Source organism: Pipistrellus hanaki, assembly GCF_964339955.1.
Source record: "Pipistrellus hanaki genome assembly, chromosome: 1".
Lineage (NCBI taxonomy): Eukaryota > Metazoa > Chordata > Mammalia > Chiroptera > Vespertilionidae > Pipistrellus > Pipistrellus hanaki.
In genome coordinates, this window is record NC_140503.1 from 108,836,493 (window position 1) to 108,908,581 (window position 72,089).

The following is a 72,089-nucleotide window of genomic DNA, read 5'->3' on the forward strand; positions in this document are numbered from 1 at the left end:
GGGTTCTCTATATACAGTATCATGCAAATAATGACAATTTTACTTCTTCCTTTCTTATTTGGAAACCTTTTATTTTTTTTATCCTGTCTGATTGCTGTGGCATGAAATTCTAATACTATGTTGAATAAAAATGGTGAAGTGGACATCCCTGTCTTGCTACTGATCTTAAGGGGAAAGCTTGTAGTTTTTGCTCATTGAGTATGATGTTAGCTGTGAGTTTGTCATATACAGACTTTATTACATTGATGTATTTTCCCTCTATCCCCACTTTGCTGAGTGTTTTTATCATAAATTGGTGCTAGATTTTATCAAATGCCTTTTCTGCATCTATTTGTATGATTATGTATTTTGTTATTCATTTTGTTTATGTGATGTATCATGTTTATTGTACCAACTTTGCATCCTAGAATAAATCACTCTTAATCATGGTGTATGATTTTTTAAATATATTACTGGATTTGTTTTGCTGATATTTTGTTGAGGATTTTAGCATTTATGTTCATCAGGGATACTGGCCTATAACTTTCTTTTCATGTATTTATCTCACATTAGGATAATACTGGCCTTGTAAAATGAAGTTGGAAATCTTCTTTCCTCTTGAATTTCTTAGAAGAGTTTGAGGATAGGTGTTAGTTGGATGCTTGGTAAAATTCACCTGTAAATCCATTCAGTTATGGGTTTTGTTTGTTTGGAATTATTTGATTAATATTTCAATTTCACTATTTGAGATCTATCTATTCAGATTCTCTGATTCTTCCTAATTCAGTTTTGGAAGATTGTATGTTTGTAGGAATGTATCTATTTTGTTTACATTGTGCAATATATTGGCATATACTTGTTCATAATATTTTCTTACAATTTCATGTATTTCTTCGTGTAAGTTGTCACTTCACCTCTTTCTGATCTTATTTATTTGGATCTTCTCTTTTCTTCTTGACGAATCTGATTAATGGTTTATCAAACTTGTTTATTCTTTCAAAGAACCAACTCTTTGTTGTATTAATCTTTTGTAAATTTTTTAGACTCTATTTTTTAATTTATGCTCTGATTTTTATTATTTCCTTCCCTCTACTCACTTTGCCCCACCCCCCCTACTTTTTGTTGTTGTTGTTGTTGTTCTTTTTCAAGTTTCTTGAAGTGTAAAATTAGCTTTTTTTATTTGAGCTTTTTATTGCTTCTTGAGATAGGACTATAATTGTATGAATTTCCCTGGTAGGACTGCTTTTCCCTGGTAGGACTGCTTGTCCCACAGATTTGAAGTTGTTGTGTTCTTTTTATTTGTTTCAAGATATTTCTTGGGAGAGAAGCAAGATGACAGCCTAGTTAAACATCTGTACTTGCTGCCTCCCATAATCACTTCAAAATTACAACTGAAATACAGAGCAACTATCATCTGAACCACGAGAAAGTTAGAGAAGTGGAAGTATTATAACTAGAGAGGTAAAGAAGAAAGCACACTGAGTCAGGTAAGAGGTGCAGAAGTGCAGAGGTGTGGAGGCACAGAATGGGCTGGTCCACTACCCAGGTGAGCCATTTTTTTTTTATCAGGGGGAGATTGTCTCTGTGAAGGATGCCTGGAGGAGAAAGGAGTTCCAGCCCCATGCCAGATGCCCAGTCCAGGGTCCAGGAGCTTGGGAAAGAAGTCCCTACAGGGCCATAAGAACTACAGATTGTAAAAAAACAAGGCTGGTATCATGAACTGAATTTACAAGCTCCCACTTGCTCTAAGCTCCAGTGCCAGGCAAGGCTTTGGGGGACCCAGACACATACAGGGAGAAACTGGACTGTCTGACATTGGGGCAGGAACTCAGGGGCAGCTTTCTTCCAGATGGAAGTGCACACAGTGGTCACTGTTCCCCTGCTAGAACCTCCCCAGTGCAGGGCTGACTGGAAGCCATTTCTGTTTGCTCCATCCTAGTGATTCCAAGACCCCACTCCACCCAATTTACAACCCATCTAAGCTGTGCACACTGGCTTTTGCATATGAATGGTCTGTCCTTTCTGAGCCTAAAAACTGTCAAACAAACTGCAACTAGTCGGGGAGCCCCAAAACTATTAATAAAAGGCCCAAGAACTGGTACCAGCTCCGGCCTGCCTTGCTTCACAGGGCTCATCTGGGCACTTCCAAACCCAATAGAAAGAGGAGGAATTTGAAGATATCTCTGTAGCCCCTGCTGAATGGTCCCAGGCAGTGGCTGACTTTGCATCTTTCTGGAGACCCAAGAGCCAGTGTATCCAAGGGTCACTGTAAGATCATCCAGATTACAACTCTTCACATCCATGAGTGACACACTCAAGGGGCAGACTCAGTGAGCACCAAAGCCCTACTGAAGCAAGTCTTTCTCCATAAGGGTGTCTCCTGCACAACAGCTCTCCCACTATAATTGCAGCTGGCCCCCATAGCCAATTGGCTGTGGAGGTCAATTCCTCCCAGTGAGACCCAACAGCAATCAAGGCTCAACTATAATAAAACTATGCACACAGCCCAAAAATGGTTACACCGAGAGTGTCCACCTCAGGTGATTGGGGAGGCTGAGCCACTGGACCCTATAGGACACCTAATATATAAGACCACTCTATCAACTCAGGGAGACTTAGCAGCTACCCAATACATGGAAACAAACTTGGGGAAGCAGCCAAAATGTGGAGACAAAGAAACATGTCACAAATGAAATAAATGGATTAAAGGAAACTACTGGATATAGAGTTCAAAACCACAGTTGTAAGTTACTCAAGAATCTTTTAGAAACCTCTGATGAACTTAGTAAGACCTTCAAGGATCTTAGTGAGAATGACAACAAAATGGAAAAGGTCCAGTCAGAAATTAAGCAAACACTGACTGATATAAAGAATAATATATAGGGATTCAACAATAAACTAGAGGATTCTAAGAATTGAGTCAATGATTTGGAATATGAGGAAGCAAGAAACACCCAACGAGAAAAGAAAAAAAAATCCAAAAATACGAACATAGTGTAGGAGCCTCTGGGACAACTTCAAGTGTACCAACATCTGAATTGTGGGGTGCCAGAAGAAGAAAGAGAGCAAGGTATTGAAAACTTACTTGAAGAAATAATGACAAAAAATGCCCCCTACCTGGTGAAAGAAATAGTCTTACAAGTCTAAGAATACAGATATTTCCAAACAAGAGGAATCCAAAGAGGACCCCATCAAGATACATCATAATTAAAATGCCAAGGGCAAAAGACAATGAGAGAATCTTAAAAGCAGCAAGAGAAAAATAGTTACCTAACTACAAAGGAGTGCTCATATGACTGTCAACTGATTTCTCAAAGAAATATTTAAAGTGATGAATAGCAAGAACCTACAACCAAGATTTCTCTACCCAAAGCTATAATTTAGAATTGAAGGTCAGATAAAGAGCTTCACAGACAAGAAAATGCTAAAGGAGTTCATCACTACTAAACCAGTATTATATGAAATGCTAAAGGGTATTCTTTAAGAAGAGGAAAAAGAAGAAAAGGTAAAGATAAAAAAAAAATTATGAACAACAAAGTGACAACAAATACATATTTATCAACAAGTGAATCTAAAAATCAAATGAATAAAAAAATCTGATGAACAGAATAAACTGGTTGAATGGAAATGGAACAGACTGATAATACTCAGAGGGAAGGGAGTATAGAGGGTGTGGAAAGAGATTAGACAAAGATCTTATATGCATGTATGCATTACTTATGGACACAGACAATAGAATGGTGAGAGTCTGGGTTGGGGTGCTAAGCAGGTGGAGAGGAGCTATGGGGGAAAAAAGAGAGACATCTGTAATAATCTCAACAATAAAAATTTTAAAAAGTAGACTTTCAGTTGTCTATATGGGAACTACAATAATTAATAAATAATAATACCAAAAAAAGATATCTCTTGATTTCTTCCTTGATTTCATTTTTAAGCCATTCATTGTTTTGTAACACATTATTTATCTTTTGTATCTTTGTGTGTTTTTCACTTTTTGTCTTGTGATTAATTCCTAGTTTCATAATGCTATGATAAGAGAATATGCTTGATATGACTGATCTTCTTAAATTGAGACTTATTTTGTGTCATATGTGTTCCATTTTTAAAAATGTTCCGTATTCATTTGAAAAAATAAATAATTTGCTGCTTTTGGGTGAATTTATCTGAAAATATTAATTACACCCATTTGGTCAAGTGTGTTATTTAAAGTTGTTATCCCTTTGTTGATTTTCTGACTGGAAGATCTATCCATTGATGTTAGTGGAATGTTAAAGTCCCCTACTATAACTGTATTACTTTCAATCTCTCCCTTGATGCCCATCAAAATTTGCTTTATATATTTAGGTACTTTTGTGTTGTGTGCAAAAATATTTACAAGGTTATATAATCCTGTGGGATTGATCCCTTTATCATTATGTAGTGGTCTTCTTTGTCTCTTATTATAGTTTTGGTATGAAAGCCAATTTTTTATATATAAGTATTGCTAAATCGGCTGTATTTTTTCCTTTCTACTTTAATTAAATATCTTTTTACATCCCTTTACTTTTAGTCTGTGTGTAACTTTCATTCTGAGCGAGGAATCTTGAACACAGCATATACATGGGTCTTATTTTCCTATCCATTAAACTACTTATGTCTTTTGATTGGATCATTTGAACCATTTACATTTAAAGTGATTATTGATAGTATGTATTTCTTGTCATTTTATTTTTTTAAACTGTTCTTCAGTTTTGTTTTGTTTTTCTTCTTAGAAGCAGACACATTAACAATTCTTTAATTATTGTAATATTTTTTTCTGGTGGTAACAAGCCACTGAACTCTCCAGCAGGGCTTGGGCTTCACAGTGTGGGTTGAGAGGCATTTCAGTGGGTGGGGCTATTGCCTTCTCCTTTAAATACAACATTTTGGACATAAAATAAGCATATGCTTGCTTAAATAACTTTCAGGGGAAAAATTAATTATCCTTTTTTATAAGGCAAACAAAAATTAAATAGAAAGCAAATATAGCAAGTGACCCAAGATAATAACAGGTTTGTTATCAAATGTAATCAGTTTTTACAAAGGCTTAATGATATTATACTCATTAAACTATAGAAACTAGGTAAAGTATTGAAATCACTAAGTTATAATCAGTTTGTTCTCAAGAGCCTGAGAGAGTGGATAAGCCTCTATTTGGCTGCAAACCACAAACTTCAGATGCTAAGTAAATGGGCCATACCAACCATTACTTCCTCAATTCTTCAGGGAGCTATAATTGAAGCATTGGCACTGCCTTGCTGCAGTTTAATGACCAAATGGCCATTTCCAAGAAAACAACCTGTCAGTGATTAATATAGGTAAACTTTTCTAAATCTTAAGACTAATAAACAAAAATAGCTAAGGTGCAGTTAATTAAATTAATAATTTAATTTCTTATTACATTATAATTATGGTGATACTTTATACACACACATACATACAGGTTCAAATATCCCAATATAATACATATTGAGTATAACAGGCAGAATAATGGTCTCCAATGATGTATATGTTCAAATCTCCCAAACCTGAGAATGTTATACTACATAAGTATGATAATTCCACCTTGCAAATGAAATTGAGGTTGCTAATCAACTGATTATCCTGGATTGTCCTGTGAGACTGATGTAATTTTAAGGCTCCATAAGCTGGGAATAGGGAGATAAAAGATATAAAACTTGAGAGACAGGATCAGGATCTTGAGAAAGACTCAATTATCCATTGCTTGCAGGCTTTTAAGATGAAAAGAACCACAATCCAAGGACTGAGGACAGCCTATAGAAACTAAGAAAGGCAAGAAAACTGCAAGAAGGAACACAGCCCTACCAATTTGATTTTAGCACAGTGAGATCAATGTGAACATCTGAAATATGATAATACTAGAGAACCAGTGCAGGAATTCATGCATGGGTAGGGTCCGGCTGCTGCAACTGATCAGGGCCAAAGAGGCTGGCTAGCCAGGGAAAGGAGCCAGCTGGCCCCAACCCCGATCAGGATGGGAGGTGATCTGGGGTGGGGCTGGCTGGGGGAAGGGGTTGCAGGAGTTTGGCTAGCTGGCCCAACCCCAAATCAGGATGTTTGGGTGTTGGGATGGCCAAAGAGAGGGGCTGTGGGAGGTTGGCCAGCCTGCCCCGCCCCGATCAGGTGGGTTGGACAGCTGCACTACCCATCATAGACACTGGTTGTTCTGGTCCTTCCGGTTGCTCCAGTGGTTCAGGTCCCTTGGCATATATATACATATACATATACATATACATATACATATACATATACATATACATATACATATACATATACATATCCTGTTTCCCCCAAAATAAGACAGTGTCTTATATTAATTTTTGCTCCCAAAGATGTGCTAGGTCTTATTTTCAGGGGATGTCTTATTTTTCCATGAAGAATACAGTACACATTTATTGTTAAATGAAAATAAAGGAAATTTATTCCTTGTATACGGTATGGTAGTACAGTAGTTGTCAACACACACCAGACAAACTGTGAATCCTACAGTATCAAGAATTTACTCATTTATTCAATGACAATCATGCCATCATCTTCTGGAACATCATCATAACAACCCAAGTCCTGAATTTCCTGGTGAATTTCTTGTGACTCCATTTCTTTCAGAATCAGTGGACCAAATCTCTCATGTTTAGCCTGGGGGGGGGGGGCTTATTTTTGGGGGATGCCTTTATATTTCACTCAGAAGGTAGTTCTTATTTTCAGAGGATGTCTTATTTTCATGGAAACATGGTACATACATACACACACACACACACACACACACACACACACACTAGTGGCCCAGTGCACAAAATTCAGCCTGCACCCTCTCCAATTGGGGACCCCTTGGGGGATGTTCCACTGACAGCTTAGAGGAACAGGGAACAAGCCTAAGTGCAGTCTGGCCTCCCTCCACAGGAGGTGACCAGTGGGTTGATCAGGATGGTGCAGGCAGCAAGTGGCCAGCCCTGCTCCCAATTGCACCATGGCCACTGGTGGTCTCCCTCTGTGGGATGGTGCCAGACCACATCATCAAGCTGCCGCTGGTTGCTGCCGCACCCCCCCCCCCCATCCCATCACCATCCCCTCCTTCTTCCCACTGGTATGAGACTTTGCTGGCCTGGCAAAATGCTGCCCCCCACTGACCAGATGTTCCACTGTTTGGTCAATTTGTATATTACACTTTTATTATATAGGACTAGTGGCCTGGTGCATGAAATTCATGCATGGAGGGGAGGGGGTTTTCTCAGCCCAAACTTCACCCTATCTAATCAGAGACACTTTGGGGGATGTCCAACTTCCAATTTAGGCCCGATTGCTGTGGGATCAGGCCTAAACCATCAGTTGGATATTCCTCTCCCAATTTAGGACCACTGGCTCTTAACTGCTCACTTGCCTGCCTGCCTGCCTGATTGCCCCTAATTACCTCTGCCTGCCTGCCTGATTGCCCCAACTGCCTCTGCCTGCCTTATCTCACCCCAAACTTCCTTCCCCTGCCAGACTGGTTGCCCCCAATTGCCCTCCCCTGCAGGCCTTATCTTGCCCCCAACTGCCCTCTTCTGCCAGCCAATTTGGTTCTGATCAGTCAGTTTCCATATCAGTCAGCGTCAAAAGCTCTGCCTCCTTTGCAGCCGTTGTCTCCTCACAGTTGACCCATATTTGGTTCTGATTGGTCAGTCTCTATGCCAGTCAGTCAGTGTCAAAAGCTCCTCCTCCTATGCAGCCCTTGACTCCTCACAGTTGACCCAGATTTGGTTCTTTTTTTGGAAGGTGGTTATTAAAGGGGTCAGACCACATAAGTGGTGTCAGCCCTGGGAATGTGACCTCTCAATGTTGATCACAAAGCCCCCAAGGCTGGTCCTGGGGAGCCCCAAGGTCAGAAATGAAACTGAAAGGCCTCGGTCACATACTGCTTCCAGGCATCCAGGCTGGCAGCAGGGAGGAGATGCCCATGATGTACCAGATCTCTCTATCAGACACCACTGAGGTCTGGTAGGACAGCAGCTGCATGCCTACCTCTGCCAGGAGCCCAATCATGGTAGGCAGCATGGCAGAGTTGTAGGGCTGAGCCCTGAGGAGAGGCACTCTGGTCTGAAGGCAGCTCCGTTGAGTGCCTGCAGCACAGGTGTGATGCCCTGAACAAAGCCCACAGCCTGGTAGAGGGCACCTGCCAGGCCACACTCGGGAAGTCTTTCCCACATCCTTGCTCTCCCCTAACAGTGGGGTTATGGGAGGTGGTTACATTGAGGCTGGCCTTTTTCACCAGAAGCTTAGGGTTCATCAAGTTTCTATCCACATGATTAGAAGAGTTTTTGAGGAGGCCGACAATTACTGTGGGGCTCAGGCAGTTCCTGGCATTCTTCAGGGATAAGCCCTGCGTCACCACCTGGATAGTCCCTTTAAGGGACTCTACCCAGGCTCACATCAGAGTCCTCAGAGCTTATGTCAGACCAATAAAAGGTTTGGTGTGCAGAGAGAAGGCGCTGGTAAGGGCCTGGGCATTCCTGACCCCTGCAAGAGCTCTCCCTTCACCATGTCTACAAACTGGACAGTGATCTCTCCATAGTGGCTCTTGGCTTCTTTGATGCAGGTGGGGGCAGCTGATGATATTCTCATGGTCCACCAAGACATGGTCTCAAGTTGTTCCTCCATGAACAAGTCCAGCACTGCACCTGTGCACTGCCCCAACTGCAGGACACCCTCACCCACAATCCCTCCACAGGCGCAGTTCAGCATGCACATGCCCTTACACAGGGTGAAGGTGCTATCTTTCAGCAGGTTTATCGTGGAGGGCAGGAGAGGGGTGTGCACAGTGATGAAGGCACAGAGGGGCCAGATCTCCTCCAGGGGCAGCTGCTGAATGCTGAAGGAAGCTGAGACCTCTGGTGAGATGATGGGGTCATACCCTACAGTCTTCATCCCGAAGGGCTGCATTTTGGACAGCCACCTCTCTCCCAATCCTCCCCAGGCCAAGAATTCCCAGGGTCTTTCCATTCAACTCGGTTCCCATGAACTACTTTCAGTCCCATTTGCCATCCTTCATTGAAGCTGTTGCCTGGGGAATCTGCCTGGCCAGACACATGATCATCCCACAGGTGAGCTCCACAGCACTAAGACTGTTCCCATTGGGAGTGTTCATGAGCAGGATGCCCTTCCTTGTGGCGGCCTCCAGGTCCACGTTGTCCACGCCGGTGCTGGCCCTGCCCACCACCCGGAGCTTCTCTGCTGCGTTGATGACATCCGTGGTCACCTTGGTGGCCGAGGAAAGGAGAAGGCCTTTGCAGTCCTGCAGCTTGACTATCAGCTTCTCTTTGCTCAGGTTCTGCTTCTCCACCACCTGCAGCCCTCCATCTTGCAGGATCTTCTGGCAGCAATGGTCCAGGCTGTCACTGACGAGCACTTTCTAAAGATTTGCGAAGGCCATTACTGGAGCCAACCTCAGGATTAATCACTCTCCCTGGACTGAAACATCACTAAGCCCCCAGATTTGGTTCTGATTGGTCAGTTTCTATGCTAATCAGTGTTTCTGGGTCTATCAATGGGGCCTGATCAGAAAGGCGGGGCTGATAAGCAGCCCCAGTGGAGTCTTGGAGAGAAATGGAGGCAAGACTATTGGCCAGACTGGGATATAAAGAGAGGCAAGTGCTGGTCAAAAGCTGCCACAGAGGCAGAGGATCAGTCCCTGCTTTTCTCTTCAGGCCTCTCTCTGGCCCCGATTCATAGGCCCCTCAACAGCCAAAACAGTCCCGTGTGCTGAGGAAAGAAAATATTCTGGATTGTTTTTTTTGTTGTTGTGTTTTTGTTTTTGTTTTTTTAAACACTGATAAATCTTGTCAAACTACAGCTGAGTTCATTTATAGAAGGAGTAAACCCTGTTTGTTTTTGCCAGAAACTAAGTAGTCACAGCTGAAATTCCCTGTGCTTAAATTTCTTGGGTATATTTTTTAAAGTTAATTTTAAAGGCAGAAAATATAATCAACTCTCCTTAAACATAATTTAATTGGAGAGATCAGGAAGCACAGTCTTATCTCAGAAAATAGACTATGACAACGGTCTTTCAGAAGAAAAATTAAGCATTTCTATTCAGGCAATCTTACAAACAGAACCTGGGAGGTAGTGAGGAGGTAATATAGACTGGGGAAAAATGCGCAAAACCTCTTCTGTGTCCTGAAAACTAGGGACTAGAGACATGTGTCTCCTAAATGTCATTGTATAAATTCTGCTTTAATGTGAATGTATATGATGTAGATTTTGTAAAATAGATTTATGTCTAGAATTCCAGACATATGGGAGAGTAAAAGTATTAAATAATCTATATTAATATCTCTCACTTTCTCATTCAGTTTGAAAACTTGGCACTAAAAAGTAATATATGTGTACATGCATGCATACACATATCTATATGTATATAGTAAAATGGATTACTAAAGTGAATTTTGACAATTGGTATGAAGGTTATAATGTTCTCTTTTATTCAGGATAGTCATAAATATAAGAGTATATTTTAATATTCATTCTATGAATGTTATAGAGACTTTCAGAAATTATTATGGCTTTTATGGAAACCTGGTATGGATATGTAATGATATTTCTTTTGGACACCATGAAAAATAAACAATAAAGCAAGGAATTATTTTTAAATACTTTAATAACCATGATTATAAAATAACTATAATCTATGTAATATTGCCTTAAGAAAGTGCTACTTTTCCTTAATTTAATTATTAAAATTTTAGTAATCTATGCAAAGGAGGACTTATAGACTTTTTATTCACTTTTTATATTTTTAATTGAATTTATTTGGACTTACAGACTTTTAAATTCACTCTCTCTAAAATGTTAATTTGAGTTATTTTCTATAAATTGTGATCCCATACTGACTAATTCATTTAAAAGGATCTAATTTGCAGATTTCTAGGAAAATATAATATGACACTAATCTTCAATATACCCAATGTATTGTAGACAAAAAAAATCTTATGCTTAGTCAAAATGGATGTTAAACACCACTTCCCAGTGCTCCCCCTGCTAAAATTCCTTGGGAATTTGTGTACCCTCATATTGTATAAACATTTCTCCAAAATGGTCCACATGCTTCATGTGTTTAGAGTTAGAAACAAATGTTTTAGTAATTACCTGTGTTCCATTTTGCAAGTATGTTTATTCAGAGTTTCTGTAAGGAAGAAGAAAATAGAGTAATATATTATGTAGGTGACATTGAAGACTCCACAGAATAAGTAATGTTTGAGTTAGTTCTGCATATGCTAACAGAATATACAGAAGAGATAATTATATTAAGAATGTCATTTTTTCTAAATGCATAAGCAGAGATTTTTTAAAAATTAAGCAAAAGAGGAAAGATGGCAATGAAATATGTGGAAGCTTTACTGACCTTCCCCCAGTACCAAGCAGGAATTTCAACTAAAATATAGAAAAAAACATTCTGAATAACCAAATAAAGATTAGCTGGAGAGAACCCTTATAACCAAAGACATAAAGAGGAGACCACATCAAGACTAGTAGGAAGTATGGAAGCATAAGAGGGCTGGCTGAGCTCTAAGAAGGTAGCAGCTGAAATTTTGGAGGCTCCCCAGCCCAAAGCATGAAAACTGAGAAAGGAGTTCACATAACATCTGACTGTGAAAAGCAATGGAAGTTCTGGCTGGCAGGGACAATTGGCTAGATATGCAGACATGCCATTAAAGGGACAACACACTGAATTTCATTTGTAGCCACTTACCTTGGGCTCTGGATTTGGAATGGTAGAGTATACTAGAGTTGTATGAACTCTGTGGGAGACAGCAGAGAGAACAACTTTCAGGATCCATGTTCTGAGTCATTCCCAATATGACAGAAATCATCTTTATCAGGCAGAACTTTTCCATCAAAGCAGCTTTTGCCTGGAGGAAGGAAATTGCCCCATCCATTGGGAACTCTTCTGTGTCAACCTGTGGACTTTAAGCCCAGTAGAGCTCTACAGCCTGTGGTTCATTAAGTGACTGAGATTAACAGTCAGCTGGCAGGAAGAGGAGGATCTCAGGGTGCTTTGAGTCTTTGCTTCCAGTGCCTCTGGGCCATGGGCAAAAGAAGCAAACTTTGGTGTACAGCTTGCTCCTTTCAATATGCATCCAGCCCCAGCAGACAACAGGGTACTCAGAGCCAGTCACAAACAGCGTCTGGCATTGGTCTGCACCAGAGACCCTCTGAAGAAACTCAAAACTAGTAAACCCAGTAGCCAACTTCAGACAATAGAGTAGGATCCAATAACTTCCACAAGAAGATACTGGCAGGCTCCAAACCATGCAGAGGGGAATGGTAAGCAACTGCACAGCAAAATGCATACTATGTTGGGGGTTCAGCCTCACTATCAGCCAGCCTAAGAGTTGAGCCCACTCATGAATGAACCATTAACAATCAAGACTTAATTACACCAGGAGGGCCCACTTAACAAACACAAGGGGCATTATTAGAACACCCAGGTCTGGTGAACAAGGAAACTGCATCATTGGATTCCACAGGTTACCCACTGCATAAAGCTACCTTATGAAGACTAGAAGTTGTAGCAGTTATACCTAATACAGAGAAACAAATCCAAAAAGGCAGCCAAAATAGGAGACAAAGAAACAAACTCCAAATGAAAGAACAAGAGAATTTCCCAGAAGAAGAGCTCAATGAAAAGTATATAAGCAATTTATCAAATATGGAGTTCATAGTAATGATAATTAGGATGCTCAAAAGCTTAAGGATATATATATATATATATATATATATATATATATATATATATATATAATGAAAAATGACCAGTTGGAAATTCAAAATGACACAGAAATAAAGAATACACTGGCCTTGACTGGTTTGGCTCAGTGGATAGAGCGTCAACCTGCGGACTGAAGGGTCCCAGGTTTGATTCTGGTCAAGGGCATGCACCTCAGTTGTGGGCACATCCCCAGTAGAGGGTGTGCAGGAGGCAGCTGATTGATGTTTCTCTCTCATGGATGTTTCTAGCTCTCTATCTCTTGAGGAAGGGTAAAGGGATAGAGAGCCATATATATATATATATATATATATATATATATATATATATATATATATATATATATTGATATATATATTCACACACTATATATATATATTCATACACACGCTATATATATAGTGTGTGTTTTATTTATATATATATATATATATATATATATATATATATATATTATATATATTACACTGGAAGAAATAAATAACAGATTAGAGAAGTGGTTCTCAACCTTTTTAATGCCCCATCCCATAAGTTAAGAACTTCTAGCAGGGTCGCCTAAGATCCTCGAAAAACACAGATATTTACATTATGATTCATTAACAGTAGCAAAATTACAGTTATGAAGTAGTAACAAAAATAATTTTATGGTTGGGGATCACCACAACATGAGGAACTGTATTAAAGGGTCATGGAATTAGAAAGTTTGAGAACCCCTGCCTTAAATTAAAATGGATTAAATGATCTAATCAAAAACATAGGTTGCTGAATGGATATGAAAACATGACCTAAATATGTGCAGTCTACAAGAAACCCACTGGAGAACAAAAGAATCAAATTGCATGAGAGTGAAGGGATGGATAAAACAAATGTCCATTCAAATGCAATAGAAAAAAGATCTGGGGTAGCAATATGAGTATTTGGCAAAATATTTTAAAATGTAGGTCATAACAAGAAACAATGAAATCACTACATCATACTAAAGGGATTGATATAAGAGGATAGATCCATGGTGAACATATTTGCACCCAATATAAGAGCACTTAAATATATACTTCTGCAGGACTTTAAGAGAGAGATCTACAGCAATATAGTTATAGTAGGGGACTTTACTGGATAGATATTCCAGACAAAAACATCAAAAAGGAAACACTAGATGATACACTAGATCAGATTAAATTAATTGATACTTACAAAATATTACAACGAAAAGTTGCAGAATTATATTTTTCTCAAAAGCATATGAGATATTCTCAAAAATATAATCACATCTTAGGTCAAAAAACAAGTCTCTATTTATTCAAGAAGATTGAAATTATGTCAAGCATCTCAGATCACAGTGGCATGAAATTAGATATCAAAAATAAAAACACTCAAAAATATTTAAATACAGGGAGGCTAAATACCATGTTATTAAGCAACAAATGGGTTACCAATGAAATCAAGGAAGAAAGCAAAAATTTCCTGCAAAAAAATGAAAATGAACACACAACAATCCAAAAGCTATGGGACAGGGTGAAAACAATTCTGAGAGGGAGGTTCATAACAGGCTTACCTCAAAAAATAAGAAAAAATTTTAATAAAATATTTAACACTACAACTTAAAAAATTAAAATAAGAACAAGAAAACTTCAGAGTAAGCAGAAGGAAGGAAATAATAAAGTTCAGAGCAAAATAAATTACATAAAGACTAAGATACAATACAATGAAACCAAAAGATAAAAGATTTTGATGAATCTTTAGCCTGACTCATCAAAAAACAAAGAAGGAGGACTCAAAATAAACAAAACAAGAAACAAAATAGGTAAAATAATAGCAGACACTACAGAAACACAAAGGATTGTAAAAAAAAAAAATACTATGAAAAACTATATGTCAATTAGCTGAAAACCTGGATGAAATTGACAAATTCATAGAAAAATACAATCTTCTAGAACAAAATCAGAAAGAATCGGATAATCTAAATACTGATGAAATTGAATAATTAATAATTATAGTAATAATAATAATACTCCTAGCAAATAAAAGTCCCAATCTGGATGGCTTTAAAGGGGTGTTTTACTGAATATTCAAGAAAGAAGTAGCACCTATACTTCTCAAAATATTCCAAAATATCAAAAAGGAATAATAAGTTCCAAGATTTTTTTATGAGGCCAGCCTTATCCTAATCCCCAAACCAGATAAAGACACCACAAAGAAGAGAAATATAGGCCAATGTCCCCAATGAAAATAGATGCTAAAATCTGCAACAAAATATTAGCAAATCTGGTCCAGCAATATATTAAAAGATCATGTCCCATGACTAAGTGGGATTTATTCTATGGGTGCAAAGCTGGTACTATATTTGGAAACCAATAAATGTAATATATTATATAAACAAATTGAAATATAAAATCATATGATCATATCAATAAATGCTGAAAAAGCATTTGACAAAACCCAATGCACATTTTTGAGAGAAAAAAAAAAACACTCAGCAAAGTGGAAATAGTGATCACAACTTAATATTATAAAGGCCATATATGAAAAACCTACAGCCAACATCATATTTAATAGGTAAAAAACTGAAACCATTTCCTCTAAGAACAGGGACAAAAGAGGGTTGTTTGCTGTCACTACTTTTATTGAAAATAGTACTGGAAGTCAAAGCCATAATGATCAGACAAGGAAAAAAAAAAAACACATAAAAGGCATCTAAATTGTATAGAAGGATGTAAAACTATCAGTATTCACAGATGACATGATATTATACATTGAAACCTCTAAAGAATACACACACACACACACACACACACACACAAAAAAAAAAAAAAAAAAAAAAAAAAAAAACCCAAAACTACCAGTATTAATAAATGAATTCAGTAACATAGCAGGATACAAAGTGAATACTAGAAATCTATGGCATTTGTATAAATCAATAAAGAACTCTCACTAAGAGAAATTAGAAAAAAAAAATCCATTTACCATTATAACAAAAAGAACTAAGAGACATATCAGTAAACTTAACCAAGCAGATAAAAGACCTGAATGCAAAAAACAACAGGACATTGAAAGAGGAGAAAAGAAGTATAAACAAATGGAAGACTATACCGTGTTCATGGATTGACAGAATTAATATTATTAAAATGTCCATACTACCCAAAGTAATCTATGTATCCTATCAAAGTAACAAACACATATTTCATAGATCTAGAACAAATACTCCAAAATTAAACATGGAACCAAAAAAAGCAAACCAAATAGCTGCAACCACCTTGAGAAAGAAAAACAATCATCACAATACCAGATTCAAGCTATTCTATATAATAAAGAGGTGATATGCAAATTGACCATCACCCCATACACAAGATGACTGCCAACATGTGGTCAAAGATGTCCACCACAAGATGGCTGGCAGAGGAGGGCAGTTGTGGGTAATGAGGCCACAGGGGAGGGAAGTTAGGGGTGATTGATCCAGCACAGGAGGGCAGTATAAGATGACCAGGCCTGCAAGGGAGGGCAGCTGGGGGAACCAGGCCAACAGGGGAGGGCAGTTGGGGGGGAGGGAGAGACAGGCCTGCAAAGGAGGACAGTTGGGAAAGACCAGGCTTCCAGGGGAGGACAGTTGAGAGGGACTAGGCCTGCAGGGGAAGACAGTTGGGGGAACCCAAATGTAGAGGTGTTTCTCTCTTTTCTGCATCTAGCACGGAAAAGGAACAGATCCGGTTCCTGAGTGGAGGATCTAGGGATTAAGAAAGAAAAGAAAGAAAGATCAGATAGAAAAATAGAAACAAAGTTGGGAGTTAGGTGGGATGTCATCCTCTCTAATGAAGAGGCAGGGACCTGGAGCCCACACAGCATTTTTATTTATATATCCCCAAATACCAGGAAGTATCACCAAAACTTAGTATCAAATGAGTTTATTTGCATTCTTGAGTAGGCCATTCCTAGTGCTTGACTGTATTTACATATCAAAGTGACATCTGGGCAAAGGTGAGTCAATGTTGATAATACTCTTGCCTTCTTGGCAAAGTGTGTTCCCAGGGCGTGGCTCTGCCTATTGCCCTGAGTTTAGCTGACAATAATTAAAGAAATGCCCATGTGCCTTCTCAGGGGACCAGGCCTGCAGGGAAGGACAGTTGTGGAGACCAAGCGTACAGGGGATCACAGATCAGGGGTACCTGGCTGGCAGGGGAGGTTACTTGTGGGCTATGAGGTCAGCAAGGGAGGGCAGTTAGGAATGACTGAGCCAACAGGGGCAGGCAGTTGGGGGTGACTTGGCCTACAGGGAGGACAGTTAGGCCATGCCTGCAGTAAAGGGTATTAGGACCAGCCAGGTCATCAGGGTAGGGCAGTTCGGGGCATCCAGGTTGCCAAGGGAGGCAAGTTAGAAGTGACCAAGCCCATAGGGGAGGGAAGTTAGGGGCAATTGGGCATGCAGAGGAGCAGTTAGGCATTGATTAGGCTGGCAGGGGAGTAGTTAGGGGGTGATCAGGCTTGCAGGCAAGCAGTTGGGAGCCAGTAGTTCTGGATTGTTAGAGGGATTGGGCCTAAACGGGCAATTGGACATCCCTCAAGAGTTCCAGATTGGAGAGGGTGCAGGCTGGGCTGAGGAGCAACCCCATCCCCTTGTACAAGTGCACTGGGCCACTGTAATCAAAACGGCCCGGTACTGACACAGGAATATGCATATAGATCATATGAACAGAACAGAGTACCCAGAGGTCAACCCAAGCCATTATAGTCAATTAATATTTGGCAAATGAGGCAAGAGCATACAATGGAGTAATGACAGCCTCTTCTATAAATGGTATTGGACAGGTACATGCAAAAAATGAATCTAGACCACTGACACAAGAATAAAATCAAATTTGATAAAAGACTTAAGTGTAGGTTATAAAGCCATAAATATCCTAGAAGAAAACAGAGGCAGCAAAATATCAGACATATCATGGAACAGAATTTTCACTGCTACAAAGTCTAGGGCAAGAGAAACAAAGGAAAAAATAAATAAACTGCATAAAAATATAAAGCTTCTGCACAGCAAAAGAAATCAGCATCAAAATGAAAAGGGCACATACTATATGGAAGAACATATTTGCCAATCATATATCTGATAAAGGGTTAATTTCCAGCATATATAAAGTACTCACACAACTCAACAAAATGAAGACAACACAATTTAAAAAAATTGCAGGGGACCTGGATAGACAGTCTTCCAAAGAGTATGTATAAATAGCTAAGAGACATGTGAAAAAATGCTCAAAATTACTTATCAGAGAGATGCAAATTAAAATGACAATGAGGTACCACGTCACACCTGCCAGAAGGGCTACCATTAATAAACAAACAAAAAATGCTGGCAAAGATGTGAAGAAAAAGAAACCCTAGTAAACTGCTGTTAGGAAAGCAGAGTGGTAGAACCACTATGGAAAACAGTGTGAAGATCCCTGAAAAAATTAAAAATGGAACTGCCTTTTGACCCAGATATCCCACTTTTAGGAATATATCTGAAGAAGCAAGAAATACCAATCAGAAAGAATATGTGCACCCCCATGTTAATAGCAGCATTATTTACAGTAGGTGTGATCTGGAAACAGCCCAAGTGCCCATCAATAGATGAGTGAATTAAAAAACTGTTGCACATTTATACAATGGAATAATAAAATAGATCTCATCCTTTGAGACAGCATGGAGGAACCTGGAGAGTATTATGCTAAGTGAAATAAATCATTCAGAGAAAGTCCAAGTATCACATGATCTCACTTATATTTGGATATAATGAACAAAATGAATTGGTGAACAAAAAGATACAGAGACATACAGAAGCATGGAATAGACCAATGAATCTCAGAGGGAAGGCTGGTGTGGGGTGAGATTAACCAAAGAACTTGCATGCATATATGCATAACCCATGGACACAACACCCATGGACACAAACAAAAGTGTGGTGAATGTCTGGTGGTCAATGGGGATAAAAAAGGAAACATCTATAATACTTTCAACAATAAAGATAAATGAAAAAATATCTATCTATAATAACAAAAGCATAATATAATAATTATGCTTTTGTTATTATAGATCGACCACAAAGCCCTAATGGTCAGAGGCTGTGGCAGAGGAAGCAGAGGCCCCAACCAGGGCGGTGGTGGGCAGGGGCTGGGGCCATGGCCTTTGCAAGAATTTCGTGCATTGGGCCACTAGTGTGTGTGTGTGTGTGTGTGTGTGTGTGTGTGATCTTATTTTACCTCTCAACTATATCTGAATAGGGTCAAGTACAAAGGTTACAAAGGGACCAATAATTGATGACTAGCAAGTTTCCATGTTGTGTACTGATACAAACCTTTGATTGAAGTAAAATGTATAGCATAGCAGGAGAAAGAAAGAACACACCATCATAGGGGATCTGACATTTCTAGGTACAGCCATATGGTCATTCCTCAATTATAGAAGAGGTTGTTTGTCTTCAGATTATAAACCAACAACACATACGTCTTATTTTATGATTTCCAGTAAAAAGTTTAAAGCATGATTTTTTTATACCCTCTGATTATTTAGCTCAAGCGGAGCTACATAGGTTGAACCAGATTAAACCAACAATAAACCATTAATCTATCCCTAAACAATGGAGAGCATTTGGCACTTGGTACCTGGCAGGTTTCAAATTATAAACAGGATTTTAACAATAACTAACATATTGCATTCTTATCTTGGCCCAGAATCAGAAATTCCTGGACATAAACACAGAGCTGACCAATTGCAGCGATCTTATAAAAAAACAACAAACAAACAAAACAAAACAAAACATAACAAAACAAAACAAACTTGTTGTCTCTTCATTTCATTGAAAAGAAAACAGAAAGGTAGAACTAATATTCAGTTCTCTCAGGTTTATTATTGAAAGGGCTGGAACTATATTCCATTAATTAACAGATATTTAGCCATGGATCTTCTAATGGAATATAGGCATCTTAGGAAAACATCTAATGGTTTACATTTGACTAGAATTAAACTGCCAATATTCATGGTTCTTTTGACCAGGATGATAAATATTTGCAAAGACAGTATGGGCATTTTTTGCTTTTTTCATTATTTCTAAGAAAACTGAGATCACATAGTAATCTTAGACAAGAACAAAGAAGAAAGGAGGAGAGGAGACAATAAAAGAAAGTGGGAGAAGGAGAGGAAGAAGAAACTAATTTATGCAAATTTGTAAGCGCCCAATAAAATATTTCTTTAGCAATCTCCCAATCTGCATTCATGCTAAGAGAGAAATTATTTCATAAATTCCAATAATTATTTACTAATGATAGAAAATGAGTTATCATAAAAACACAAAGGTAGTTTTTATTGGGGCTAAAACAAGTGGGAATCTCAGTTTACCACAGCATATACTTGGTGTAGTAGATCTTATGGTCTAAGGCACATGTGTCAAACACAAGGCCCGCGGGCCAAATCCAGCCCGTCAGGCCTTGCAATGTGGCCCGCACCGAGCTGTCATCACTGCACTCCGCTGTCAGTTTATGACATTGTCAGTTTATGACTGTTCAGTAAACCATTCAGCCTGCGATTTAGGCTGGATTTTAGATTTTGGCCCCTTCTCTGATTGAGTTCGACACCCCTAGTCTAAGGGTATACTTAGTAAATTTAGTACATAGACAACACTATATGTGTGAGGAAAGGAGTAGCCTGCACATTTTAAAACTCATTGGCCTTATTGGATTCTTATTCTTATAAAAGATTTTTAAAGTCACAGGAAAAATAATGGTATTGAGGAAGCTAATTGTGAATGAATAAACTACATAGTAATTATTGAAGCCAAGTAGAGGAAATATGTTTCCATAGTCTCTCCTTATCACTTCTTTATCTTTCATTGCCTTATTTCAAATAACACCATGTACTTCCAACATAAAGCTATTTGTTCATTGCTTTTAAAAACTGGAGGTTTTTTTGTTCTGGATCTCAACTTCACAGAAAAAGAAATTCACTTACCCTAGGAGGTTTTCTGGTCATTGAGAGTACCTTGTGTTCTTTGAACAAAAACTGAAAATACATTTTTACTCTCAGATTGTGAAAAATGTAACTGTTAATATAAATAGTTGTCTTTAACTTTTCCACTTTTTTCAGTTGAATGAAAATATCTTCCTCATTTTAAGGTGGCTACATCATCATCACAGGATAGTATTGAAGTGATGTAACCACGCGCATGTGCTTTGAGTGATGGCCTGGCCTTACCTGCTTCTCATCTTATGATTTTAAGACAAATTGGAATAATTGGGTAAAGAACCACTCTTAACTGAAAGTACCTCATAATACATCAGAGGTAGCTTTCACATCACTAATTCTGTATAGACATCTTCCTTAAGTATCTGTCTGGAAGATATAAAGTATGAAAAGGAATCAGAAATGTGGTGTTCTAAAGTTTATATTTATTGCAGTGTTATTTCTCTTTCTCTGGGCTATGTGTCCAATTTACTACTGTCTCTGTGTTTTGATTGTTTATCATTTATTTTCTTTCTTGGGTTCTTCTATTAGTTTTCACCATTGAGGAGAATAAAGAATATCAAATTTACTTACCCTTCACCTAGATGTTTTAGATCTTAAGGAAAGAATCCCAATTTATTTTAGCTAACTTTCCGGGGAGTAGCTATGAGGAACAAAGAGTCCCAAGAGCTCCTACATTGACACAGTGTCTGCTATATCCAGGGTTAGATTTTCTTGGATCACTGTGGTAAATTCATACTATATATTCCTGCTGTTTGTAAATCTTACTAGATGCTTCTATGTATTTGATTCGTGAATTCATCTATCTGAATTAAGATGCCAAGAAGCTACAGAGCATCAGAAGAGGGCCCAATGAAATTCCTAATAAATATTAATCTTTCCCTCTTTCATAAATACCAAGAATATTAAGGGGTTTGGGAATATTATCTCATATTAACTTTTTTTAAATTTATCCACTCAACAAATATTAGTGCTTATCAAGTGGTAAACAATGTTATACATAGGTACTAGATATATATACTGAGCCCATGTAGCTTACATTTTAGTGGTAGGAGACAGATATTCAATTAAAATACACATATAAATTAAAATTGTGTTAATTATTACAGAGGAAAGTTTAGAAGAGACATAGTGAAAATTGGGGTGGAAATTTTTTAGTTATTGACAAGGAAATGCATTTTTGAGAAGGTTACAATTAATAAACTATTTGGTCAGTAGAGACCAAGATTTGTGTTTTTTGGGAGAAAAAACATTCACAAAGAGGGAATCAAAGGAAAATTTTGCTTGGCTCAAAGTTTAAACTTTCCTGCTGTTGTTCTGCCTAAATCATCAATATCACAAAAAGCTATAAACGTTTGACAAAGATATTCAAAGGAGTTTTGCACTTATCTCCATTTTTTTTACTTTTTTAAAAAATAATTCTTTTTATTTCATTTATTGGGTTGACATTGGTTGACAAAACTATATAGGTTTTAAGTGTACAATTATATGCATGTGTTTACCACCCAAAGCCAAATTTCCTTCTTTCACCATGTATTTGACCCTCTTTACTCTTTACTACTTCCACCCTCAACCCCTCTCCCTCTGATAACCACCATACTGTTGTCTGTGTCTAAGAGTTTTTGTTTCTTGTCTTGTTTGTTCCTTTTGTGTATTCAATTTTGTATCCTACATATGAGCAAAATATCCTAGTACTTAACTTTTTCTGTCTGACTTGTTTTGCTTAGCATGCCATTCTCAAACTCTATGTTGTTACAAATGTTCATCTACGTTCACTGCAGCATTATTTACCATGGTCAAAGCATAGAAACAACTGAAGTATCCTTTAAAAAAGAGGGGATAATAAAAAAAAAAAAAGAAAAAAGAAAGAAAAAGAAAAGAAAAAAAGAGGGGATAGTAATATATATATATATATATATATATATATATATATATATATATATATATACTGTAAGTAAATTACATCTAAAAAAATTATACTTTAGAAAATGAACTTTCATTTGTAATGCTAGCAGAAAGACACCCATGAAAAACATACATGGTATCAAAACAAGCCAAAGAAAAATCATTTGAGCAAAAAATTAAAAAACATCCCAAGTCAAATTTATAGAAAAGATTTTTTTTTATTAACTTTTGGTCTAGAATATGTTTGTATATTTTCAGAAAACAACCCCAAGACCATGTGGATTCCTACAATAGAGAAGAATTGACAGGACTGCTTCAGCCATGAAGCAGAAGAGAAATAGTCCAGAGTTGGAAGATGCTGACAACGCCTTGCCATACTAGCAGATAGCAGCTGTGCCTCACTGCATTACCACTTTTTGTCCACTATCCAGAACTCAAAATTTCATTGCTAACATGTACACATAAGGAACTATATGACATAGAAATTGGAACTCAAAAGAACTGTTGACCCAAAAAGAAACTCACTACAGACTGATTCATTTGCCTCTCAGCATAACCATTATTGCTTGTCTAATGTTCAGTTCTTATAAGGGTATTTTTAGTATCACATGATCTCACTCATCTAGGGGAAATAATGAACAACATAAACTGATGAACAAAAACAGACCCGGAGACAGGGAAGCATCAATCAGACTGTCAAACCTCAGAGGGAAGGTAGGGGAGGGTGGAGGTAAGGGGAAGAGATCGACCAAAAGAGTTGTATGCATGCATGTAAGCCTAACCAGTGGTCAAGGACAGCAAGGAATCATATGTGGGGAGGAATTTGGGATGAGAATGGGGGACAAAGATAAATATGTGATACCTTAATCAATAAAGAAATTTTAAAAAAGAAAAACTAATAATATTATTTTGGTAAGCCTTTGGCCTCAAATAAATGCTGATTCCCCTCCTTCCTTAAAAAAAAAAAAAAGAAAGAAAGAAAGAAAGGATGATTGGTTAAAGAAGATGTGTTATATATATGCAATATAATACTACTAACCCAAAAGAAAAGGTAAAATATACTCTTCTCTATTTTTAATCTTTAAAACTATTCGAAGAAAACAATATTATATATTTAAACCATTATGAAACAATTCAAATCTTCAAAAAAATAAACAGACTCTGCTAAATATCCACCCAGGTTAATCTTATATTTTGGGGCATGTTTTCTAAAATTCTGTTAAGGAACTGAAGCATCAGAAAAACAAGAAAGACATAAATGTATTTATTTAGTGTTTATTATTGCAAATAACGTTAAATAGTGTGAGGAGCAGATTGCATGATGATGCTAGTACCACAAATGTAAAAGTCTTCATAGCATACAATAGATTCCTCAGTAAATAGAAATAACCCATCCAGAGTCAGCACAAAGAGAGTTCCCACAATGAAAGGAACAGCTACCAGGGAGGGGACACTCTACAAAAGAACTTCTAATTGCTAGGTAAACTACAAAAGCACAAAAAAAACACAGGTTGCCATATTCTCTGATGATAGGATGATATGCAAACACACAAAAAGATCCCCATCCAAAAAATGGTGCCCAGGCAGAAAACAGTACAGAAGGCCACAGAAATCCATTCACTTTTAAAAATGTCCTGGGTGATCCTCTAAACCAGTACATGAAAGGGATTGAATTGGTCAGGAATATATAGATTTCTTTCAATGAAAAGAAGGAAGGAAAACAAGGAAGGACATAGTTGGCTATCAATATAAGGAGCCAGGGTTTGCTGACTTAACAAAATGCAAAAGATGTCAATCCTTTCATTATCTCAGGATACAGCCTCAGATCAGGAGATATATTAGGGTACTGTAACAATTATGGAAGCAACAAGGAACCCAAGTCCTGAGTCCTTGAACTTTTTGGACAGGTAATACTTGGTGATGACTGTGAAAGAAGAGTAAAGAAAAGCTGGGATATATGGATATTCTGAATGTTGGTTATAAAGTGGATGAAGTGAAGTGCATAGTAAATTGCAGCAGTCTTAATCATTAAGTTTTAGTAAATTGTCCCTCCAAGAACTTGTTTCAAATAGTACCATTCCTAGCCCTGACACCAGTTACAAAAATTATAAAACCCCTCCTCAGCCAGGAATTGGGTAGTCTAAAACAGAAAGTACAGGTGAAACTTATAGAGAACATGTTCAGATCTCAGAACAGAGAGATAGGTGAAGAACAATGACACAAGAGAGCTGTGGGAGGCGCCGCAGGGAGCCGCCAGATTGGAGGCTGGGAGCTGCCACTGCAGAAGCATGGTGTCAGTAATTAGCACTGTGGACACCTCCCTTGAAGACATGATTCATGAAGCACAGATGGACTACTATGGCAGCCGCCTGGCAACCTGCTCATCAGACAGGTCCATCAAAATCTTTTATATATGCAACGGAGGGCAGATCCTTATTGCAGACCTCAGGGGTCATGAGGGACCAGTGTGGCAAGTGGCCTGGGACCACCTCATGTATGACACTATCCTGGCATCCTGCTCCTATGATCAGAAAGTCATTTTCTGAAAAAGGGAAAACGAAACCTAGGAGATGATGCATGAATACACAGGACACGACTCCTCAGTAAATTCTGTTTGCTGGGCCTCCATGACTACAGCTTAATCCTGGCCTGTGGAAGCTCAGATGAGGCCATCTCCCTGCTGACCTACACAGGGGAGGGCCAATGGGACTGAAGATAATGCTCACACTATTGGCTGCTATGCCTCAGCTGGGCCCCTGCTGGATGCCTATAGACCAGCCATCAGGACAGAAGTCCAACTACATCAAGAAATTTGCCTCAAGGGGCTGTGACACCTCATCAAGCTGTGGAAGGAGGAAGAGGATGGCCAGTGGAAGGAGGAACAGAAGCTGGGAGCACCTACTAACTAGGTTCTAGACATGTCCTGGGCCCCGTCTTTGGTCTACCCACCAGCACAATCACCTGCTGTTCCCAGGGTGGTTGTATATTCATATGGATCTGTGATAATGTCTCAAGCAATACATTGTCTCTCAACTACTGCACAAGTTCAATTATGTTGTGTGATACGTGAGCCAGTTCATCATAGCCAACATCCAGGCCATCTCATGGAGATAATAAAGTGACCTTGTGGAAGGAGTCAGTCCACGGGCAGTGGGTGTGCATCAGTGATGTAAACAAGGGCCAGGGTTCCATGTCTGTTTCTCTCAGAGAGGGCCAGCAGAATGAGCAGTGACAAGACTGGCAGGGCTCAGCTCCACACCTGCCAACTCCTGAACTGCCCTTTCCTGGACCAGCTGGAAGGAAGCTCTCCAATAATATTACTTTCCCAGGAATTGCTGAAACTGCAACCAGATTGATCATCTGCCTTAACATTATTTTATATTGTTTGTAATTTACTGTCTGGCTGGAAGCACCCATATTATGAGGGGAAAACTACAAATCTATTATTTAAAAATATTTTTGGCCGTTTTAATGTTCCCTTTGGTTTTAGGCATTATTTGGGACTTTCTGTTTCCAAAGTAAATAAACATTTTGTTTATAATTCTCCCTAAAAACAAACAAAAAAACCCCAAAAGCAATAGCACAAGGACCACCAACAGGAAGAAAAGCTTCACAGATGTGTCATCCTTCTCATAGGATGACAGCTAAGTCACACTTACATCAGTGCTTGGCAACAAATGACACTCAAAGAGTTGCACAGCCAATTTTCAGGAAAATGTTTATCTGAAACAGGATTTTTGAAAATATATAATAGATTATTTTTTAATGATAAAATATACTTAATTCGATAAAGTGAAGTTAAATAACAAAGGAGAGGTCTACAATTGCTAAAATGAATAAGAAACATAGTAAGGAAACTTGTAGATGGAATGAAATATTTTCCACTTACTCTAGAGCCTTACATCAGTCTTCAAATTTACAGCACCACTGACCCATGGAGGATAAGAAAATTGGACTGTCTAGCTTCTATAGAGAATAACAGCCTAAAAAAACTAACATAAAACACTTGCAACTTTGGTTCTGGCTTATCTTACATAATATTTTTTTAAATCTTCTAACCTATTTTTAAAATCTAAAATAGTAATTTCATTAAAATTTTAAATCTGTCACTTTACTTAATTAAGATTTCATATTTTCTTAAAGTATGATAAAAATGCATGATGAGACAAAGAATCATTTTTTTAACTGGAATTGCATTTGATTTGTTGCTTTAATTAGTCTCTAACAGGATTTATCGAACTATATATGCATAAAAAATACTTTCTAAAATAAAGATTCTACTTGAATAATATGGAAATTGCTCTAAAATACTGCATTTGCATCAAGCTCCCACATGCAAGGGCTTAGACTTCACTTTTACCATTCTAATTCAAACCTTGTCTAGCTGATAGTTTTCGTATTACAACCAACCAAGTGGGCTCAGTGGCCTGCCGCAACCAAAGCCAAACTGTGAGACAGGTACCAGCGCAAAAGAAAATAAGTTTTTATTCAGGTGCTGCAACCAGAGAGAATGATGGATTTTTGTCTCAGGGACCATTTCTTTTTCCTGCTCAAGCCTGTGATTCTTATAGGGATAGGGAGGAAAGGATTTTTGTTTTGTTTTGTTTTCCTATCAAATTATCTTGCTAGCTTTTGGCATGTCCAGGCCCTGTGCATTCATCTTTCTATATAGCTATTGGCTGCACACAGTGTAAGAACCTTCCCCTGTGCCATCTTGGCCAATTGGGGAGGCTCTCTGGAGCTCCCTCAGGGTCAGAGCAGGTGGGGATGCAGGATCTACCACCAGAAATCCTAGAGATGCTGTAGTCTTCAGCCCATCTCTGGACACTGGACACAGTGCCAGCACACCACCGTAGCAAGAAACTGGAGTCTGCAGAGCACCCTTAGCTCCCAGCGTGCCTGTGTCCTCTGAACAGTCCTCATGCGGCCTGCCTCTCTGTCTACAGTAACAATATTAGTAAGTGAAGTAAGGCCTGGAGACAGTCACAAACAAATATGAAAAATTGTAATAATTTTCAAATAAGCCTTTTCTAATGCCCTAAATCAGTGTTTCCCAAACTTCTGACAAATGTGTAACCCTTCTATAATTTTCGTAACGCTGAGTACCCCTCGTACTCATGAGACCGTAGAATTAGGCTCAGCTAAGCATGGTGCAGTGCATATCCCCACCAAACTCTTCCCATACCCCTGGGGGTACTCGTACCACACTTTGGGAAACACTGCATGAATGGAAGAATTTTCCCAAACAGTGTTCTTTTTGCAGCCACATTGTTAGATATGTGGAAATGGAAATAGGTTATTCTTTGTATGCCATAAGCTTATCTTAAACACTCTGTAATATTTTTTGATTAACATGTAGCAAGAAATAGGCCTCTGAAAGTTAAGAACCACAAAACAATAAAAGTAAATCCTTTTGTTGAAAACTCCAATTCCCATGTTAAAGTCTCATTTACAGCCTAATTGTAACCCAATTACAAAAATTAAGATAAGTAGAAACAGCTGGAACAGAAGGCACTGAGAGCGAAGTGTACCCTATGCATTCATTTGATGGAGATCATTATCCAACTCTACACACAGTGCATAATACTTAACGTGATTGGGCTAATTTATATCCAAAAAGAATAAGAGCACCTTGTGTAAAGAAATGGACTGACCTATTAGCTCTGATTCTTTAAATACTCCATTATCTAATGTTTCAAGTAGAGTCATCTGCTAAACTTAGGAAATTCTGTTAGTCCTCTTCCATACCTCTCCACAACATTCTTCTTTTGCTTTTTGGTCAAGGGATCATATTCATTCTATGAGTGTTACAACCAAAGGTGCACTGGTAACAACAATGGGAAGTCCAGTCTTCAATTGTATGTGTGATTAGTGTTAAAGAGAAAATAAAGCCTTGTTTTGAATTTTATTTTGGTGATTGCATAAATATACTCTTACTATTCAGGCAACCTTCACATTGAGGAAAATTTCACATTGTTATATCATGTTATTTAAAAACACAAGTTTTTTTTTATATTAGAAGGGATTTTTTTTTCTTTTTTCTTGTATCTATAAGAGATGGTGAATGTTAACTAAACCTATTGTGGTAATCATCTAACAATATATGTAAATCAAACTATCATGTTGTACATCTTAAACTTATACATTAATATATGTCAATTATTTCCCAATAAAACTGGGGGAAAAATAACACAAGTTGTGCAGTTAAAAGTAATGATTTAAGATCTCTAAGACTTACTTCCCTCATGTGCAAATAATAGTAACAGTGCATATATCATAGGGCTGTTGAAAGGATTAAATGGAATAACTTATGTAAAACACTTGGACTGTGCCTGGCTATGTATCTACTCAGTAAATATTAGCTATCTTTATGTACCTGGATCCAGGACTTTATTATGATTTGTAATCTCTTTCCTTCACGATTAACTCCTAGATAAGTTAAATACATTTTATTTATAGATTGTCCAGTATGTACATATCTACAATAAATCTGAGAGTTTATGAAAACAAGTAAAAATATATGACAGGAAAAAATAATACTTTTGGTATGTATATCAGCATTGTGAATATAAGCTAAAGTATTAATGAAGCCAGTTTCAAATTATTTTCTTGTGTTTAATTTTAAATGAAAACACAAATACATTACATTTCTTGTCTGATATAATGTTTAGTTGTTATTATGGCTTCTACATTTTGAGTGGATAAATTAAGCAAGCATAATTATGTGATAATGTAACAAATATATATAACTTCTACAAAATCCTGTCACCTTCTAAACACACACATACACACTAAACCACACATCCAAATACATACACATGGGAACTATGGCTATATAAAAGGATCCTGGATAAAGTCTGGCAAATTTGAACAGGCTTGTATGGCTCAATGATTGAGCATTGACTTATGAATCAGGAAGTCAAGATTTGATTCCCAATCAGGACACAGTCCTAGGTTGCAAGAGGCAGCCAATCAATAATTCTCTCTCATCATTGCTGCTTCTATCTCTCTCTCTTTCCTCCCTGAAACCAACAAAAAAATATTTTTTAAAAAATTAATTTTGCCTATATTATTTTAACCTGACTCTTTAATTCCATCAAAAGTGAGAAACAACTCATCAGTTTCATGAGACCTAAGGTTGTTTTCTGGAATTAGCCAGTGGTTTCACTAAGCTCACTGATCAACTTAGTCACCTTGTTTACTCTGATAACCCTACAGAGGGAATATACCAGGTTCAGTAGCTTTAAGCACTACTCTGGTTTACATTGGAATAATAGCTTGTTAGTGGTACAATCATTTCAGAGTTGGAGAGAATTTTTAGATTATATTATAAATGGGCCACCAGCTATATTTTGTAATATCAGAAAAAAAATGAAGTGCTCTCTGGTACATATATAATGTGTTATATCCACAGGATAAAGGGGCTCAAATCCAGTTTCTGATATAGCAATCTCAGATACATCATAATAAAAATAATATATTCATGACTGTGGCCAGATTTGCATTAACATAGCTAAAGGTAAAAAATTTCCCCTTGTGTTTATGCTTCCAGACAATCTGGCACTTAATTTTGGGAGAAATTTCTATTTCAAATATCTCTAGGGAATATGCATATATGAAATGTTCAGCTTTTTAAGAGTGTCATGGAAGCAATTCTGCATATCTTTCATGGCTAATAGAAATATCAAAAAAATAGTTTCTAACTAGCTAAGCCTGACAAATTTAGATTTGTACTCCACAAGCCTAATTATTTATAGTCTATTTATTTTTATAATAACTATAAAAAAAAGAGGCAATAAAATGTGACTGTTATTTTGAAGATTGGTTACTGAATTAGTTCACACTTGATGGTTAGTTAAACTTTATCACAAAAAAGTTATTATTTTTTAAGAATCTAAAGAAAAATACTTGAACATGTATATTATTAAAACATAAATTATGGCACTTAAGGAAATTGAAAATAATAACTTTAGTGAAATTGAAAATAATCTGTGCTTTTTAAAGGTCCAATGTTCAGTAATTAGATGATAAATCAATCACTATTGAGATTATATTGATTAGAAAAAAATAATAATATAAAGCTTCTGTAGGAGAATGTTTTGATAGCAACTCTAAAAGTTTCATTACATGAAATATGGGGGCTTGTATCAAACTTGAAAAACTTCCCTGGGCTCCCTGAGTCCCCAAGCACTCCTTCCTCTCTAGCTTTGTCCTACCTCAAACTCCAAATGCATGTCTGGGGAAGTGGAAATAACATGGGCCTGTGTGAGCACCTGGTACCAGGTAGAAAAGTGCACTGTGACAGGAGAAGCTCCCACCTGTGCTTTCTGTGCATAGGTTGTAAGAAAAACTCAGCACAACAGTGGCATTTCATGATCTACTGCAAATCCTGCTATGGAAAGGCACTTAGGCCAAAGGATATGGTTACTTGAGGTGCCTACATGCACAATGCAGATAGTGGTGAGAGACTGGGCATCAAACTAGAGGTTGTTCAATCCCACAACCAATCCAGACATTTCTAAATTTGCTCAGCAATAGGAAACTACTGAGAACTGTTCCTGGTGTAGGGATTCCATATTTGCTGCCCAGAAGGTAATTAGAGCTGGAAAGCCCTGGCACAACTATTTCCATAATGCCAAGTCAGGGGAGAGTTTTGAATCAACAACTCTGAGAAAAAAGAGTGAAATCAATTGTAAAGGATGCTTTACAAAGAACTTTGGGCCTAAAGGCTTTGGCTATGGTTGAGACTGCTTGTTCATGCTCAATAAAGGTGTAAACCCAGAACAGATCACACACTGAGACTCTCTATGTAACCTAAAACTAAACTACTGTAAAATTCTATCAGCACTTTTGTCCTGAATATTACTATGTGCTTGGTTAGGGTGGTTTACTAGTAGGGAGAGAGCACTGAGTATCCTTTTGCTTTATTTCTCAAGACTATTACTATTACATTTCAAATATAACTTCAGTTTGGAAACAAACAAACAAAATTCCATCAGCAATATTTACTATTTAAATATAATATTTTAAAAACATTTAACTTTTTTTTCCAAAAAAAAAAACACACACAACCAAAATGGTGGCATAGGTAAACAACTAATCTGTAGCCTCACACAACAATTTCAAAACTACAACTAAAAGACACAACTTCTATCACTCAGAACCATGGGAAAGCTGGCTGAAAGAGAAAGGAGTACAAGCACTGAAAAGCTGAAAAGCATAGGTATGTAGGTACACAAATCGGGCTGGTGGCGGGTGACTGGGCAAGTGGCTTTTTTTCAACCCAAAGGGAAATAAGTTCCAGATCACTTTGAAATCCAGTTTCTGGAGATACACAGGGGACTCAGACGCCTATGGGAAGAAGCTGATCCGTTGGCCATCAGGTCCAAAAGTGAGGGTGACTTTTTTTGCAGAGGTGCGCACAGCAATCATTGTTACTGCGCTGGAGTGTGGGGATCTGGGGACTTGGAAATGCAGAAAGGCAGAGAAGGCAGCCATCGCTGTTTGCCACACCCCAGCCTACTAATGTCCTGAGACCCTGCCCTGCCCTGATTCCCCGCCCCACCCTGAGGCTCCACCCGGCACATTCTACAAACCTGCCCAAGCTCCACACAGCTGCTTTTGTATATATTGTAAATGGCCTGTATTGTGGCAGCTTAACGAAATAAACTGCAGCTCCAGCTCCAAAACAGCCAAATCCCAAGTGAAGAGGAGAAAACTATAGTTCTTGAGGTAGCTCCTGCTGGGTGGCCTCAGACAGTAGCTGAACTACACCCCATTGGAGATCTAGAAACTAGTGTATCTAGTGGTCAGTGTGTGAGGACACCAGATTTCAACTACTCTCATAAGGGACACACTCAAGAGACAGACTGTGAGCACCAAAGCTCTATGGGAACAAGTCCTCCCCCATAAACGTGTCTCCAGCACAGAAATTCTTCCACTATAGACACAGTGGGTCCTCACAGCCAATTGGACTGGAGGTCAATTCCTCCCAGTAACACCAACAACAATCAAGACTTAACTACATCAAGGCTGTACACACAGTCCACAAAGGGGTGCACCAAGAGTGTCTACATTAGGCAACTGGGAGGCTGACCCATTGAACCATATAGGACACCTAGCACACAAAGCTACCCTACCAACTCAGGAAAGCAGCAAAAATGCTAAGAAAAGGAAATAGACCTCAAATGACAGAAATGGAGAACAAAAGACTGGATATAGAGTTCAAAACCATGGTTATAAGGTTTTTCAAGAATTTCTGAGACCCTCGAGGATATGAAAAAGGACCAACTATAAATTAAACACACACTGACTAAAATAAAAATAAAAATATTATACAGAAACCCAACAGCAGACTAGAGGAATGCAAGAATCAAGTCAAAGATTTGGAATACAAAGAGGCAAAGGATACTCTTCTGGAGAAGCAAGAAGAGATGAGGAACCAGAAAGTAGAAAATCGTGTAAGAAGCCTCTGGGACAACTTCAAGCATACCAACATCAGAATTATGGGAGTGCCTGAAGAAGAGAGAGAGCAAGACACTGAAAACCTATTTGAAGAAATAATTACAGAAAATTTCCCCCACCTGGTGAAAGAAATGGACTTACAAGTCCAGGAAGCACACAGAACCCCAAACAAAAGGAATCTAAAGAGGATCACACCAAGACACATCATAATTAAAATGCAAGAGCAAAAGACAAAGAGAGAATCTTACAAGCAGCAAGAGAAAAAAACAGTTACCTACAAGGGAGCACCTATACAATTATCAGCTGATTTCTCAACAGAAACTATGCAGGCCAGATGAGAGTGGCAAGAAATATTCAAAGTGATGAATAGCAAGAACCTACAAGCAAGATTATTCTACCCAGCAAAGTTATCATTCAGAATTGAAGGTCAGATAAAGAGCTTCACAGATAAGAAAAAGCTAAAGGAGTACATCACCACCAAACCAGTATTATATGAAATGCTAAAAGGTGTTCTTTATAAAGAGGAAAAAGAAGAAAAAAGTAAAGATGAAAATTATGAACAAAGGATACATATCTATCAACAAATGAATCTAAAAATCAAGTGAATTAAAAATCTGAGGAACAGAATAAACTGCTGAATATAATAGAGTTAGGGGCATAGAATCGGAGGGGATTGATAATTCTCAGGGAGAAAAGGGTGTCAGTGAGGGGGGTACAGGAAGAGACTGAACAAAAATCACATACTTATGGATAAGGACAGTGGGAGGGGGTGGGGTTGAGAGGGGAGGTAAGTTCAGAGGGTGGGGTTGGGACTGGGTGGAGGGGAGCTATTGGGGGGGAAGGAGAAACAATTGTAATAATCTGAACAATAAAGATTTATTTTAAAAATTAAAATAAATTTAACTTAAAATTAAATATAATGATACAAAAGGTCTTATGCATGAAATTTGTTCATGGGGGAGTGGTTTGTGTCCCTCATCACAGCCTGCACCCTTTTCAATCTTGGAACCCACGAGGGATGTCCGACTACCCCTTTAGGCCTGATCCCACCGGGCCTAAACCAATAGTCAGACACCCCTCTCACAATCCAGGACTTCTGGCTACCAACCACTCACCTGCCTGCCTGCTTTATTGCCTCTAAGCACATCTGCCTCCCAGCCTGATCACCCCCTAATCAACCCTGCCAGCCTGATCAATGCCTAACTGCTCCCCTGCTGGCCTGATTGCCCATAACTGATCTCCCCTGCCGGCCTGGCCACCCCTAACTGCCATACCTTGTCAGCCTGGTCATCCACAACTGCCTTCCCCTGCTGGCCCAGTCACCCCTAACTTCCCTCCCCTGCAGGCCTGCATCTCCCCCCCACACTTCCCTCTCTTTCATACCTGTTCCCTCCCAACTGCCCTCCCCTGATGGCAATCTTGTGTCCATATGGGGCTACCATCTTTGACCACGTGAGGGCAGCTATCTTGTGTGTTGGAGTAATGGTCAATTTGCATATTACCTCTTTATTATATAGGATAACTTCTCTTCTATTAAGATTCAACCTTATTTGCATTATTTTCAATTGGTCCCAGACTATTAGTTTTAGTAATTATCTATATATTTTATCTGGTTTAATTTTCCTGCCAATTTTTTTTAAAGGACACATAGGCTATGAAAGTTACCATAAAAAAAAAAAAAAATGCAGATTTTCTAACAGGTCCAAGCCTGGCTTTGAGGAATCCTGGGCTTATTGTAATTGCCAAACTCTATGGAAAGAAGTAAGGAGGGTAACACAGAGATTTCCAGGGAATGTGTATCCTCTAGGAAGAAGAGAATCTAATTCTTTCCAATACATGCTTGACATTTGCTTCATCACTCATTCCCTCAAAAAAGTCAACCATTCCTGTTCATTGTCTTCAATATGTGTATAAAAACCTACTCTCTGAGGAAAGATTTTATGTTGATTTTATAAAATCTGAGTCCATAATTTTATGTTTTCTCTCCGAATGATGGATTTCAAAATCTGTCTCACTCTGCTAAGAGCAGGAAATTGACCCTCCAACCACTATTTAATTCACTATTCAATCTTCTCATTAACTTTTATTCATTGTTTTAAATTGAGTTTTGATCTCACTTCATGTAGTTTGGGATAGCTACATTACATGAAAGTAACTAATCCACTCACCTCATATCTAATGACACCAGATATTTATTTTTCATCCATCCTTATGTTTGATGTATTGGCAGGAGGGAGGTTCGGTTAATTGAAGGCCCTCAAGGTTGGCAAAGATCCTATCTCTTCCTTTCAGCATTATAATGGCAGTTAATGAATAGAGAAGGAAATGAAACACACCTTACACTGGTTCTTCAGGTTTCCAATTAAAAGGTGACATGTCACTTCTGCCCACATTTCATAAACTGAAGCAAGTCATTTGAACATGGGTAACTCAAATGGGAGTGTGAGTGCAATCCTACAGTGTGTCCAGGAGAGGAACTATCACATGTGTGACCATCACTGTGGTCATCAAGGAGGAAATAAAAGCTATCATATTGATCCTGATATGCCCTGGTTAAACATATTTTAAATTCTGTGTATCCTGAGGGCCTATACTATGTCCGACAACTTCTAAGTTATTTATTACTAATTAGCATAGCACACTAACCTTGCTCTTGAAGAGGACAGGAAATCAACCCTCCAACCATTAATTAACCACTCAGTCTCTAATTTGCAAAACCAGAGCAACCTTAAAGAATCAACAGACTTTTGAGATACTTGAGATAATTTTTAAATTCTTTTTTTTTTTTTTAACTTTGAGGCAAAACATTCAGCAAATAGTGAGCTTTTATAGTGAAGGGTAAAACAGCATTAAAAATAAATGATAAAAGTGAACACAGGTTAAGGCCTGGCTAATCAGCCTTGCAATTTCTCAGGCACAGACTTATTCAGACAGATTGAAAAACTTGTCATAATATTAAAGGGAAACCTAAATTAAACACTGGATCATATAAAATATAATGAAGATCCCAGAAATAATTTTCACTTTATTTGACTAAGGCATAGCAAAATACTTAGATTTTCTCCTAATAGGGAAACACTTTTGTATCAGCCTAAATAGAGAAGACTGTGGGGGTGTTAATGACATCTGATTATGCACCAAGAGAATAGTGACATGAGCATATGGCGAAGATTCCCGAAGGCTGACTGACAACTCTGTTTTAGCAGATAGTTCTTGAAAGGGAAAAATGAGTTTCTGTTATCATTTGTCACTGCTTCTCTAATGATCACTATTTGGATCTGGCTAGCAATGTTCCCCACCCCCCAAGCTGGACCCAAATAAAATTATGTAATAAGGGTAAGGAGAACACCTGTTTTTTTTGTGCTGGTGCCATATTTTTGCACAGCATACAGATCCTTTCTTCCTGTGTGCTAGTTATATAATCTCATTATTTTTCTTTTTTTTATAACTAGAGTCCAAATGCACAAAATTTGAGCAGGAGAAGGGGGAGGTACCTCAGCCCCACCTGCATCCTTTCACAATCTGGGACCCCTTGGGGGATGTCTGATTGCAGGATCAGGCTTAAACCAGCAGTCTGACATCCCTCTCACAATCCAGGATCTCTGGCTGATAACCGCTCTCCTGGTGCTCCCTTGTAGGCAACTAACTGTTTTTTCTCTAACTGCTCACCTGCCTACCTGACCTCCCCTAACCATTCCCCTGCTTGCCTGATTGCCTCTAACCACTTGCCTGTCTGCCTGATCACCCATAACCACTTGCCTGTCTGCCTGATTGCCCATAACCACTTGCCTGTCTGCCTGATTGCCCATAACCACTTCTGCCTTGGCCCCTGCTGCCAGGGATTCATCTGGAAGAACTTCTGGAATGATGTCCAGAAGGTCGTTCAGCTATCCTGTCTAATTAGCATATTATAGTTTTATTATTATAGATTGGTTTTATGTCTCTTATTTTGCATTAGTATTACTAAAGCTCATAGTATCTGTACATTTTCATTTATCTTAATTTTCCTGCTTACTTCTTTAAATATATGATAAAAGTTTTAAGTTAATGGAGATAGGTAGACATGTGGCAAAGCCACTTTGGAGAAATGATAAATGAGAAGTCTTAAGAATGCAAAATTATGTTTTCATTTCTATAATATGGAATAAGGTCCTGAGCTCTTCTTTAATACAATTTAAAATAAAATTTTAAGTTAAATAAGATTACTGTATTGATTCTTACCTATTGCAGTTCCTTAGTACCTTAAGCATAGTGGATTCTTAGTAAACCTTGCTTCATGAGAATGATGATTATCATTCAGTGCATGATGGTATAAAGTCCTGATGTTACAGGTGCAAAGTTCATGTGTCTAATGCTTCAAAAGAAAAACCGATATTTGATAAGCAAGGAAAGATTTATTGATCAAAAAGGCCTCGCTTGAGAAGAGGGGAGAACTAATTATTAAATTTATCTTAAGAGAGCTTGATATAAAATAAGTTTCTCTTATATCAAGGGAGGAGAGAATGGGTGAGACAAGAGGTATATGGGCACTGTAGTCTGCCAGACCTGAAAAAGGATCCAAGGAAAAGCTGGAAATTTCTAAATTCCTTTGTTCCTGGTCAGTGTATTGACCCCCACTGATCTGAGTTCATTTTTGGAGACTTCTGTTCATCATGCATATTTCCCAATCTCTTTCTGACACAGGGGTTACTCAAGCCTCCAGCAGAATTTCTTTAATTAGCATATCAAAGCAGGAGCTATAGCCTGAAGGTCAGGGGGAGAGGGAGCATTTCACTATATTACATTGATCCTTGACAATTCTGTAGTGAGTGCAGGGCCAGCCTACTGCCAGTGCCTCTGAGGACAAGCATTAGGACAAAATTATGGTGGAGAAGCATTTGCCACCCTGATCCACTTTCAACATTTGCATAAGGTCACAATTCACTGCCTTTTCATACCATATTTCTATTTCATTAATAATAATAATAATTACCTTAGGAAATCTTTCCTCTAGGTTTTATGCTAATAGCACTTCTCCCATTGTCTTTTATTTACAAGGAGCAAATAAAGGCTGTTTTGACAATCATAGTAAGATCTGAAAATTGACCTTCATTTTTCCCCCACTTCTTTTGATCATTATTTTAGGGTTTAACTAGCAATCAATTGTTTTTCTCAGAATAATAAAAATAATAATTGAATAACTATAAAACATTACCTCTATAAAATTAAAAAAAAGAGTAATAAATGATTAATAATGTAGTTTTAAGGATTTTCACTCTGATTTAAAAGATATTTTCTTTTCTTGACATAATTGCAGAAGTAAACCAAATATGCTAATGTGTCTCTGAATTTTGCTAAATGTGTAAATATGATCAATAGGAATATAATAACTATATTTTATTTGCTGGTGCAAATTCTATGAACTAGAGAGTTTTAACATTTATATTTTCATTTCTGTTGGAAAAATGAAAATTACTGTCAGTTTGTTATACACAATTAAGTCCTACAGATAAAGAACCAAAATTCAATGAATGCTGTTTACTACATTATGGATAAAGTAGTGAACAGAGACATGGACCTATTAGCATCCTCTGGAGGACACAGTGAGGCAAGTAAGTGCCTTAGGAGGGAAGTAGCAGTAACTGATTGGGAAGAGCCATGCAATAATGCGTGTCAAGGCTTCTCAAAAAAGTAATGCTGAAAAAGAGATCTACAGACTGAATAGTAGTGAGAGGGCAGGGTGGGGCGAGGATGAGCTCCCAACTCCGCCCCGAAGGGAGGAGTTATCCCTAGCTCTCAAAACCCCTGGACTGGGAGAAATTCGCTCTCTTCCGCCATGCTGCCGGCGTGAGTGGGAGGAGCCCATTGCTGGCATGGTACAGGCTCTTTTGTTTATTGCATCGGACTCGGCTCCCTGGTGGTCCTTGGGGATCACGAAGTCTGGGCGTAACATATGGGGGAATTTGTCCGGGATCCCCACCCAGGACCATTAGGGAAACCCCGGTCCGGAGAGTCTGACTGGCTGCGGTAGGTGTGTGAGCGCTCTGGAGGGACGTAAAACCCCTCATGGAATTGGTGCCCGAAGACGCCTGGTGGACGCACCATGAAGGCCCAGGGCAGGAGGATCAGAAGACGTTCTGACCTCCCGGGAGGGCCCGAGAGGGACCCTCATGGGGAGAGGAATGAATCCTCTCCAGGACGAGGTGAGCGGCGTGAGCCGTTGCCTCACCTGCGGAAAGTGAGCCTTTCCCAGGTCTGAGTTTGGTATCTGTGGGCGACATGGCGCCCCAGGATGGAGCCGGCGAAGTGTGGCCGGCGTGGCGGTGCGGGGCCCCCTGGCGGCGTTGGGTTTTTGGAGGGGGTGCTCCCGCGGGGCTCAGTCTGCGCGGTGGAGCGCGGCTGGGCAGTGGTGGCCTCGCTCGGGGAGCAGGCACCTGGGTTAATTTGCTGGCTGCCTGGAGAAGGGGAGTCGGAGCCGGGAAGCCGCTGGGGCGACCCGCGCTTTCTCCTCGGGGCCGCCTGAGTAGCATGGCTGAGGCTGCAGCCGAAGCAGCCTCACTCAGGGGACCTGGGCCCTAGGGGCCTGGGCAGGGTGGAGGCATCCGGTCCCTGGCGACATCGGGTATGGGAGAAGAGCTCAAGGGCAAATCTCTGTGCTCAGTAAAGAGAAAAGGCCGGTTCAAAATGAGTGCGCATAGTTTTGGGCTGTGCTTAAAACTTTTCTGTGTACAGAATGAGCTTTAAAAATGGTGAAGATAACTGGGAGATAAAACTAGTTTCCCAAGTCATTGTAAGCAGCTTTTGAAATTCCCAGCCCTGAGGTGGAAACTAGATGGTAATGGCTGAGAGTCCTCAGGTAAAGAATGTGTTCATTTGCATTTGAATGCTGCTCCAGCTTCAGGGAGTGGCAGGTGATTGGTGGTGAAGCAGCCCACAGTGGTTCCTCTTCCTTGTCATTGGTATCAGCTAAGCAGAGTCATATAGCTACTTAAGTATGAATTGTGATTGACCTATGATTTTCTGACATTGTCTTAAATCCTAGTAAACTGCCTCTGGTGCGGAGAGGTCTAGGGGAGGCTGGAGAGTGCAAGACTATTAGCTCTCCTACAAAGAGATTATTCAGTGCTTTGTTTGAACTTCAGAAAAAAAAATTTGAGATCTGAAAGAATGTATGACCAGATCTGTTGCTGAAACTTTACCCTAAGTAAGCAGGATGTGTTAGAAATGTAATATTATTAATCTAAAAAATGCCAAATATATTTGACTTGCCAGCTTTAAAAGCTCAAAGTATAAATTTAATTAGGAAAAGTTAATTGCAGTAACTAGATGCCTAGAATATGGCAGGCTAAACTGTATTATATGTGTTAAGAATAAGCAGTGATGATCAAAGATCTCAAGGGTTGATTTATTCTCATTTGTCAGATGAAAAAGTATGTAATGCTTACACTTAAAAAATTATTTTAAGTCAGTTTTTCTGAAGTAATGTTTAATGTAACATGAAACTTTTATATTTGATTTGTTTTGTTTTGCTTTTCTCATATGCCATTGTTGTTGAATTTGGGCTTGTACCTGCATCTTGTATTTTGTTTAAACTTTGGGAATCATTTTTGGTTTCAGTCATGTGTATCTACTTTATAGGTTTAAGTAGACTTCATCACAAAGGTTTATAATTTATTTAGAATTGTGTGAAAACAATGTGAAAACAATTATTTGTATGATTTAACCCCCCAAGACTGCTTGGACAATTTTCACCGATGTTCTGCGTGGGGGGAGTAGAGGGGGCTTAGAAATGCAGATAGATCTGTATCTGTAGGAAAAATGTGGCATTTTAAAATTCAAGCTGTTAGAGGCCTGGGAACAGGTACTAGACCTGCTCCCTCCTCCCTTGCCTTTTCTTTAAAATTTGAGGTATGGTTATGTATTTTTGGAAGATAAGATTTTTATAAAAATTATAAAGAGTATGTCCTGACAGGTTAGCTAGGAGAGGCAAGCCTGTTAGTTTCCTGATGGGCATTGGAGCACCCTATTTAGTCTTGAGAGAGCCAATAGGACCCGTACATCAGCCCAGGAAGCCACCGGACAAACTGCCTGTTTTCCTTGGACATCAAGAAGGACTGTGGTCCTCGGAAGGAGCACGTACTGGGGGAATGCAGCTGTTGAACTGGTCCAAAGTGGAACAACGGATCTTTGAGGAGCTAAAGAAGGCTCTCATCTCAGCAGCTGCCCTAGCCTTGCCGGACGACGCGGAGCCCTTCCACCTCTACCTGAGTGAGGTAAGAGACATTGCCAAAGGGGTTCTAACTCAGACTCTAGGTCCCTGGAAGAGACCTGTTGCCTATCTGTCTAAGAGACTGGACCCTGTGGCAGCAGGGTGGCCAGCGTGCTCCCAGGCAGTGGCCACCACAGCATTGCTGGTGAAGGAGGTATAAGACTCTGGCCATCAACCCTGCTGGCCTGCTTCCAGATGATAATGGAGGAACCCATTCATGACTGCACAGAGGTAACAGACAACAAGGTACTGTTCACGGATGGGAGCAGTTACTTCAGGATGGGACCTGACATGCAGGGGCAGTGGTAGTCACCTTAGACCACACCATTTGGGCACAGTTCCAGAACTTTTGGCCTTAATCCAGGCCCTTTGATGGAGACACTGTGCCATCCACAGAGGAAAGAGGGTTACCAACTGAAGCCAGAGGGAATCGGCTGAACAGAAGCAAGCCACTGAAGGACCAGATGGTTGATGGACCCTCCAGATGACAAGACTGTTGGTCCCAGAGGCTCTAGGTCAGAGTTGCCCGGTGACACCAGGTTAAGTGTCACCAACTTCTGAACTTCTGTGAGGCAGAGTTGCTAGAAGTACTGTCTGTGCACAGGTAAATGCTAAGCAAGGTAAGGGGATCCCCCCTGGGAATTCAGGTCCCAGGGAACCTCCCCAGGAGAGCATTGGTAGGTGGATTTCAGAGATGAAACCACCAGCATTAAGGTCTAGTTTTTATAGACACTTCAGATTAGGTTGAGGTATACCCCACTGTCAGATAACAGCCCCACCTTGGTAGCTAAGGTATCTCAGAGTAAAAGCTCTAGCCTTAGGACAGGTAAGTGTGACTCGGGAGGAAGGGGGTTTAACTAAATGTGTCTTAGAATCGGTGAAAATTGGACCAACCCCCTGTCCTTTACCCTCTTGAGGGCCAGGTGTACCCCTTACTGGGACAAGTTTCCCCTATCTGGGAGGGGATCATGTATGGTAACCATTTCCTTGCTCAAGTCCTTACAGGCTCTGCAGTTTGCTTGTTCCAGACTGCCAGTGCCCACCGCAGACCCTGTAGCCCCGGAACTCAATGTGGGTAAAGAAATTTGCTGCCCAAGGACTCAAAGGGATGCTGTACTGTTATCCTGAGCACGCCCACTGCTGTTGAAGTAGATGGCACCCAGACCTGACTACATGACTCCCAGCTCCAGCATGGCCTGGATCCTGGCAACTACAGGCCAGGAGGAGAACTGATGCCTGCAGGAGGGGAACTGGACTTCAGTGAGGACAATACTGATGGGAAGTGTGGTACTAAGGGTCTTGATAACTGTATTTGTTGTTTATGCTGAAAGGAAGTAGGCAGAGTCAATGATTTGACTAGGCACATTAGACAAGGGGGGAATGAGAGGGCAGGGCGGGGTGAGGATGAGCTCCCAACTCCGCCCCGCAGGGCGGAGTTATCCCTAGCCCTCAAAACCCCTGGACTGGGAGAAATTCGCTCTCTTCCGCCATGCTGCCGGCGTGAGTGGGAGGAGCCCATTGCTAGCATGGTACAGGCTCTTTTGTTTATTGCATCCGACTCGGCTCCCTGGTGGTCCTTGGGGATCACGAAGTCTGGGCGTAACAGTAGCTTAATAAAGAGTTGGTGACAGCTCTAGTTGGTTTGGCTCAGTGGATAGAGCATTGGCCTGCAGACCAAAGGGTCCTAGGTTCAATTTTAGTCAAGGGGACATACCTAGGTGTGGGCTCAACCCCCCATTTTGGGGCATGCAGAAGGCAGCCAATGAGTGATTCTCTCTCGATATGTGTGTATGTTTATGTGGTTTCAGACAAAAAGTGAATATGAGAGGATAAAGGGACCTACTCATGTAAATCCTATAAGCTATATTAAGATACAAAAATTTTATCAATATTAGGACTGGCCCTATAATTTGTGGGGCCAGTACAAAATGAGAAAATGAGGCTTCTCAAAAAAAAAAAATTATAAGGACTTCAAAATGGCAGAGCAGAACATCAAACCAAGTATGAGTCCACTCTAAGTAATGGTCTCTGTGAAATTGCTCATATCATATGCCCAGGAAGCTGGTCTCATCTAAGAATAGGAAACTATGAAAAGCCTAAAATATGAGAGTGCTAAATGGTCATTTGAGTTTTAGAAATATGCCTCATCCTCCATGAGATTGAAAGGGAAGCTATATTTGAAGAAGAGACACTTGCCCTGAAGGCTATAATATAATTCAGATGACAAATAATCTTGATATGAACTATGCTAGTGGCCATAAAAATGGAGTGAATTAGAAAATTTCAGGATACAGGATTTAGAAAAAAGAATACAAAAATTATGACACATTGAGGGCAAAAAATAGAGGCATTTTCAAAAATGAATTTCAAGACATATTAATTAAAAGACTATTAGAAATGGAATTTTAGTAATCAGTTTTATAGATGATATAAAAAATTTTAAAAAGATCTACTCTGAAAACAGAAACTAGAAATCATTTAATTTAAAATGATGGAGTTTCAGTGATAATTTCGAGAGGTTGTATACAGTGAGTGGAGATTAAGGCTAAAAATAAAACTTGGAGAAAAAACTAACAGAAAAATAATAAGCAATAAAAACAAATTTCTAAACTAACAAACAATAAAAGACAAAGCTTGAAAACCAGAAAATTAGGTATCATAGTGAAGGGAGATTTTAGGGGTAAAATAGGCAGGATAAGGAAGTTTTATGAATTAGGGGATCCATGGGGGCGAACCACAGGGCTGGAAAGCTGGGAGCTACCTAAAGGTATACATTCATAGAATAAGGGAATTGGAAAAAGGTATATATCTACAGAATAAGGGGTCTGGGAGCTGTCAAAAGGTAGACATTTACAGAATAAAGGAGAGGAAGCCACCTATTCACAAATAAAGACCACAGGGAATAGAAAAACAAAAGGGAGTTTGAACTCTTAAGTCTCTGTAGTCACCAATAAGAGGGGATATCAGGACACAAAGATAAACAGCCTTTATAAACTTTAAGAAAGAGGAACTTAGTGGTTCTCTCTACCTCTTCCCACATGGGAATCTGCACTTGTTTCTCAATAAATCTCCACCTTTTCTGATACTACCTTTTCTTTGTGGCTTTGTTCTTCAAATCCACCTGGACAAGAACCCAGAAACCACCTTTAATCCTGCAGAGAGGAAAAACCATGTGTTCCAGTTTAATTCCTGTGTTTCAATAGAAGCTTATGGATATGTTTTTCATAAAGCAATGTACTGTCAATGATGTAAATGTTGGTAAAAGTTCAAGTAAAATAAAAACTGAATAGCATTAGGTGTTAAAAAAAAAATCAAAGTGGCCTTGAAGAAATTGTTTTCCATGGAATGTTTGTGTATGTTTATGTAGGGTGACCAGGAAAAAATGTGTAGTCAATTCAAGAAGAGTGGCTCTGTGAAGGTAAAAAACAAATAAGATGTTCAGAAAGTGAGGATAGGAAATAAATAAATTTGAAGTAATGGTGATGGAAAAATGTGACAGTCAGAATATGGTTCCTCAAAGATGTTTATGCCTTAATCCTGAAAACTGTGACTATGTTAACTTTTTAGCAAAGTGAATTTGAAGATATGTTAAGATTCGTGTCTTGAGTTGGAAAATAATCCTACATTATTTGGGTGGGCTCAATGTAATAAAAAAGAGTTCTCATAAGAGTTAGATAGGAGTGTCAGAAGCAGACAAGAGGTGACAATAGAAGCAGAGATTAAAATCATATAATTGCTAACTGGGGAACGCAGGTGAAGAAGTCCAGGCTTCCTTGAGAACTTGGAAAACACAAGGAAATAGATTGTCTCTTAAAGTCTCTGAGAAACAGAGCCTTCTTGACATCTTGATTTTAGCCCTTTAAGACCAATTTTTAGACTTTCAGCCTCTGAAACCATAAGATAAAAATTTTTTCTTTAGACCAATAAAATTTTGGTACAGTAAAACCTTGATATAAAGGACTACTTTGGGCAAAGGGATGTCCATTAAAGCCAAAAGTCCATCTACACTAATAAAAGAGAAACACGCAAATTGATCATCACTCCACTATACCAACCAGCCAATCAGGAGGGAATATGCAAATTAAATGACAAAGACGGTGGCCACCCAGCTACTCAAGGCACTGAGTGTCCAGGCAGGACAGGACTCCTGCTATGAGAGGGAGACGGGTGATGCAAAGGGATCTATAGGAGGGGCAGTGAGGATGGCAGACTCCAGCCGGAGTTTGCAACAAAGACAAAGCTGAAGACTCTGGCCAGAGCCTGTAGCAAAGACGAAGAAGACAGACTCCGGCAAGGAGTGAATGTTTGGGTCCTGGGTGCTGGAGGAAAACCGGTGCTGGAAGCCAAGGGAAGGAAGGCCTATTGCATGAATCTCTTCATGCAACGGACTTCTAGTTACATAATAAAGTTGGTTTTTGAATGTATATCTTAAAAATTGACAAATTAGTTTACTTGTTTTTAATAATATAGACATGTTTGTGTAATTAAATTTAAGTATTTTTGAAAAGTTTAATTTTACAGAAAATTTTCTATATGTAATTACAATAATTATAAATTTATATTGAATAGATCTGATAAATGGGTGCATTTACCAGTCACTGAGCGTAAACAAATGCACACAGCTGGGGCAAGGATTAGTGCACATGGGAACACTGGCCAGTATGCATTAAAACTGCTGCATATAGTCAGACTATAGACAACAGAATTAATTACAACCCAAGATATGGTGTGATCATGTGCTAATATTTCAAAATACATTGGATTTAAATATGTAGACTATAGTTGTAGATATGTAATAATAATTTATGTGGGCAAAATTACCACAGTGTTTTTCCAACATATAGTCTATTCACCAAAATTTGTTTAAAATAACATTGAATTAATAACAAAAAAATAACATGTTAATTTAATTATAAGCAAATCATGGTTAAAAGAATTTAAAATTAACAGGGTGTTAGTTTTCACATATGACATATGGACCGGAAATTTTGTCTGTTAAATCTGAAGTCTGTTAAATTAAGGTTTGCAAAATTGAGGGTTTACTGTAATTTGTTATAGCAAAAATATGAAAATAATACAGAGAAAAAAATGTAAAACATAGAAGGGAAATCAATAATAGAATGGTCCTGAGACAAAGAAGATTGAATCAAAAGCAGATGACGGGAGTTGAGCTCAGGCAAGAGGACTAGAACCAGAGGATGGGGTGTGGAAAAGCTTGGGTTCTAGGAGGCTAGAAATTGGTGGAATATAAAGAGTGGTGGCGGTCATATGAGAGGTCTGATAAAAGAAATAAAGGTTTGATGTAATTAAGAATGTAATTAAGAATAATTCTTGGAAAATACAGAGAATTTCCAGGAAGTGATATATATCTTGTAAAGATTGAAGTCTATACATACAAAGCAGCACCTGCCTGCTTGGTTAGGCAACTTTACTTGTAATTGTTCATCCAGAAAAGTCAGAGGGATAGACTGATTTTAGATGGGATATTAGAGCAAAGGAAATTATATCACTGGAAAGAATGTGGCTATGAAGCAGGAATTTTGGGGGAACATAGGCAGGCTTAGGGATGTTTTAGAATTGGGGTCCATGGAAAAGCTTAGGGGTGCAGACTGGGAGAAGTTACATTTCCAAAACACAAGGAAGTCAGGTGCAGTTACCTCTCAATAAGACGAGGAAGCAGGTATATTTTCATAAGACAAGTGTTCTAGAAGTAGCCAATAAAGGTCTATATTTACAAAATAAAGAAAGCCCTTCATTCAGAAGGAGAAGAAGGAAGCCCAAAGGGAATAGGAAAACAATAAGGAGGTGGGGGAGAACCTCACATGTCCCACATGAAGTTCAACCATTGAGCACAGGAGTTACTATAGTAACCAGTCTAAGGGAATAGTGACCAATCAGAGGATATCAAGGTACCAGGATCTACAGCCTTTACAAGCAATAGGGAAAGGGAACCCAGTGGGATCCTTTTCACCCTCCCTACATGGGAGTCAGTTCTGTGGGACTCTTTCCTTCTCCCCACGTGGGAGTCTGTACTTGTTCTTCAACAAATCTCCATCTTTGCTATACCACTTTCTATCCATGGATTCATTCTTCAATTCTGCCAGACAAAAATTCAATATCAGCTAGAAGAATTGGCCATGATTCTAAATCTTTCTGTTACAGGATTCCAGGCCAGTAAGAATAGAAAAACTGAGACAGGACAATTAAAACAAGGCCAACAGTGTGACTAATTGTCAGCCAGGTTGTACAACAAGCCATTATCTTCCCCAGACAAGGACATAGAGCAAATGGTTAAAAAGCTCCCTAAGGACAGAAAGAAGAAAGGCAGTAGAAATGAAAAATGGGTAGTTTTACTCCCTAAGCAGAGAAGCCAGCAGTCTCTAGGCTTGGCCAAATAAAGTTGCCAGATGCTTCCCATGAATTCTTGGAAGGCCACGGCAAAGTAAAAAGTGACCTTGAGAGTTAATCTGCACCAAAACATTCAGCAGAGGTTTTTGTTATTTTTTGTCTGTGTTATTTTAAACTAAATCTTTATTGTTGAAAGTATTACATACCTCCCTTTTTATCCCCCATTGCCATCTTCCTCTCCAATTCCCCAAGCCTTCACCACCTACTGTCTGTATCCTTGGGTTAAACATATATGCATATGAGTTCTTTGGTGCATCTCTTCCCTCACCCCTCCACCCTTTCCTGCCTTCACTCTGAGGTTTGAAAATCAGTTTGATGTTGCTATATCTCTGGGTCTATTTTTGTTCAGCAGTTTATGTTGGTCATTATATTCCACATATAAGTGAGATTGTATGATACAGCTTCTAGGGCAAATAAAACAAAGGAGAAAATAAACAAATGGGACTACATCAAAATGAAAAGCTTCTGCACAGCAAAATAAACCATCAACAAAACAATAAGAAAGCCCAGTGCATGGGAGAACATATTTGCCAATGTTATCTCCAATAAGTGTTTAATCTCCAAAATTTCCAGGAAACTCATACAATTTAACAAAAGGAAGATAAGCAATCCAATCAAAAAAATGGGCAAAGGACCTAAATAGTCACTTTTCCAAAGAGGACAGACAGAAGGCCAAGAGACACATGAAAACATGCTTAAAGTCACTAATTATCCAAGAGATGCAAATCAAAATAACAATGAGATACCATCTCCCGCTTGTCAGAAAGGCTATCATCAACAAATCAACAAATGACAAGTGCTGATGAGGATGTGGAGAAAAAGGAACCCTTGTGCACTGCTGGTGGAAATTTAGACAGGTATAGTTACTGTGGAAAACAGTATGGAGTTTCCTCAAAAAGTTAAAAATGGAACTCCCTATGTTTACAACAGCACAATTCACAATAGCTAAGATTTAAAAACAGCCTAAGTGCCCACCAGCAGATGAGTGAATTAAAAAATGGTGGTACAACTACACAATGGAATACTATACTGCTATATAAAAGGAGGAACTTTTATTTATTTGTTTTTTTATTGATTATGGTCTCACATAATTGTCCTTATTCCCCCATTCCCATCCCAAACCCCTCCCTAGATATGCCCCCCCAATACTCGTTGTCCATGGCCACTGGCTAGGCCACTGGCTAGGCCCACAAGTCCTTTGGTTGATCTCTTCCCCTTACCCCCATTCACCCTTACTATCCCTCTGAGGTTTGAGAGTCTGATTGCTGGTTCTCTTTCTCTGGGTCTGTTTATGTTGTTCATTATTTCCTCTAGATGTGTGAGATCATGTGATCCAAGAAATACCCTTATAAGAACTGAAACTGAGACAAGCCATAATGGTTATGTTGAGAGGCAAATGAATCAGTCTGTAGTGAGTACCTTTCTGGGCCAACAGTTCTTTTGAGTCCCAATTTCAATGCCAGATAGTTCCTTATGTGTACATGTCAGCCATGCTATTTCAGATCTGGTTGGTGGATAAATGGTGGTAATGCAGGTCCGCCCGTCTCTGGTTTGGTCCTGGGCATCCTTCAGCAACACGCAGCTGCTGTTTGCTGGTATGGCGAGGCATCGTCAGCATCTTCCATCTCTGAATTGTGTCTCTTCTGTCTTCATGGCTGGAGCGCTTCTGTCTATTCCTCTCTGTTATAGGATTCAAGATGGCCTCGGAGTTGTTTTCTGAAAATATACAAAAATATTCTCGACCAAAAGTTAATAAAGGGATATATTTTTTTTTAATTTGACTTGGGATTCTTTTCCATCCCCTGCCCCCAAATGATTTTCCCCTGGCCTGTTTTGTCACCATTTGTGTATTTTCATGGGTATCTTGCTATTAGCATTTCAAATGAAGGTTAATTTTCTAAAGCATAAATTTTTTAGATGAAAATTATTCTCAGGATATTTTTCCTTACACGATATTCTTCCACTGTCACCCCCTTTTTTACTTTAAATAATAGGAAACTTTTGGAAATTTTATACTGTAGTCTTGATAGCTTTTACATTTTAACTTATTTGTGCTACACTATGACTACTTTAGCTTTATAACATGTTGTGCAATTTTAGCGTGGGATGCACTGCCAATAAGAATTTTTGTTAACCCATAAATCTTTATTGTCAGATTATTACAGATGTTCCTCTTTCCCCCCCCCCCTCCATTGCTCTCCTCCACCATGTTCTCACCCTACCCTCTGCCCTTTCCCCACCCTCATTGTCCTCATCCATAGATGCACAGTTTTTGTCAGTTTCTTTCCGGACCCCCCACTCCCTTTTTTCCGGAGAATTGTCAGTCCACTCCCCTTCCATACCTCTGATTTTATTATATTCACCAGTTAATATTGTTCATCAGATTTTTTAATTCCCTTGTTTTTTAGTTTCACTTGTTGATAATTTCGTATTTGTTGTTCATAATTTTTATCTTTATTTTCTTCCTCTTCCTAAAGAACCCCCTTCAGCAATTCTTATAATTCTGGTTTGGTAGTGACAAACTCCTTTAGCTATTTTTTTATTTGTGAAGCTCTTTATCTGCCCTTTGATTCTGAGTGATAGCTTTGCTGGGTAGAGTATTTTTGGCTGTAGGTTCTTGCTATTCATTACCTTGAATATTTCTTGTCATTCCCTTCTGGCCTGCATGGTTTCTGTTGAGAAATCAGCTGACAATCATATGGATGCTCCTTTATAAGTAACCACCTGCTTTTCTCTTGCTGCTTTTAATTTTCTCTCTTAGTATTTTGCTCTTGGTATGATGAGTCTTGGTGTGGTCCTCTTTGGATTCCTTTTGTTTGGGATTCTGTGTGCTTCCTAGACTTGTAAATCTATTTCTTTCATCAGGTGGGGGAAGTTTTCTGTCACCATTGCTTCTAAGAGGCTTTTGGTATCTTGATCTCTCTCTTCATGATTACATAATTCTGATGTCGGTTCGCTTGAAGTTGCCCCAGAGGTTTCTTACATTATCTTCAACTTTCTGGATTCTCTTGTCTTCTTGCTTTTGCAGAGGAGTGTCCTCTGGCTCTTTGTGTTCCAAATCTTTGACTTGATTCTTGAGATCTTCCAGTCTGTTTTTAGGACTCTATATAATATTTTTTATTTTAGGCAATATATTCTTTATTTCTAGTTGGTCCCTTTTCATATCCTCATAGGTCTAATTTATTTTATTGTCCTTTTTTAGAAAATTCTTGAAAAACCTTATAACTGCTATTTTTAACTCAATGTCCATTCTTTTACTTTCCTCCATCTCCTTCCTTTGTGTCCTGCCTCTTCTCTGCATTTTAGCTACTTCCCTGATTTAATGAATAGTTTTGTGTGCTAGGTGTCCTGATAGTAGCAAAGCCTTCCCAGTTACTTGATGTGGACAGTCTTGGTGCAGCCCTTTGTGAGCTGTGTGTGCAGTCTTGTTGTTAAGCCTTGCTTGTTGTTGGTATTACTTGCAAGCGTTGATCTTCAAGCCAATTGGCTGCGAGGATCAGCAGTGTCTCAGCTAGGAAGGCTTCTGTGCTCAGCTTGGATGGGGAGGAGTCTTGGGGTGGCACAGACAAGCTTTGGTTCCCCATAAGTCCCACCTTAGGAAAGTTCTATTTGGGAGACTTGCAAGATTGATTGCAGGCGTGTGCACCTTGAGTTTTGTCTGCTCCCTGACAACCAATTTTTCCCCGGCTCAGAGTTGTCTCTCAGTGCAGCAGTGCAGTTGGGAGTTGTTTTGTTGTTGTTGTTTTTTCCTCCCTAATGAGAAAGCCAGCCTCCAGGAGGGCTTCTGTGTTCCCCTTGGATTCAGCGGAGTTTTGGGTGGTGCAGACAAGCTTTGGTTTCCCATCAGCCCCTCCCTAGAAGGGTTTCTGAGTCCCGTAGTAATGGCTGCAGGCTTCACACCCCACTGCCTGACAATCAGGCCTCTCCCTGATTGGGGCTGTCTATCTGAGCAACAGGGTGGCTCTGTTTTCCTCCCGAACAAGAAAGCCAGGTGCACGTTAGTGGTCCACCCTCTCAGTGCGCCGTGAGCAAGCCATCAGCGAACTCAGTGGCTGCCTTTTCTGCGTGCACAGTTTTCCGCACCTTCACAGTTCCTGAGGCTTGGCGTCCTTTCTCTCTCCTTCCCAGATGGTAGAGCCTCCTCTCAGCTAGCCATCTAGTGCTTCAGGGCAATATTTCCTCTGTTTTCCAGTTTTAATTTTAAAATTGTTGCGGTAGGCTGCAATTAGGTGTCTACCCTATGATGCCATCTTGGTTTCTTTTCTCCTCTAAAAGAAGGAACTTTTATCATTTGCAACATCATGGATTGAACTGGAAAACTATTCTAAGTGAAATAAGTCAGTCAAAGAAAGATAAATATCACATGATTTCACTCATTTGTAGAATATAATGAACAACATAAATTGATAAACAAAAATAAATCCAGAGACAGAGAAACATCAAACAAACCATCAAACCTCAGAGGGAAGGCAGGGGAAGGTGGTGGAGTGTGGGAGGTAAGAGATCCACCAAAGGACTTGTATGCATGCATATGAGCATAACCAATGGACACGGACTTGTCCTGAGGGGTGGGAGTGGCCGAGGACAGCATTGATGGGGGGAAAAGAAGACATGTAATACTTTAAACAATAAAAAAAATTCCCATATGAACCTAAGAAGAATGTATATTCTATAGCTTTGGGGTGAAGTGATCTGAAGATGCCAATTAGTTCCATCTGATCTAGTAAGTCATTTAGGATTTCCATTTCTGTGTTGTTGTTTTTTGTGCAGAAGACTTCTCCAGTGATGTCAATGGAGTATTAAAGTACCCTACTATGATTGTATTGCCCTCAATGCTTCTTTTGATATCTTTCAGAAGTTATTTTTTTTATGTATTTGGATGTTCCTATATTGGGTGTTTATATGTTTACCAGAGTTATATCCTCTTGTTGTATTGATCCCTTTAGTATTATGTAGTGGCCTTCCTTATCTCTTATTATGGCTTTCACTTTGATGTCTACTTTCTCAAATATAAATATTGCTACCCTAGATTTTTTTTCCATTTCCATTTGCCTGAAGAATTTTTTCTATCCCTTCACTTCCAGTCTGTGTGAGTCCTTTGTTCTGAGGGTGGTCCCTTGTACATAACATATATATTGGTCATGTTTTCTTTTTTTAATTTATTTTTATTGATTTTTTACAGAGAGGAAGGGAGAGGAATAGAGAGTTAGAAACATCAATGAGAGAGAAATATTGATCAGTTGCCTCCTGCACACCCCCTATTGGAGGTGTGCCTGCAGCCAAGGTACATGACCTTGACCAAAATCAAACCTTGGACCCTTGAGTCCGAAGACCGAAACTCTATCCACCAAGCCAAACTGGTCAGGGCATATGGGTCATGTTTTCTTATCCATTAGGCTACCCTATGTCTTTTGATTGGAGCATTTAATCCATTTACATTTAAGGTTATCATAGGTACTTGTTTGCTGCCATCTATGTTTTTTATGCCTGTTTTCCTTTCTTCATTACCATTTGTTCTTTACAGTAGTAATAATAAACTCCCTTAGCCTTTTTGTCTATAAAGCTCTTGATTTCACCTTCAATTTTGAATGATAGCCTTGATAGAGTGAATATTCTTGGGTTCAGTCTCTTGCTTTGCATCACTTTGTATAATTCCTTCCATTCCCTTCTAGCCTAACATGTTTCTGTTGAGAAATCAGTTGATTGTTTAATGGAATATATCTTGTGGGTAACTTTCTGTCTCTCTCTGACAGCCTTTCAGATTCTTTCTTTGTCTTTACCTTCGCCAATTTAATTATGATTGACAATAGTGTGTGTCTTTTTAGGTTCATCTTGCTTAGGATCTCTATGCTTTTTGGATTTGTGTGACTTTTTTGTTCCCCATGTCTGGGAAGTTTTCTGTCATTATTTTTTCAAATAAGTTTTCTATTCTTGATCAGCTTCCACTCCTTCTGGTAAGTCATTTTGTTGTGTTTTAGGTTGTCCCAAAGCTCCTTTAGACTCTCCTCTGTTTTTGTTTTGTTTTTTTCTCCACTTGGTGCTTAGCTTAGGTGTTGTTCTCTTTTCTACTTTGTCTTCTCACTTACTGATTCAGTCCTGAGATTCTAGTCTGCTGTTGGAGCCTTCCATTATATTCTTTATTGTTACTATGTCATTCTTCATTTAATCTTGGTTCTTTTTCATTTTGGTGAAATTCTCATTCAGGTGCTCATAATTATCACTGAGCTGTGTGTATTTGTCATCCAGATGTTTGAGCATCTTTATAACCATTACTCTGAATTCTTTCTCTGAAAAATTACTTTCCTCCATTTTATTTAGTTCATTTTCTTGTGATTCCTCTTTTTGCTTTCATTTGGGGATTGTTTCTTTGCCTCTCCATTTTTGCTGTCTTGTTTTAATTATTTCTATATTTTAGATCCAACTGCTATGCTACTGATGTTCTTTTGAGGATGTTCCTATGTAGTTGGTGATTTGAAGGACTCAGTGGTGCAGTTTCTTGGGTCTTCTGAGCATGGCGTTCTAGTGGAGCCCTCTACTTGAACTACTTGGGTTTCTTGATAGTTGGGTCTTTAATGTTAGTTTCTTATTCGTGGATGAAGTCTAGTCACAGTTTGTCTGACAATATGACTTACCCCTGGCTCATTGTGCAACCTTTTTTTGGATGTGCTTGTGGTTCCAGCTCTGTGGCAAGTGATGCCTCACAGGAATGTGCTCACTGTGAGATCCTAGAACTGGAGTCCACGGCATGGGAGGAAGGCATCTCGGGGTCTGAGGCTGAGGTAGTATGACTCTGGCCAGTGTGGTATGAATCTTGCTGGGATAGCGACACTCTGCAAATTACTGAGAGGGTCTCAGAGCCCATGACAGGATTGGAGGGGCAGGTGTCCTGGAATCTGCAGATGAGGCAGCGGGATTCTGGCCAGGTTGGCTTCACTCTGTAAATCACGATGTGGTCCAGGAGTTAATAGCTGGGGATGTGGGAATTTCAGAGTCTGTGGCTGAAAGAGAGCAAACTTGGTCAGTGAGACAGCCCTCAGCAGCTCACCTAGTGTCTAGAAGCTGGCAGCCAGGGAGGGGGAAGTGGCGGGCTCTGCTGCTGGGTCTGAGTGCCTCTGTTTGGAGAGGGTTCAGGAGCCATCAGCAGGGTAGGTGGGTTCTCAGGGCCTGCCACTGGAGCAGCACAACTGCAGTGTCCAGAAGCCTGCAACCAGAGAGGGGGAAATTGTGGCTTCTGCTGCTGTAGCCACACACCTAAGGAGCCCAGTACCTAGCAGCTGGGATGTGTACATCCTGGTGTCTGTGAGTCTGTGAGTGAGGCAGCACGACTTTGGGCAAGTGGCTGCAGGGTCCCAGGCAATTTCCAAGACCAGTCTGGGTGGTGCTGAGGCTGGGCTTTTAGTGGAGTCTGCTCTCCACTTCAAGATGGTGTGGGCTCTGTGCATGAGCACTGCAGCTAGGGGAGTGCCTGCAGCAGTGGCAGAGGCTCCCTATCCAGGAGAGCCTGGTCTGTCAGCCCCTGAGACTTTTGTGAGATCTAACTTCTCCTCACTCACACATGCACAAACCACACACATCCACAAATGCCCCTTTCTTTCCCTCTCTCACTCACACACTCTCCCTCCCTGTCATCCTGCCAGCTTCTGATCTCTGGAGCAGAGGGATTTTGAAACCAACAGGCAAGACTTATATAATGCCCTGGATGCCCCACAACCAACCTGCTCTTCAGATTAACTCAGAGCCTGTCTGCATTTCATAAACCAGATGTATAGGTTTGCTGGCTTTGCTTTTCTAGTAAAAGTGTATGTTTTAGTAACTTGGCTTTTCACAACACAGTCAAGGTCTCTTGCATAAATTTATTTATATTAGAAAATGAGGATTGAGGTTAGGAATATCTCTCTCGCACTGACTCGGGGCTGTCTGGTAACATCTCTCTTGTGTTGGTGAGAGGTGCCTCTAACATATATGCTTTTAACTGCTGCTGAAAGAAGTTGAGACATTTACCCAAGGAAACACAGCAAGTAAAAAAGGACAGACTTGTACTCATAAACCTCCATTTGAAGCATAGGCACTACATCTTGTTCCCGTTACCTCTATGTTGTAAAAACTGCTGTTTGAAATTTTCCACTAAACATAGATGGTCCTGTGTTATGTGAATTAACTCTGCTATTCTTGGCTTCTATAAACACACTTGCTATAATAATAGGGAAAATAAGTTCAATTATCTGGCCTTGCAAGCCACTCTGCTGACATAAGAGACTGGTCTGTCCCTGGTTACTCCCATGCCAGATGTCTTTTAGTTATCTGAATTGTATTGTGCTCAAGGTAACTGAATTGTGCTGTGCTCAAGGCTACAAGCTTCCTGCAAAATATCTCCCAGTACATGGGGCTCTTTGTAAAGCCTGCAAAAGGTCCAGAAATCCCATATTTGGGAGACAAAGAAACTGGGGGGAGAGGAGGGGAGTAGTATAAGGGGAAGGCTTCCTCCATATTACTTTGTTCAGATTTTGAGAGGCAACTCCTCTGAGACCGCTGGCATAATAAAGACTCCAAATTTGGCTTACTAAGGCATCTTCTGCTCAACTCACTGATTTCCAATATAACACATTCACCTGGATTAAAGTTCATATTCTCAGCTATTTTCTCTCAAGTGTTTGTTATTATATAGCAAAGTTATTAAGGATGTAGAATCTAGTGGAAGATAATATGAGACAAAAGGAGAAGAAATAAAGAGTGTAGAACTGCCACGAACTCAGTTTTGTTCCTCCAAATAATCCTGAGTTGATTTTTTAAAATATATTTTATTGATTTTTTACAGAGAGGAAGGGAAAGAGATAGAGAGCTAGAAACATCGATGAGAGAGAAACATTGACCAACTGCCTCCTGCATGCCCCCCACCAGGGATGTGCCCACAACCAATGTACATGTCCTTGACTGGAATTGAACCTGGGACCTTCCAGTCCGCAGACTGACTCTCTATCCACTGAGCCAAACCTGTTTCGGCCTGAGTTGATTATTTTAACCCTAATTTAGAATTATTCTCCAATTCATAAATATCACTATTGCTCACTACTTGGAAAGCAATACTACTCAGCAGCAATACTACTCAGAATACTTTGCATATATTTAATTTATTATAATAGATGAAATATTTTGAGAAATATGTTTTAACTTACTAATAATGACTAAATGCAGAAGAAACTTCCAAAGTTTTTGTTCAGCATATGTTTTAACATATGCTGAACAAAAATTATAAAAATTATAAAAACTGCATTATCTGAATTTCTTCATAATTGTTAATGTTAAGATTTGTGCTCAGGAAGAATAAGACACATTTATTTCTCATCTACCTAGGATCCCTGTCTTTACTTATTTATTTTTTCTCATTTTTATTTATTTATTTTTATTTTTTAAAATTGTATTGATTATGGTATCACATAATTGTCCTCAACCCCCAGTCCCATTCCAAACCCCTCCCCACATAAGTCCCCACCCCCCTGTTGTCCATAGCCATTGGCTAGGCCCATATGCATGCACACAAGTCCTTTGATTGATCTCTCCCCCTTTCCCCCACCCTCCCTTACTTTCCCTCTAAGGCAGGGGTCCTCAAACTTTTTAAAGTGGGGGCCAGATCACGGTCCCTCAGAGAGCTGGAGGGCCGGACTATATGAACTACTAATTCCTACTGTAACACCTCGGCTGCGCTCACTGCCCAAAAAACCTGGCGGGCCGGATCAGACTCCTCTGCGGGCCGCATGTGGCCCGCGGGCCGTAGTTTGAAGACCCCTGCTCTAAGGTTTGAGAGTCTGATCGCTGCTTCTCTTTCTCTGGGTCTGTTTATGTTGTTCATTATTTCCTCTAGATGTGTTAGATCATGTGATCCAAGAAATACCCTTATAAGAACTGAAACTGAGACAAGTCATAATGGCTATGATAAGCGGCCAATGAATCAGTCTATAGTGAGTTCCTTTCTGGGCCAACAGTTGTTTTGAGTCCCAATTTCAATATCAAACAGTTCCTTATGTGTACATGTCAGCCATGATATTTCAGATCTGGTTGGTGGACAAATGGTGGTAATGCAGGTCCGCCCGTCTCTGGTTTGGTCCTGGGCATCCTTCAGCAACCCACAGCTGCTGTCTGCTGGTATGGCGAGGCGTCATTAGCGTCTTCCATCTCTGAATTGTTTCTCTTCTGTCTTCATGGCTGGAGCACTTCTGTCTATTACTCTCTGTTATAGGAATCTGGATGGTCTCGGAGCTGTTTTCTGAAAATATATAAACATATTCTTGACCAAAAGCTAATATCTATAAATTTGACTTGGGATCATTTTTCTTTTTCTTTACATCCCCCCTCCCTCACCCCTGCCAAATGATTTTCCTCTGGCTTGTTTTGACACCATGTGTGTATTTTCATGGGTATCTTGCAGTTAGCATTTCAAATGAAGGTTAATTAATTTCCTAAAGTACAAATTTTTTAGATGTTATTTACTCGCAGGATATCCTGCGAGTAAAGATCCCTGTCTTTAAAGACCTGTTTTCCTATTATCTTGATTAATGACTGGTTTGGGTGGGGTTGAACGTACTCCCAACCCCCAGTGGTAGGTATGTATGTGCACATGTCTGACTAATCAGAATTCTCATTTTATGGACAACTAATTGTATGGCTAATGTTGGAACTTTCACTAGAGATATCTGGAAAAATATGCTTTTTAATGTTTCTCTCTTGCATGCCAACATCCAAGGAACACATAAATGGACAGTTTTGTGGGGCTACATGTTGCTTTACTTTTGAACAGAATCTGAGAATGAAGTTAAACAGAACTGAGAAAGGAGATACAAAGACTTTCCATGACTCCGCATTCCTGAATCTAGCCATGCCTGAAGATAGCACCTTCCTTTCAATCAATAACAGTTTTGTGTTGTCCAGAGATTGAGTTCTGTTGTCATTTTTAATCAAAATACCATGAACAAAAAAAAAGTAAGTGTATGTTTTGCCTTTTTTTGAGGTTAGCATTCACTCAATGGGAAAATATGTCTTTTTTTTCCCTCTATAAAAGTTTTAATCATGCTATTTCAATAATGGCTTCATGTCTGAGATCATTTTTATAGTTTCAAGTGCAGTGCAAATTTATTTAACAGAAAGAAAATGTGCCTATTCATATTGAAATACTGGAGATGTATTCAAGAGATTATGTTATAAAAGGACTGAAAGTATGAATTTAAAAATCATGAACTCAGAAAAAAATAAGCACAATGTCATAATTAAAAATATGAGGAAATGGCATTAGTTTTTGTTAAAAAGGATGATTTGTCAATACAGCAACATAATAAAAAATAATATGAGGAAAATAATTAATTTATAGAATTTTAATCCTATTTTTTAAATCTGACAATTTAAAGGGAAGGACTTTTCATAAAGCTTATAGAAACTTATATTTCTATATTTAAGTTGTTTCTTAGGGGGTATTTATCTCTATATATCTAACATATAACATAAATTAACATTTAAGAGAGTATTATGCAATATTTAAAATATTTTAGAATATTAAGGGTAGATGTTTATTATTAAACAGGAAATTATATTTAATCTTATATAATTTGTTGCCTACTATATGGAGGATTAATAGTAATGCTAAATAATTATGATTTTATTTTCCAATTAATAACCTTAAAATTTATTGCATTTAACTATGTTAGGAAAACTCTCAAATGTTTATGACTTAAAGATCCTTAGGGATTCTAAAAGTTATAAATGAGACAAATTCATTGGATGCTGATTTGTGGTTTAGTTGACTCCCATTTTCAATGTTATTTTTTGTCATTGAAAGATGTCAGTTTGACAGTACACTTTAGTGCTAAATAATACAAAATCAAACATGTTAATATGCAGCTAAATTACTTATGATGTGGAAAATATAATCTATGTGGTAAATGTTATAGTAGTTAAGAAAACACACATACACTAATATAACAGCAAGAATGTTCATTCTAGAAGGAAGATGGCTGCCGAGGGGAAGGCAGACTGCCAGGCAGTGCGTGAGAGAGTGAACGGAGGGAGATGTGTGGTCCAACCAGGAGTGTGTGTTTCTGAGTTGAGGGGCAACTATACTCCAGGGAACTGTGGAGGACTGCTGGATGAAATCCCTCCCTGAGTGACAGGCTCTGACGCAGAGACCACCCATTTTGAAGTGGGGAGTGGACCTTGTCAGAAGCCTGAAAATCCTGGGACTCTGCAACAATGGCATCCAGCGAATAGCTGCAAACCCAGGAACACTGGTCCCCAAGTGGCAAGTGGCGTGAGCCGTGGATTCGGAGGAGCTCTGTGCCTCCGCAGGGAAAGGTCAGATTTCACCTGGGATGAAGGTGAGGTCTGTGGTCGGGGTAGGAGAGAGAAACACGCACGTGCGAGTTGGAGGAGCCAGGGAAGTCTGCATCCAGAAAAGGCTGCGGCTGTTGGGGCTGGTGTGATCCTTGAATATGGATAGGGATCCACAGGGCTGCTAACAGAAGGGAGCTCTAAAAAGCAATCCATATAGCTGAACTGGGTGTAAAAGGAAAGCCTAAAAAAAAATTTAAAAAAAAATTAACAGTGTGCCAGCTGCTTAGACCCAAGGGGGAAAAAAAGACTGCACAGACTTGCCCGGAGTTCATGCACTTACTCTGGCCTCTCTCTCTCTCTCTCTCTCCTTTTTTTTTTCCTCCTCTTTAAATCCTTGCTTTTGATTACTAAGCCCAATATGTAGGATCACCTAATTGGATACACTCTAAGATACTGCAGGGGAAAGTTGTTTTTGTGGAACCTGGGATCAGAGCAGGGAATAACATCCGAGAACCATCTCTAGGGCAACACTTTCCTCCAAACCAGTATTAACTGCCACAGGGAAAACAAACTCTAAACACTAGCTAGAGAGAACCTATAGACCCGAAGGTCAATCCAGAAAGACTGCCACCCAGGATTGAATCACAAATTGATTCTTATGTAAACATAAATAAGGGAGTATAAGAAACAGAGAAGTATTGACTGCTTGAAAATCAGGACTGTGCCCTACAACACTAAGGAGCAGTGGAACACAGGGAACTTCAGTACTGTCCTGACTAGGAAACAGAAGTGCCAAACAGAACAGCAGAGGAAGTGAATGACCTTTACTACAGCACATTTTTCTCTTTTACTTAAGAAATTAATTTTTTTCTTTTTTTCCTCACTTGATTTTACCTTTTTAATTATTACATTTGTATTTTTAATCAATATAATTACTACTACTATTTTACGTTTTTTTAAAGTGTCATTTTATTTTATCTATATTTTATTTTGGGATTAGTTTCTGTTCTATTTTCATCTTTCCATTAGCATCATTTTACTTTATCTCAACTTTACCTTTATGCCAACAATCTCTTCCTTAAGTTCCCTTTTGTTGTTCTATTTCTCTTACCCTATTCCTGCTTTAGATTTTCCCTATTCCTTCTTTTTACCCCCTGTTTAAATTTCACCCTACTTATATATCTAACTTCCAATCACCTGCACTAAGTCCATACACACCTCTCTTTTTCTTCACTACCCAAATTTTTTCTCTCTCGGTGCTTTTGTTGTTGTTTGCTTGATTATTTATTATGTTGGTTCTTTTATGCTTGTTTATGAGATTGTTTTGCTTTTTCTTTTTGTTTTTTGATTTGTTTTGTTTTTGTTTGTTTTGCTTGTGTTTTCCCTCACCTCACATGATATTAGTTGTTGTTTGTAGTTTGCATTCATCTCAAAGAATTTGTTGCCGGAATTGATTGGGATTATTGTCTGTTCTGTTGAAGTGTTCTCCCCATATAGTTTCCCCCCCCACCTTTTTTTTTTAATTCTCTTTCTTTTCTCTCTTACTTTTCTTTCCTTTTCCTAATTTCATTTTTGCACTCCTTTTTTTCTTTCTCTTTTTATTTTTATTCTCTTTTTCTTATCACCTAATTCTATTTTCTCTGGTGGTCACCTTTATTAGGGGTTATTAGTATCATGAATACATTTGTGTTCAATGCCTTGTGTGTTGTGCCATGTCATGTTGTAATTTGTGCCTTTAAATCAACACAGGAGAGAGAACTACATTACCAGACACCCAGAGAAGAGAGATCATGGAGAGACAAAGAAACAACAAACATATGAAAGAAAAGCAGCCATCACCAGAAAAGGAAGTAAATGAAATGGAGGCAAGCAACCTGTCAGAGAAAGAATTCAGAGAAATGGTCATAGGTGGATGAAAAGAATGGAAGACAAATTCAACAATAAGTGTAAGAACGAAGAGGAAATGAAGAAGAACCAAGAAGAAATGAAAAATGACATTGCTACTATAAAGCACTCAATAGAAAGTATCCACAGTAGACTAGAAGAAGCAAAGAACTGCATCAGTGAGCTAGAAAACAAGGTAGGAAAAAATACCCGAGCAGAGCAGCTTCTAGGAAAAAAAATTAAAAAGCAGGAGGAGAGCCTAAGAGAACTTTGGGACAACATGAAAGAATGTTCATTCTAAATGTCCCCCTAAAATGAAATAGGAAAAGTCATTAGATCATTTCCTAGCAGTACTTTCATCTATATACTAGAGGCCCAGTGTATGAATTTGTGCACTAGTGGGGTCCTTAGGACTGGCCTGTGGGATTGGACCAAAACCAGCTCTCCAACATCCCCTGTGGCAGGGGTCTTCAAACTATGGCCCGTGGGCCACATGTGGCCCGCAAAGGAGTCTGATCCGGCCTGGCAGGTTTTTTGGGCAGTGAGCGCAGCCGAGGTGTTACAGTAGGAATTAGTATAATAGTTCATATAGTCCGGCCCTCCAGCTCTCTGAGGGACCGTGATCTGGCCCCCACTTTAAAAAGTTTGAGGACCCCTGCCCTGTGGGGTCCTGGATTGTAAGAGGGTATAGGCCAAGCTAAGGAACCCCACCAGTGCATGATCAGGGCCAGGGAGGAATGCAGGAATTTGGCTAGCCAGGTAGGGACCATGGAAGGGCTCCAGGGCATGTCTGGCCCATCTAGCTCAATCCCTATTGGCCAGACCCCAGCAGCAAGCTAACCTACAGTCAAAAAGTGTTGGTGTGTGTCCTGCAGTGGCCAGTGCATGTCATAGTGAGCAGTTGGGTGACCTTAGCATATCATTAGCATAACTTTGATTGGTTGAATGGATGACTGGACAATCAGACACTTAGTATATTAGACTTTTATTATATTATATAGGATTCTCCTTAGCACTTATTTACTATGACACATTGGACTTGGTTTTATATTCACAATCATTAATAACTTTCAAAAATAATTTTATTTTCAATAATCTATGTATCCTATATAATATAAGGGTAATATGCAAATTGACCCTATGATGGAACAACCAGAATGACCCATCACAATGAGGCACACTGACCACCTCTTGGTTCCTCCTCCAGCTGGCAGGCTCCGATTTCCCAATGGCAAATGGGAAACTGGAGGTGGGTGACGTGGGATGTGAGCAGTGCCAGGCCAAGTCCCCCCCCCGGCTTGTCCAAGTGGGTGGGAAAGCCAATTTCTTGGTCCTTCACTCCAACCAACAAGCTCCAATTGCCCAATGGCAAATGGGGAACCATGGATGTTTGACAGAAGGGGGAGGGGCTGGCTGTGGAGAGCCAGGGAAGATGGTCTTGATCATAGGCCAGTCCTAGGGACCATACCTACACACAAATTTTGTGTACCAGGCCTCTATTATCTTACCTAATAATAGACAAACATGTAAATTGACTGTACCTTCACTACATTCATAGTCAAACAGTGGCTATGCAAATTAACCCAAAGAAGATAACAGTTAATTTTCATACAAAGGCACCCAGCCTCTGTGTCCTAAGAACATGCTGGCACCCAGGTCATTGTGAGGTAAGGCCTGGGCAGGAGTGGACCCCCAGCGATTGATCACAGGGAGCTGGGGCTCCGCTCCTGCTCAAGGCCAAAAGCCTCTGCCTTTGACTGACCGCCTGGGCAGGAGCAGACCCCTGCAATCAATCACAGGGAGCTGGGGGTCTACTTTAGGCCTGGGCAGGAGCAAATCCTTGTGATTGATCACTGAGAGCTGGGGCTCCACTCCTGCCCAAGAGGCTTTCAGCCTGGGCAGGCCTGGGCAGGGCCCAGCTGCGATTGGTGTGAACTATAGAGGAAACACCTTTTCTGACTGCGCTTTGGCTAAGTTTCCCATATGACACAGGTAATATTCTTAGTAACTTGGATAACAAGAATCTAAAAAGTGATCTAGGGTTTTTCCACCACACTTCTGGAGAAAAAAAAATGAAGGTCTGCAGCTGGAGGGCTAAGAAATGCCATATCCTGCCCTAGCCGGTTTGGCTCAGTGGATAATGCCTCGGCCTGCCGACCACAGGATCCGGGTTTGATTCTGATCAAGGGCATGTACTTAAGTTGCAGTATCCTCCCCCAGGGCCAAGATCAGGGCTCATGCAGGAGGCAACCAATCAAAGTGTTCCTCTCACTTTGATGTTGCTCTCTGTCTTTCCCTTTCTCTTCCACATTTTCTAAAAATCAATGGAAACATTTCCTCAGATGAAGATTTAAGAAACAAAAACAATAATAAAGAAATGTATATCCCATGAAAGACTCATCTTGAAAATGCCTAAAGAAAGCTGTCATTTTTTCTTGATAAAGGGACTAGAGTCTGTGTTGATGAAAACACCTTGGTGGCTGTAGTGACTGGCAGTGGCTGCAGCAGAGAGGTGATGGGGCTGGTGCCTTTCTCTGATTAACCAGGTTGCCTCCCACAAAGGGAGGCCAGAATGTGGCTTAGGCCATCAGTAGAACATCCCCTGAAGTCTTCCAGTATGTGAGAAGGGGCAGGTTGGGCTGAGGGAACCCCCCAACTCCAGTGCACAAATTTCGTGCACCGGGCCCCTAGTATATACCGTATTTTCCGGTGTATAAGACGACCCCCCTAATTTTGCAGTTAAAACATAGGTTTAGGCCTATATTCGCTGTATAAGACTACCCCCCACTTCAAAGAAAAGACTTACTTTGCCGTCAAGATCTGCAGGTAATTTTTGTGCAATTTTGGTCTTTTGCCCCCGATTTTCGGTTGACTTTTTTTTCGTTTCAAAAGTCGTCTTATACGCCGGAAAATACAGTATATAAAAGCCTAAGTGACCAAACAACCAAATGACTGAATGACTAATTGCTATGATTAGAAGTGACCACCAGGGAGCACACACTCAATGCAGGAACTGCCCTCTGGTGGTCAGTGCACTCCCACAGTGGGAGCGATGCTCAGCTGACCAATGGTTGCCAGACTGGGTTCACTGCTGGCAAGTGCAGCCATGGCAGCAGCAGGTGCAGCAGGGCTGGGATGCATGAGAACTGTGTGAAGCCGGCCTGGGTTTGGAATCCTCCCCTGCTGCCTGCCACTTTGCGCACTGCTACATCCCCCAAGGGGTTTCATATTGCGAGAGGGTGCAGGCTAGGCTGAGGGACACCACTGGTGAACAAATCCGTGCACCGGGACTCTAGTATTTGATAAATGTCATATGTAAACATAAAAAATAACTAGAGCTTATTTTCTATTTATCTTTCAATTTACATTTCATCATGCTTTAACAAATAATATTGGCTATTAAATATAGACATATGTACTTATGCCATTTAGTATAACTTTCATTCAATTATTTTCCTACTCATGTTTAATCACTGAACAGGCATAAATAAGCACTGTTATTTATAAGTGAATTTTGCAGAAATAAATAGTACTAATTTAACAAAGAAAAGAGTGTGTAAACTAAAGAGATCTTTCTGGTTAACCAACCTGGTCCCTGCATCCTATAAGATTGCATTTATCTGAGTGAATTCAGCACTGTCTGAAGTCTGTTAAAAACTTTGATATACACAGTCTAACCTGGGGGTGGGGGAGACACATTTTAAAGTATCCATGAGTTTTTTGCTGGCCCCATATTAATTAAACTAATAAGACTGAGAAAAGCACTAGTATTAATATAGTAATTCATAATAAAATTAATTCATAATAAAAATGAAGTTAGTTTAACTTCAGCTTATATTTTCTTCCTGCAGCCTCTATATTCCTATATTTCTCCTTATGGGACCTATGCCTCCTTCGTCCCTTTATTTTGCCCCTGAAACACAGTTGTATACATCTCTGTCACTAGTTAAATTATAATTAGTTTTTATAATTGACACATGTGGTAATTACATTTTTGAAAGCTTGCTCATAGTAAGTTACCAATATATCTATCTATTTAATTATTAAAATGTATGTGTTAACTGAGCAGGGATAGAACTTGTAGTCTTGGAGTATCAGGATAGCACTCTAACTAGCTGATTCACACAGCCAGAGCCTTAGTAATTATATCTTTTACACTGAAGGCTTGACAATATCATTTTTATTATTTAGAAAGATGTTAAACTTGTTGATAATTTAGATAGACCACTGTTGATACCTCAGTTTTTTTTCCTCATTTTTAATGGAACTTTGCAGGATAAAATGAATAAGAATGTATGATACATAGAATTATCCACTTGTCAAAAGAGTCAACTTACATTTGAAATAAGATTATCAAAAGAAGAAAGTGAGCCCTAATCAGTTTGGCTCAGTGGATAGAGCTGATGCTTGCAGATTGAAGGGCTCCAGGTTCAATTCCAGTCAAGGGCATGTACCTTAGTTGTGGGCATATCCCCAGTAGGGGGTGTTCAGGAGGCAGCTGATTGGTGTTTCTCTCTCATCCCTCTCCCTTCCTCTCTGTAAAAAAAATCAATAAAATTTATGGAAAAAAAGAAAGAAAGAAAGAAAGAAAGAAAGAAAGAAAGAAAGAAAGAAAGAAAGAAGAAAGTGAAATCCAGCCCATAGTTTCAATGCCAGAGCTATGATATTTTTTATTTTATGTTACAAATAGTGGATGGTACTGTTTTTCTGCTTTGTAAATTTTCATCAGTTCCCTTAATTAATGGTCACTAAACTCCCACAAAGAACATGACCTATACCTAACATGGAATGTAATCATTTCTTCAAGCTGAAGAAACAGCACCATTGAATAAAAGAATGAATTAAAACAGGAATAAAATAAAAAGATAAAGCATTTACCCAAGGTAATTCATCCATCTTTTCACTGCTTTCATCTTTAAGGTACTAGTAATAAGACCTTGTCTTTGCTTCACTTCACTTTATAAAATACTCCCTTCTTGTCCAGTGGGCATGGCTCAGTGGTTGAGAGTTGACCTATGAGCCAGGGGGTCACAGTTCAATTCCAGGTCAGGGTGCATGCCCAGATTGCATGCTCAATTCCCAGTGTGAAATGTAAGTAATCAATGATTCTCTCCCATCATTTATGTTTCTTTGCTTTCCCTGTTCCTTCCTCTCTGAAATCAATCCTAATATATAAAAATCCAGGATCTATAAGGACTAATCAAAGGCTCAACCAAACACCAGGTGTCAGTTCTACAGTCAGTGCTATGTTGTCAAGGGGGCTGTGGATCAGGCCTGAAGAGAGGCCCAAAAAGAGAGGCAGGGTCTGATCCACAGCTTCTGTGGCAGCTGTTGATCAGCCATTGCTCTCTCTTTCTCTCTGGGCTTCACCAGCAGCTGCACCTCTGTTTCTCTCCAGGCCTCCACAGGAGCCTCACATCTCTGATCAGGCCTGGAGATAGGCCCAGTGATGCTGACTGGCATAGAAACCAACCAATCACAACCAAATCTGGGTGGACTGTGAGGAGCCAATGGCTGCATACGAGGCGGAGCTTTTGTCACTGACTGGCATAGGAACCAACCAATCAGAACCAAATTGGCTATCAGATGAGGGCAGTTGGGGGCAAGATGAGGCCTGCAGGGGAGGAACATTAGGGGCAACAAGGTCATCAGGGGAGGGTAGCTGGGGATGAGATCAGGCTGGCAGGGGAGGGCAGTTAGGGACAATCAGGCAGGCAGGGGAGTTAGGGGAGATTATGCAATGCCAAAGACAGTGTCTGACAGTGGTCAGCACCTAACTACCTAACAGGAAGTCCAGAATTGGCAAGCAGAATAGAACAGTGGGGTCCTAAACCAGCCCTCATGGGCATTAAAACTCAATTAAAGCGAAGGACACATCACTTTCTAATTTTTTTATTTATTTAAAAATGTTAGTATTATGTTTTCTATATTCTATTTTTGTTTTTTTATTGTTATTTGATCTTATCTTATTTTTTCACCTTTTTCTTCCTTTTATGTCCCTTTTTCATCCTCTTTTTTTTCTTTTCTTGTCCCTGCTTTAGTTTTTCTTTCCTTTTTACACCTTGTTAAATTTTTTTCTTCTTTATTTGCTTTCTTGATGTGTTATTATTATTGTACTACCTGTTGCATTATTTATATATTTAATTTCCTCTTCCCTCCTCCTATTCTATTTCTCCTGTCTATTCTAGTCAATTGTTTTTTCTTCTCCTCCTATACACTTTTATTATTCTAATTATCCTAGTTTGACATCCTTAATTCAGACCTATCTGCTCTCTTCTCTCTTCTACTTTTTAAAAAATCAATCAATTAATAGTTTTTAAATTCTTATGAAATATTTTTTATGCTTTCTTCTTAGCCACTAATTCTCATTTTACTTCCTGTGTACTAAACTGTGGTCCTTCCCCTATTCGCCAATTCCTTAACCTATGCATTTAAGTTCTGCCTCTATAGTTTCTGTCCCTGCTTTATCTGTTTTGTTTGTTTGTTTGCTAGTTTTGAAACATTTGTTTGTGGGTTTAACTCATATATCTTTGTCTTTTTCTTTTCTCACTATCATATTTGTTCTCTTTTCTCTCTCCTAATTCTCTTTTCTCTGATGGTCACTTTTATTGGGATTATTGGTGTCTTTTGTTTATGTTTTGTTTCTTTTGTGTTGTCTTGTCATGTTGTATTTTGTGCTGTTTGGTCACCAACTACACAACAGTTGGCATGACAGGGTAGAGAATGAGACACATAACCAGACACGCTTACAGGAGATTCCATCCATTAATGAGACAATAATATTCAAGACCAAACTACATCAAGAGCACACAAATGTCTCAAGTAAAGGCATCCATAGTATACTCAGTACAGAAGTCCTGAGAGATTGTACCACTGGGTCCCACAAAATATCTACTACAGAAGACAAATTCAAAATATCTGGGTGGCATAGGAGTTTGAGCTAATACATAGAAACAACCACAAAGGAATAGCAAAAATAGGAAGAAAACACTCCCATATGAAAGAAAAGGAGACTCACCAGATAAGGAAATAAATTAAATGGAGGCAAGCAATTTGTTAGAGAAAGATTCAGAGTAATTGTTATGAGGATGCTCAAAAGGCTGGTTAAAAATTTCACCAACATGTATGAGAATCAAGAGGGAATGAAGAAAGACTGCAATAAAGAACACAATGGAAGATTTCAACAGTAGATTAGAAGAAGCTGAGGACCCATTCAGCGAGTTAGAAGAAAAGGCAGAAAACTCCAAAGCATAGCAGAAACTGGAAAAACAAACAAACAAACAAACAAAAACAACAACTTAAAAGGCAGCAGGATAGTCTAAGGAAACTTTGAGACAACATGAAAAGAAACTTAATCTTCATAATAGGGGTTCCAGAAGGAATGGAATAGAAAACCCATATGAGAAAATAACGACAGAAAATTTCCTGACTTTGGGGGGAAAAGTCACACAATTTCAAGAAGCACAGAGTCCCGAACAAGATGAACCCAAAAATACCAACACCCAGACACATCATAAATAAATTGGCAAACACCAACAACATGTTAAGTTGTCAAGTTGTTAAGTATCTTAAAGGCTGCCAGAGAGAGACAGAAAGTTACCTATAAGGGATCTCCCATTAAACTTTTAGATGGTTTATCAGAAACACATCAGGTCAGAAAGGAATGAAATGAAGTATTAAAGTATTGCAAAATAAGGGATTGTTGTGACCACTTGACGTTTGTAGGCAAATTAGCCATACACTGCATCTAGTTCAAAATTTGTACATGGGATATGGAAGCCGAAGGCCTGTTCTAACACCTTTGCTGTCTGCAGTTACCAAGATAAAACATTTCCAATTCTCATAGGGACACAAAGATTGGACAGTTGAGCATTGGAAAAAAAGTCATGTGGTCCAATGAATCACATTTCCAGTTGCATCATGCAGACAGCAGAGTGAGCATTTTGTGGAAACAGCATGAAAAAATGCACCCCACATCCATGAGTACAACCCTTCAAGCTCATGGGGACAGTGTTATGGTTTGGGGCATGTTTTCCTGGCATGATTTGGGCCCTTTAATTCATGTGGAACAACATCTGAATAGTACAACATACCTAAGTATCGTTGCTGATCAAGTTTAATTTATCATGTTGATGGTGTATCCCAATGGAAATGGCTTCTTCCAACAAGACAATGTGCCATGCCACAGTGCTTGTATTGTGCTGGAGTGATTTCAAGAACATGAGGGAGACATTACCTTGCTTAGGTGGTCTCCACAATCACCAGATCTCAATCCAATTGATCATTTGTGGGGCAAAGTTAAAAGAGCCATCAGGCAGCTGGTTCCACAATCATAAAATGTCACAGAATTGGACAATGCTATTCATCATGCATGGTTTCAGATTCCTCGCATCACCTTTCAGCATCTCATGGAGTCAATACCAAAAAGAATTGCCACAGTATTGAAGGCAAAAGGTGGCCCGACGAAGTACTGATGGGGTGGTCATTATAATCTGACCACTCAGTATTATATATTCACTGAGTGGCCAGATTATTATGCAATCAGAGATTATAATAATATGGCCACTCAGTGTATAAGCTATCTATAAGAGACCCACCACATGGCAAAAGACTAACACAGAGTGAAAGAGAAGGGATAGGAATGTTGTTGTTTTTTTCAAGCAAATAGAAGTGGAAGAAAAGCTGATGTAGCAATATTTATATCTGACAAAATGGACCTTAAAGTGAAGACCATAACAAGAGATAAAGAAGGCCACTTCATAATACTAAAGGGGATCAGTTCACCAAGAGGATATAACTCTGGTAAACATATATACACCCAATACAGGAGCACCCAAATACATTAAAAAAACACACACACTTTTGGAAGATATCAAGGGAGACATTTACAATAATACAATCATAGTAGGGGACTTTACTACTCCATTGACAAAAAAATCAGGAAGACAACAGCTATACTAAATGACTCAGATATCAGATGGCTTTAAATGATAACTTTAGAACATTTCACCCCAAAGCTACAGAATATACATTCTTCTCAAGTGCACATATTCAAAGATAGATGGCATATTAGATCACAGACTAAGTCTCTACAAAGTAAAGAAGATGGAAATAATATCAAACATCTTCTCAGATTGCAATTGCATAAAATTATAAATCACCTACAATAATAATAAAAAAACAATCAAACATATGAGGATAAGTAGTATGCTTTTACAATATGAATGGGTTACCATAGAGATGAAAAAATAATTTAATAAAACATTTGGAAATGAATGAAAATGAAAACACAATCAAAATTTATGGGACAAATGAAAACAGTCCTCGGAGGGAAGCTCATAACACTACATGCCTACATAAAAAAAAACAACAAACAAACAAACAAAAAAAACACAACACCTGGTAATAATGTAATAATGTATCTACCATACAACTTAAACAATTAGAAGGAGAATAATAATAAAAACACAGAGTAAGTACAAAAAGAAGGAAATGATATGTCATATCAGAAATAAAAGACATAAGAGACTAAAAACAAAACAAATAACAAAATATAATACACAAGATTAATAGAACCCAGAGCTGGAACTTTGAAAGGATAAATAAGATTAATGAACCTCTAGCCAGGCTCACCAATGTAAGAGGACTGAAATAAACAAGATCAGAAAGAGATGAAGAAGCTGCCTGCCCTGTGATCCCACTGCATCCGAGGGAAGATGGAGAAGCTGCCCACCTGTGTCCAGGCGCCAGCCCCTATAGCTGGCTACAGCCTGGTAGACAGAGAAGCCGACCACCCTGAAGTCCTGGGCACAGACACTTGCGGCTGCAGCACAGGCAAAGCCATCTGCCCACCATACCCTGAGTCTGCAGCCAGCCTGGGCACCTATGGCTGACCAGAGGGAGGGAAGCCCGGATCCTAGGTGCCTGTGGTTGGCTGGAAGAGGGAATCCTGGGTCCCAGGTGCAAGGCTGAGGCAAAGGTGGTTAGAGGCAATCAAGTCAGCTGGGGAGCAGTTAGAGACGATCAGGCTGGCAGGTAGAAGCAGTTAGGGGCAATCAGGCAGGCAGAGGAACGGTTAGGAGCCAGCAATTCTGGATTGTGAGAGGGATGTCTGACTGCTGGTTATTC

General features: G+C 39.3%; 2 pseudogenes across 2 annotated transcripts; one reads left to right on the plus strand and one right to left on the minus strand.

Annotated features, from left to right (window-relative positions):
- Positions 1-7,788: 7,788 nt before the first annotated feature.
- Positions 7,789-9,424, minus strand: LOC311623253 (D-3-phosphoglycerate dehydrogenase-like; annotated as a pseudogene). The gene has a single exon. The product of its transcript is annotated as a D-3-phosphoglycerate dehydrogenase-like (transcript).
- Positions 9,425-24,883: 15,459 nt separating this feature from the next.
- On the plus strand, positions 24,884-25,874 carry LOC311630827 (protein SEC13 homolog; annotated as a pseudogene). Its single transcript has one exon. The product of its transcript is annotated as a protein SEC13 homolog (transcript).
- Positions 25,875-72,089: the final 46,215 nt, after the last annotated feature.